The 71,668-nt window shown below is 40.0% G+C and overlaps 4 protein-coding genes and 1 long non-coding RNA gene across 14 annotated transcripts; 4 read left to right on the forward strand and 1 right to left on the reverse strand.

Moving 5' to 3' along the window:
* Positions 1-2,566: 2,566 nt before the first annotated feature.
* On the forward strand, positions 2,567-7,364 carry LOC127752949 (probable LRR receptor-like serine/threonine-protein kinase At3g47570). Its single transcript, XM_052278397.1, has 3 exons — positions 2,567-2,606; positions 3,813-6,666; positions 6,743-7,364. The coding sequence occupies exons 2-3, from the start codon at positions 3,813-3,815 to the stop codon at positions 7,099-7,101; spliced, it is 3,213 nt and encodes a 1,070-aa protein (XP_052134357.1). The 5' UTR covers positions 2,567-2,606; the 3' UTR covers positions 7,102-7,364.
* A 16,917-nt stretch (positions 7,365-24,281) lies between these two features.
* On the forward strand, positions 24,282-31,266 carry LOC127786411 (probable LRR receptor-like serine/threonine-protein kinase At3g47570). Of its 3 annotated transcripts, XM_052313819.1 has the most exons (5): positions 24,282-24,445; positions 24,555-24,624; positions 26,865-29,789; positions 29,861-29,938; positions 30,050-31,266. In XM_052313819.1, exons 3-5 carry the CDS (start codon positions 26,960-26,962, stop codon positions 30,220-30,222), a joined length of 3,081 nt encoding a protein of 1,026 aa, XP_052169779.1. In that variant the 5' UTR covers positions 24,282-24,445; positions 24,555-24,624; positions 26,865-26,959; the 3' UTR covers positions 30,223-31,266. The 3 variants fall into 3 exon arrangements, with proteins under 3 accessions (XP_052169779.1, XP_052169777.1, XP_052169778.1); XM_052313817.1 differs by having other exon boundaries at positions 29,861-31,266; XM_052313818.1 differs by having other exon boundaries at positions 24,555-24,616; positions 29,861-31,266.
* Positions 31,267-31,352: 86 nt separating this feature from the next.
* On the reverse strand, positions 31,353-35,299 carry LOC127786413 (uncharacterized). Of its 6 annotated transcripts, none has more exons than XR_008019969.1 (4): positions 33,612-35,299; positions 33,350-33,448; positions 32,760-33,271; positions 31,353-32,619 (listed from the first exon to the last, which is right to left on the reverse strand). It is a non-coding gene; the product is annotated as an uncharacterized LOC127786413 (long non-coding RNA). The 6 variants fall into 6 exon arrangements; XR_008019970.1 differs by having other exon boundaries at positions 32,760-33,162; positions 33,265-33,448; XR_008019968.1 differs by having other exon boundaries at positions 32,760-32,883; positions 33,109-33,448.
* Positions 35,300-51,268: 15,969 nt separating this feature from the next.
* LOC127786384 (calmodulin-binding transcription activator 3-like) lies at positions 51,269-58,574 on the forward strand. 3 transcript variants are annotated; one of them, XM_052313782.1, is made up of 13 exons: positions 51,269-51,559; positions 52,317-52,436; positions 53,332-53,447; positions 53,519-53,607; positions 53,807-53,849; positions 54,693-54,837; positions 54,963-55,085; positions 55,167-55,486; positions 55,697-56,071; positions 56,175-56,869; positions 56,963-57,506; positions 57,736-58,080; positions 58,197-58,574. In XM_052313782.1, exons 1-13 carry the CDS (start codon positions 51,517-51,519, stop codon positions 58,305-58,307), a joined length of 3,069 nt encoding a protein of 1,022 aa, XP_052169742.1. In that variant the 5' UTR covers positions 51,269-51,516; the 3' UTR covers positions 58,308-58,574. The 3 variants fall into 3 exon arrangements, with proteins under 3 accessions (XP_052169742.1, XP_052169743.1, XP_052169744.1); XM_052313783.1 differs by having other exon boundaries at positions 54,966-55,085; XM_052313784.1 differs by lacking the exons at positions 51,269-51,559; positions 52,317-52,436; positions 53,332-53,447; positions 53,519-53,607; positions 53,807-53,849 and having other exon boundaries at positions 54,696-54,837; positions 54,937-55,085.
* Positions 58,575-60,469: 1,895 nt separating this feature from the next.
* On the forward strand, positions 60,470-64,435 carry LOC127785689 (uncharacterized). The gene is made up of 5 exons (XM_052313090.1): positions 60,470-61,337; positions 63,646-63,738; positions 63,832-63,899; positions 63,966-64,104; positions 64,272-64,435. The coding sequence occupies exons 1-5, from the start codon at positions 60,627-60,629 to the stop codon at positions 64,347-64,349; spliced, it is 1,089 nt and encodes a 362-aa protein (XP_052169050.1). The 5' UTR covers positions 60,470-60,626; the 3' UTR covers positions 64,350-64,435.
* Positions 64,436-71,668: the final 7,233 nt, after the last annotated feature.

The following is a 71,668-nucleotide window of genomic DNA, read 5'->3' on the forward strand; positions in this document are numbered from 1 at the left end:
CCTTAACAACAGCCAAAAAAAAAAAAAAACAATCGGACACACTAATCTGAGACGGTATCACATTAACAACAGAAAAAAAAAAGAAAAAAGAAAAAGAACCAATCGGGCACACTATTCTTTATTCAATTTGGAAACAATATTTTAATTTGGAAAACAAATCATACATGGTGAAACCAATCACAAACAGAAACAAAATAATACATGTCTCTGTTCTGTGTTGTACTCACTACATTAATGTAAAAAAAAATACACAGACTTAGCAACCAAAGCAAAATACAAATACACAAAACAATCATAGCTGGCACGCGGGAAATCATCTTGCCAAAATTAGCTTTGTCACCAAATTAGATAATAGAAAAACAAATCACCACGTTTGCTCTCAAGGTCTAGAAATTCACACATTAATTAAAAATAAAAAATAGAGTCATATTTTTAAAATTTATGATATCTGTCTATTAACTTATTAAAGGAATAGAAAAAGAGCCTCCATGTTCGCTCTCACGGCCTATAAATTCTCATATTAATCGGAGCAAAAGAAAAACATAGTCCATATAGAAATACAATTTAGAAATAATTGAAATTCGAAATTAAAAAATAAGGAATATTGGAAGAGGAGACTAGAGTCCATATAGAAATACAATTTATAAATAACTGGAATTCGGAATTAAAAAGTAAGGAATATTAGAAGAAGAGTATATAGAGTCCATATAGAAATACTATTAGGAAATAATAGAAATTTGGAATTAAAAATAAGTAATATTAGAAGTAGAGTATAGAGTCCATGTAGAAATACAATTAAGAAAAAATAGAAATTCGGAATTAAAAATATGGAATACTAGAAGTAGAGTATAGAGTCCATATAGAAATACGATTAATAAATAATAAAAATTCGGAATTAAAAATAAGAAATATTAGAAGTAGAGTGTAGAGTCCATAATAGAAATACAATTAAGAAATAATAGATATTCGGAATTGAAATTAAGGAATATTGGAAGAGGTGACTAGAGTCCATATAGAAAAACAATTTAGAAATAACTAAAATTTGGAATTAAAAAATAAAGAATGTTAGAAGAAGAGTATAGAGTACATATAGAAATACAATTAGGAAATAATAGAAATTCGGAATTAAAAATAAGGAATATTAGAAGTAGAGTATAGAGTACATATAGAAATACAGTTAAGAAATAATAGAAATTCGCAATTAAAATAATGAATACTAGAAGTAGAGTATAGAGTTCATATAGGAATTTAAAACTAACTAAAATTCAGAATAAACGTAATAAAATTAAAAGTAGAGTTTAGAGTCCGTATAAAAATATAATTTACAAATAACTAAAATTCGAAATTAAAAAAACATGGGAAGAAGAGTCTAAAATCAATATAGAAATACAATTTAGAAGTAACTAAAATTCGAAATTAAAAATTAAAGAATATTGAAAGATGAGTTTAGAGTCCACATATAAATATAATTAGAAATAATAAAAATTCATAAATAAAAATAAATAATATTAGAAGAAGAGCCTAGAGTCTATATAAAAATATAATTTACAGAAAATTCGAAATTAAAAAAATATTAAAAGACGAATCTAGAGTCCATATAGAAATATATAATTTACAAATAACTAAAATTTGATATTAAAAATAATTAATAACTAACACGTATATAAAATACAATATAAATATTACACATTAGTAGTTTATGATGAATATTACACATTAATAGTTTCATAAAGTTAGTACAAAATTTAAAATTATGTTGTCATTTTAATATATTTGAATAATATATTGAGAAAACATATATGCTATTATATGAGAGAAAATATAACGATGCTAGCCGCGCAATCTGCGCGGGCCATCATAGTTACATATGATCAGAGAATTGTGGATTGACGTGGTCTGAACTCATCTTCCGGGTGCACGAACACGTACTATTCGAAGCATCTCTAGAATTAGAAAGCAGAAATTGCAGGTGTATTTATCATCACTGGCAAACAAAAACCTACAGTACATAGTAGAAAACTCAAATCAACGTATCGGATGGATGATGGATGGTCTTGTTGCATTTTTCCTGTGTCCACACTTCGCAGTTCACACAAATAATTTCAATCGCGTGCAAAGCAATAGTAGTAACCAATAAGGAATAAACTAATTCATAGTTTTGATCGTTTGGCCAACGGGTGATTGCCTGTAAAATGGCTTATTAGAAACAAATTATTTATGAATAAACTTTTTATATTTTATCTTTAACGATTTAAAAGTATGCTGAAAAATAAACTACGAAAAAAAAATCTCGAAATCAACTACAAAGTTCAAATTTTGGCTATGGCTCATGAGCCAAAATTCAAAAGGCTAACGTTGGCAACTTTTACATCGAGATGTCGACAGGATCGATATGAATATCTTTTCTTGAGGCTTAAAAACGAAGCTACGGAGTCGCCGTGAACTTGCGGGTGAAAGGACGTACAGGTGCCGACTTGATGATCCATGTCCGGCACCATCATTTAAGGAGAGCACTGTCCAATAGAAGCTGTCCATATATACCATCAGACATTCAGAGTTTCTCAGACGGCACAAGTTTTAATTCCATATCATCAGGAGAACTTCAGGTACAAACTGCAGTCTCTTTGTTTCCGTTCATATTTTGCCAGGCCGGTTACTGTTCATGTTCCTCAGAAAGTAACATCATAGATGATCTAGGGCATAATGATCTCCTGTTGAATCTGGTAGGCTATGCTTCTATTTTTGATATAAGCTACCAAGTCCTTATATTATACTTCCTCCGTTTCACAATATAAGTCGTTCTAGCATTTTCCACATTCATCTGATGGTAATGAATCAATATAGATATATATGTCTAGATTCATAACATCAATATAAATGTGGGAAATGCTAGAATGACTTACATTGTAAAACAGAGGGAGTAATAGACAAAAAAAAATGGCAAAACCAACCAGAGGTTAATCGACTGGAGATTCTGAGTTCCTGACCTGATTTTTCTTATACCTGTACAAACATATTGAAAATTTAGTTCACATCTTGTTTTTCCTGCTTTGCTTTTAGAAATTCAATTTCAACAAGAAAGGTTCAAGGTGTGACCAAATTGCCACATATATGAGAACACGTGAATGGCATATTTAACGAAACAATCATTCGCTTTGGACAATAACAGAGCATGTTTTACTTATTTTTTTAGAGCGGAGATCATTTTTATGAATAGAAAAAAAGGTGAGGATTTAGCTAATTAACTCTCAACTAGCCATAGAGATTATCGACAAAAATAGATGCAATCTATCATGCATAATAACAACCTATTCGGCGAACAACCACCACTGTTGTACTTCTTCTCCAAATCATCATACCAGTTTAAAAAAAATATTTAAACAAATGCATCACCATGTCATTGTCCTTAGTCATCATGCACACATGACAAGAACTGTTTACAAAACTACAACATGGATTATTTGCACAAGTCCTCATATTTTGGAGGGTAGAATTCTCAATTTCATGTTCCAGGAGGTTAAGTATGCCAAACCACTATATCATGCAGGCGGTTAAGTTTCCAACCTTTAAACTTTCAAAAGTTTAGATTGATACATGTAGTAAACTTTCATAGCATTATAACACTAATGAGCTTTATAAATAGTATTTTATAATAAAGATCAGATATCAAAGTTTTATTTGGGAGACCATGTCAATGTCCAAAATGGCGTATTTCTGAGTTGTGACCGATGGGAGTTTTTTCCGGCACACTTATTATTCCAAGTGAAATTTACCTGAGCATGGAATTGAAGACTAATTCTTTTTTGTTTTAGATGCCAGAAAAGTGCTTCAAAATGTTTACTGCCCTAAAATTGCTTCTCTTGCCGTATCTGCTCCTACTGGCATCAGCTTCATGTACTCAAGGATTGCCTTCCAGCAATAACACTGATCTGGATGCCTTGCTAGGATTCAAGGCAGGTCTAAGACATCAGTCAGATGCACTGGCTTCATGGAACACAACAACAAGCTACTGTCAGTGGTCTGGTGTCATCTGCAGTCATAGGCATAAGCAAAGGGTATTAGCACTGAATCTCACCTCGACTGGGCTCCATGGCTACATATCCGCTTCCATTGGGAATCTCACATATTTGAGAAGTCTAGATCTTAGTTGCAATCAACTTTATGGTGAAATCCCTTTGACGATTGGTCGGCTGTCGAAGTTGTCATATCTCGACTTGTCAAACAATTCATTCCAAGGTGAAATTCCTTGGACAATTGGCCAGTTACCGCAGTTATCCTACCTGTACCTGTCAAACAATTCACTTCAAGGTAAGATCACTGATGAACTAAGGAACTGCACTAACCTTGCTAGCATCAAACTTGACTTAAACAGCCTGAACGGAAAAATCCCTGATTGGTTTGGAGGTTTTCCGAAGCTCAATTCCATTTCACTAGGGAAGAACATCTTCACCGGGATCATCCCGCAATCACTTGGCAACCTCTCGGCGCTGTCGGAACTTTTCCTCAATGAGAATCACCTCACTGGACCAATCCCTGAGGCCCTTGGCAAGATCAGCAGTCTTGAGAGGTTGGCACTGCAAGTAAATCATCTGTCAGGCACCATCCCAAGAACACTCCTCAACCTTTCCTCGCTGATCCACATTGGCCTGCAGGAGAATGAGTTGCATGGAAGATTGCCTTCCGATTTGGGCAATGGCCTACCAAAAATCCAGTACTTCATCATTGCCTTGAACCATTTCACAGGAAGCATCCCACCTTCAATAGCAAATGCAGCCAACATGCGCTCCATAGACCTCTCTTCTAACAACTTCACCGGAATCATACCTCCGGAGATTGGAATGCTCTGCCTGAAATACCTGATGCTGCAAAGAAACCAGCTGAAGGCAACCAGTGTCAAGGACTGGAGGTTCGTCACGTTATTGACAAATTGCACAAGACTTCGTGCTGTGACAATACAAAACAACAGGCTTGGTGGAGCACTGCCAAACTCTATCACCAACCTATCAGCACAGCTCGAACTCCTGGATATCGGATTTAACAAAATTTCAGGTAAAATACCAGATGGTATTAACAACTTCCTCAAACTAATTAAGTTGGGTCTCTCTAACAATCGTTTCAGTGGTCCGATACCTGACAGCATAGGAAGGCTTGAAACACTGCAGTACTTGACACTAGAAAATAACCTATTGTCTGGGATCATACCATCCTCACTCGGAAACTTAACGCAACTGCAGCAACTCTCTCTAGATAACAATAGCTTGGAGGGGCCATTGCCAGCAAGCATTGGGAACCTGCAACAACTTATCATCGCAACCTTTTCAAACAATAAACTTAGAGATCAATTACCTGGAGAGATTTTTAATCTTCCATCCTTGTCGTACGTTCTGGATCTGTCAAGGAATCATTTTAGCGGTTCTCTTCCATCAGCAGTAGGTGGTCTCACAAAACTTACATACTTATACATGTACAGTAACAACTTTTCTGGGTTGCTACCAAATAGTCTCAGCAACTGTCAGAGCTTGATGGAACTTCATTTGGACGATAACTTCTTTAATGGTACCATTCCTGTATCAGTGAGCAAAATGCGAGGATTAGTACTGCTAAATTTGACCAAAAATAGCCTTCTTGGTGCAATTCCTCAGGACTTAGGACTCATGGATGGACTGAAAGAGCTATATCTTTCACACAATAATCTATCTGCACAAATCCCAGAGAACATGGAAAACATGACATCATTATATTGGCTTGACATATCCTTTAATAACCTTGATGGCCAAGTCCCAGCACATGGAGTGTTTGCCAATTTGACAGGGTTTAAGTTTGATGGGAATGATAAGCTTTGTGGTGGTATTGGTGAGCTTCATTTGCCTTCATGCCCAACCAAGCCCATGGGACATAGTCGAAGTATACTCCTAGTCACTCAAAAAGTGGTTATTCCGACTGCTGTTACAATCTTTGTGTGCTTTATCCTGGCAACTGTTGTCTTCTCTATACGGAAGAAACTAAGACCTTCATCCATGCGAACAACGGTAGCACCTCTGCCAGATGGCATGTATCCTCGAGTATCCTATTATGAACTGTTTCAATCAACGAATGGCTTCAATGTCAACAATTTGGTTGGCACTGGACGGTATGGATCTGTTTATAAGGGGACAATGCTGCTCAAAAAGTCAGAAACTACTGTAGCTATCAAGGTTTTCAATCTTGAACAATCTGGTTCTTCCAAAAGTTTTGTGGCTGAGTGTAACGCAATTAGCAAAATCCGCCATCGCAACTTGATTGGTGTCATAACTTGCTGTTCTTGCTCTGGCTTGAATCAAAATGACTTCAAAGCCATAGTATTCAAGTTCATGCCTCACGGAAACCTTGATAAATGGTTACATCCGGAGGTACACTCATCAGATCCAGTTAAAGTTCTAACACTAATGCAGAGATTGAGCATTGCTTCTGATATCGCCGCTGCACTAGATTATTTGCACAACAGCTGCCGTCCAACAATAGTTCACTGTGATTTCAAGCCCAGCAACATTCTTCTTGGGGAGGACATGGTTGCGCATGTTGGAGACCTTGGCCTTGCCAAGATTCTCACTGACCCAGAAGGAGAGCAATTGATCAATTCAAAGAGTTCTGTAGGGCTAATGGGAACAATTGGATATATTGCTCCAGGTACTCAATACTATTTTCCAATAAATCTTATGGTTTGAGCCATGCAATACTTAATTATCATGTTTATGCACTGCAGAATATGCTGAATGTGGTCAAATTTCTCCATCTGGTGATGTATATAGCTTTGGTATAGTGCTCCTTGAGATGTTTACAGGGAAGGCGCCTACAAATGACATGTTTACTGATGGTTTGACATTGCAGAAGTATGCAGAAATGGCATATCCAGCAAGACTGATCGATATTGTTGACCCCCATCTGCTATCAATTGAGAACACATTGGGAGAAATCAACTGTGTCATGAGTTCAGTCACAAGACTCGCACTGGTATGCAGTAGGATGAAACCAACTGAGAGGTTGCGCATGAGAGATGTTGCAGATGAGATGCAGACAATAATGGCTTCTTATGTTACAGAAATAGACAAAGTTTCTCTATGATGCAACAGTAGTGCTTGTTCCTGACATTTTTTCAACAGTGTATTGTGCCCTCTTAAAAAACTGACAGCAAGTCCGCATGGTCAGTTGGTCACTAGTTTTATTTATTTAGTTATTACCCTTTAACAGAATATATGCATCCAGTTATTTCGATTTTTTTTCGTTTTAAAAATAGATAGTTAGAATAACTTTCCAGAAAGAAAGGTAAAACTAGAGCCCACCTAACATTTTCTCAGATTTACTTGTCAACCACATCACATCAGGCATCTCCCCTACCTTTCTCTAAGACTTTTTAACTAGCTTGTGTAGTACATATACACATCTTAGGATTTCATTGGTGAGAAACAAAAAGTATTAAGTCCCAAAAACAGGCATTGTAAAAGAAATACTAAAAATAGCAAGTAATGTAGATATTTCTTTTTCACTGTAAGGCACTTTGGAACAACAATGTAATCTATAAATTGCACCTCTGTTTACCAAATAAAGGGCATGAAGTAAACTGTGTTCCTTCCTGACTTCCTCTTCCTATATAGTGGTACCTCTGCAAGCACAAAAGAAGGAAAACAGGGTTCAACGGTCAATACAGACAAATTTACTGTGGCATAGTATGCTTTTCACACAATCACACCTATGTATACAGTTCTATATTATTTACAGATGTCTCCACCGAGCGACTTACTTGAAAGAAGTCCACCAGCTGTAGCTCATTTTCCAAAAATAGCTACAACCAAAGAGATCATAGAACAAAAATACTTTTTATCCTCCAGAGCATTGAATTGTTTCTGGAAGCCCTTAAGAAGTAATTCCATCTGTCATTGCCATTCCAAGAAATCATGTTCCCATCCATGTCAAGCTGACACACCAAATCAACAGTTTGACATTCAGCATGAAAGCATTTTTGTTATTCCTCAAATTCAATGATGACTGTTTTGAAAGTAGGAAAAAAATAGTAAAAACAAAGGCTCTTGGGTTGCAGAAACAAAATTAGCAACAAAGACTGATCGCAAGGTTCTCTGATGTAACAGAAAATTACTCTAATATCAATATTAAAATTTTCAGAATATTAATTTTTGAAATATCAAAATAAAATAAGGAGAGTAAGCATGTCTGAAGTGTTGCTGCAACGATAATTATTTGCCATGATGAACAACAAATTACATATCAGTATAGTTTAAGCCAAAAGTGTCATACTCAAACCTCATAGATGAATTTGACACCCAAAATTCATCAAGTGATGTTTCTGTTAGAGTTTATGGTATTGAGAGGGATATTAGTATAGGATTGATTTGTATCGTACCATTTTTTTTATCTCTAGATCCCCTTCCTTATCTCTTATACTCTATATATACCAGCCCTCTGAAGCTCAATACAACCGACCAAGTTACGTAGTATATTCCTCTCCCTCTACTATTCAATAGTTTCCTTGTGTCTTCATAAAAAACGAATTATGCTCCCTCCCAAAAAAAATAAGAATTATGCATTCATGTTGCCATTTTAGGTGCACAAATAATTCCCAGGAGTGATTCCGGAGCATATCAACATCATGTCCGCAGTTTCAAGGTTTTCCTGAACAAGGACTAAATTAAAAACGTCCCGTTCCGTTCCTGTCCAGAAACAGCATCCAATCGTTTTATTACCATCGGCCAATTAAATCCAATCCCCCATTGGCCTGTAATCTCGAGTTTGTACAATCAGGCCGCGCAATTCTACCCGAAGCTATTCCAAATTCAGGATGCGTTGGTGATGAAACAGGTGTGGGAGAGTGGGGGGTGGTAGGAGAAGGTCGCAGTACCTCCGCTGCTCCAGGGGAGAGGCGCGGCCTGCACGGCTGGATTCGGATCCTCTGTATTAGAGAAGCTAATGCAGAGGGTGGCATTAGCTCCAATCCTGGCCATCCATTTCTATCCAATGGCTGTGATTAGTGAACCTCTTTCTTATTTCTGCTGTTCATATATTTTGACAGGGAAGAGATGGTTGCAAGTCTGAACGTTCATGGTTCTTGCATGTTTGAACAACTGACTTGTATCAAAAACTCAAGTCAAAAACCAAAGTAAAGCTTCATAATAACTACTATTCCCTCCGTTTCAAAATGTTTGACACCGTTGACTTTTTAAGTATGTGTTTGACCGTTCGTCTTATTTAAAAAATTTAAGTAATTATTTATTTTTTTCATATCATTTGATTCATTGTTAAATATATTTTTACACGTATAGTTTTACATATTTCACAAATTTTTTGAATAAGACGAACGGTCAAACATGTGCTAAAAAGTCAACTATCCATTCTACAAATAAATAAGAAAACCATATGTGACATACTTATGTTTGATTGGAATATGCCCCAAAAACTGCTACTGAAAACCAATGAAATAATAATAATAAATGCAAGCAGCAATCCTTCACTTACTTCTCTGCATTTTGGTTGATCACGCTTTCCTCCATCTCCTGTTGACTCATATTTGTGGAAGCATCTTTGGTGCTTTGAAAAATTGGGAGATAAATATAGCACATGAGAGAGAGAAATATACCTCAAAATATATTACTGGAAGCCAAGAAAACCAAAAAAAGAAAAAAAAGACACAAACAGCGATCTTCACTTACCTCTCTAAATTTTGGTTGATCATACTTCTCTCTATCTCCTGTTCATTTATCTTCATAGATCCACTTCAGTGTTGAGAGAACTTGGAAGAGGTATGGCATGGGAGAGAGAAAATGAAAAGACTAATGTGAGGCAGGTCTGAAGAAATTGGAGGGAAAAAGAGGAGTCACGCTCTGTTTTGGCGCCTAAATTTAACGGGGCCTGCTGCTCTTCCTCTAAGGCCCATTTCATTTTTTTTCTTTATCTAATGGAGAACTAGCCATAGCCATTGGATGGAGATGAATGGACAGGATTGGAGCTAATGCCACCCTCTAATGCAAAGGATCTGAATCCACCCGCCGGGACGCCGCCGGAACAAGGAAGAGAGACTCATCGTCCCAGGAGAGGACAGGAGGATGCGGTTGTCAGGGCGGGCGGAAGCCTCCGCTGGCGCCGACGCCCACTCGCCAAGCCTAGCGTGGCGGCCGGGCGGGAATCGGGTGCCGCGTGAGGAGGCGCCGGCGGCGAACGGAGCCGTGAAGGTTGGTCTGGGGGGTAATTTAATTTTTTAAAAGCTGAAACACAATTAAATTATCTCACGAAATATTTTGCTACAGCGTATAAAACAACGGCTCCGAATATATTAAAACATGAAACAAATCTGAGTACATTCAAAAAAAAGCCTATATGAGATTCGCATGATTTTTTAGGCTTTCATCGTGCAGATTTTGAAGCCAATCGGGTGTTGTTTCAATCTTTTAAAAAGTTGAAATACAATCAACACCTCGTGAAATATTTTGCTACCACGTATAAAACAAGAATATATTGAAACATGAATGATTTAGCTAAAAAAATCATTCGACGACCATTTAACCTTCCCGTTACAAATTTGCCTATTTACATGAATGTCATTACCAGTTGTATCACTAAAATTTTATAAAATTAAAATTGTACCACTGCCGTTACATTTTTCAGCAATCTCCTTTTTTATCTTCTTCCTTCTCACTCCCCATCTTCTTGTGTTGACCACGCTGCCCGGCAAACGCTGCCCGACACGTGGATGCGAGCAAAGAGGGAAAGAGGGATTGATGGATGGATTAGTACGGCGGAATTGGCTGTAGCGGCCTTGAGCAAGGCCTGCACGTCGCTGCCCAATCCGCCGCATGCCGCTCCATCAATGGTCGTCCATGGAGATCTAGCCCGCCCCCACAGCCGCCGCTGCAGCCATGGCTTGCATTTTCATAGACTGCAACACAATAAGATGGAAAAAAAAAAGCCGACCAAAGAAATAAGATGGATGGAAAACATAACAGTAGTGTCACGGTTCTAATTTTATAAAATTCCAGTGGTATGGTTACGAATAGACGAATTATAACAACATTTATCTGAATAGATAAATTTACAATGGCATAGATCCAATTAACCTTTTTTTTTTCTCTTCTTGAGCTCGCGTCGCGCTGATCAGCCGCACCACAGCACCTTAAACGTTACATTTGAAAATGGTTTGGTCGGTAACTTTTGATAGGGGAATAGCTCGCGAGGGATTGATTGTCATAGTTTCATTTTTACTTCTCATCCCTGAATAGTTGGATAGTACAAGACTAGCTCATATTAAATCTAACATGTTAATATATTTACTATACGGTTAGTTTTATTTTTTCTCTTCTCTCTTTCTCTCACTATGAATTTAATGTAAATATTTTAGAGTATTTGTATAGCTAGCTCTTGCATAAGAGCCAACACCTCTCACTTTTCTTTATCTTTCTATTTCACACAAGTTTATAGTTGGCTTATAGCCCACTATTATACTTGCCCTAAGAGATGAGAATTATAGTTAGTACAGTGAGAAATAAATTTTATGTGATGATGTGCTTAGGCTTATCTCATTGAAATTAAAGGGGAAATCCTTCCCAATTACCACTTGTACCTAGACGACGCGATGAAATCTAACATTATGCCATTGTCACAAGTGGGTTTCGTTCAAATGTCATTTCCTAGCTAGAAGGGATTTAATGAAATATCACTCTCAATCCGTAGCTACATGCTAAAATAATGTTTGTGACCAAATTGCCCCTACACACCTCTTATTCCTGTCTCCAACGCCATCATCCCGTAAGCCCTGGCTCCTCATCGGAGCAGGCAGCACTAAACGGCAGACGCGTGCACTAGGTAGACCTCGGCAACCAGTGGTACTCAAGAGCAATCGGATGCGCGCGGGGGGAGGAGCTTGCAGGCTGTGGCCAGGCGCGTGCGCTAGGAGGCCACTTGCGGTGCGTGCAAGGAGGAGCAAGAAGCTCATCGGGGACACATATGTGGGGACGAGCGGAGAGGAGGGAGGTTGGCCGCGGTGCATGCTGGGATGACCTTACCGGTCGAAGGCACAGGCTGGGAGAAGTTAGAGGACCTCGCTGGCAAGAATTAGAAGAGAAGATGGGGATAGAGGAAGCAAGGCCAATCTAGTCTTAGTCTTAGATAATATTTTAGCATGTAGCCATATGGGTTGAAAGTGATATTTTATCGAAACACTCTTGTAGAGTGGCTTTTTTAACAACACTCATGTATTGAAAAGGTGGGAGTTCGCTCTTAAATTTCATTTCTTAATCCCTCCTAAAACTTCTACATCCACCAACCAAGACTTAATAACCTCCGCCCCATAACTTCTATGCCCACCTAACAATTCCACCCCTTCCCCCAACTAAACACAGTCTTAATGTTTTGGAGTCAACTTAATTATTAGAACTTTGAATATTAATAACTTCCAAAATATTTAGTTCAAAGGCATTAATTAGAACAACATGTAAAGATTAGTGTTAACAATAGTACTATCATAAAATTAAATATTTATTTATTGTATATACTATAATAGAAAATTATAGTGAAAGATATGTTTGTGAGACCGTATTATTGTCCAAAACTTTAATAACTATGAAACGGATAGAGTACTAATCTAGTGTAAATATCAAAGGGCACTTTAAAATTTTAAATTGAAATATTGATTGATATTTCATCCCGAATGAACAGTTATTATCATTTACAATAATTGAGGATAGATATATTGTTGTGGTAAATAATACTACCTCCGTTTTTTAATAGATGACTCCGTTGACTTTTTCTCACATATTTGACCATTCATCTTATTCAAAAAATTTACGTAATTATAATTTATTTTGTTATGAGTTGTTTTATAACTTATAGTACTTTAAGTGTGATTTATATCATATACATTTGTATAAAATTTTTGAATAAGACGAATGGTCAAACGTATGAGAAAAAGTCAATGGCGTCATGCCTTCTAGAAAGAGTTAGGGTTAAATGATATTATCTGGGTCAAAAATTGCACTTACCTCAAGACTCCATTGTCTTTTATTATGCCATAAAATAGCATGCTATACGAGATTAATATATGAATTCGCTTAGTCAAGGTTAAATGGCTTTTAGATCTCGTGACAATATGTTAGTGTTGTGTCCGTTCTGGCATATTTATATGCAAATTCAATGGTTTTAGAAACTTAAGGTGTTCCTTCAAGAAAAAGAAAGAGAGACTTAACATCTGTCAATAATCCAACTCATGTCAAAAGTTAATTACAAAATCACATACTAAGATAACGAAATGAAGCACGAGTACATCTATATCCATATCTGAACCCCCTCCCCGCATCCCCTGGCACAAAAATTAAAAAGCGAGAAAAGTAATTGCAAGAAAAATGTTAAAGAAAGAAGAAAGAACACATCGGTAAAATAACTACTAGTAGATATATACTCCCTCTAATTGACGTTTTGGACAAGGTTGAGGTTAAACTTTTATAACTTTTACCATCAATAACTTTAAAAATATTTAGTTTAAAGAAACTAGAAAAACATATATAGATTTGTCTTTCAAAACACTATAATAAAAGTAAACATACATTTATTTATTGTATATATTATAATAAAAAATAAGGTATATCTTGTAGAGCGTGTCATTGTCCAAAGCGTCAATTAAAATGAAACTGGAGGGAGTACTAAACCATGACTTTCTAGCACAATGCAACTGCCTTAGAAAAGTGCTATTAGGACTATATCCAAATCTGTGATAATTATCTGCTCTAGATATCTTTGTTTTACGGGCAAATAATATTATTCTCAACCGGTACGGTGTTTGATTGAATCTAAATATCAAATCCTTAAACACAAATCAATTGCAAATTAATAGTGTCATATGATTATGACAATGTTGTTATTACAAGTAATCACCAATGGCAATAATGTTCACTCAAGGAAACATATGAGATCTGCAATAGCCCTAAGGGCATGAGTATTATAGTATTAAAGCAGTCGATAAGTAATAAATATTCTTTTTCTACCCAGCGGTAACCATTGTGATAGCATGTAACAACTACCAAGCAAGCATTTGTGCTACCGTCGGTAGGAAGGAATTAAAATACATTATTTATACAGTGTTATCAGGCACATGCATTAAAAAATAGAGTAGCAGTTAGACGTTGCATTGTCGCCATTGTAATTCCTATTGCAGCAAAGCTGCAGAGCTTCATCTACAAATACAGAGACACAACTGAGTAAATTTCTCTGCATTTCATCAAACTATACTATAGAAGATGGATCCCACAACAGAGGTTTTATGCACATATTGAACCAGGCTCCCCAAAACAAACTTTTGGAAACATGGTATCCAAAACTTTACTCCTGCACAATTCCACAATTCCACTGACACATAGTTTCACAATAATACTCACTTCGATATTAACCATTATTGTTGCCCTAAGAGCACCCGCAATGGTAAAGTAAAGTGCTCTCTATAAAACATGTACATCTCAGCAATAGACTAGATTAATAGTAAACCACCTCAATAGTATGTCTACATGGGTATCTATAGCTCTCTCATGCATTGCCTCGTTTTTCTCATTAGACTATCTGTAAGTTAGTAGATAGTTTTGCTCTCTCTCTTCATTTAATATCTTCCAAGTAGGAAAATATGCTGATATGGATCTCTTGTAGAGAGCCTATAGATAACTATTGTGGGTGCCCTAAGGGAGAAAAAAGTAGGCGGAGTTATAGCAGCCGCTACTTAAAGAAGGGTGGAGCATGGGATGGGAGTTCTCAAATAAACTAGTGTTGTTGACTACTTATCACACTTTGACCACAAGTTATGTTCAATAACTATTTGATTTTGATGTTATATCTGTGGCACAAAAATACTTCGATAATACACCATATTTCAAGGTATTTGTACATTTTTTTTATCTGAATGGAAGTACTGATCAATGTTTGAAATTGATTAGTGCTAGTATCAATTCAATTTAATGGAGGTAATACTAATATGGATTCAACAAAGTCATAAAGCAATTTGATCTTATGTCCAATGTTTTAAGATTTTATCATACCCCATCAGTTCTAAAATATAGCAACTTCTAGCATTCAAAATTTATCCTAAAATACAACAATTTTTCCACTTATATTCTCTTCTTAACCAATCTCAATATTCTTCCATTTAAAATCTGCACGTACTCGCTCGTATCAACGAATCACAACTTTTCCCTATTTGATTCCAACATCCCCATTTGATTTCATCTATTTTTTTAAGGAAAAAGTACGAAATACCCCCCCCCGGAACTATCGCGGTCGTCCGAATTACCCCCCTGAACCACAAAACCGGACATTCTTCACCCCCAACTATGCAAACCGGACAAATTACCCCCCTCGACCCAATCCGCGGTGCTTTCGGTCTACGTGGCAGTCCAGTCAGCATTCTATTTTTTTTAAAAAATATGGGACCTACATGTCATTCTCTCTCTTCTGTCTCTCTCACACACTCTCTCTCTCCCCTCCCGGCGACGGCAGAGGCTGCGAGCGCCGTGGAGGAGGCAGCGGCGAGGCGAGGCGGCGGCGGCGGCGGCGGCGGCGAGGCGAAGCGGCGGTGGAGGAGGCGGGGCGGCGGAGAGGCGAGCGCGCCGGCGAGGTGCATGTCGCACGCGCGTGACGAGCTGGGCAACTTCCGGTCGTGCCTGCGGCGGAAGTGCGTCGAACACTCGACGGCTCAAGTGCCATCGCGTCATGGCTCGTGTTCGCGCTGCTCGCCGTGCACGCCCCGCCGTAGCCTCCTGCCCCGTCCACCGCCCGTCCCCGCGCGCTCCGCTGCAGCCTCCCGACTCCGTCCACCACCCGTCCGAGAGAGGGGGAAAGAGCCGGTCGCCGAGTGCCATCGCCGCAGTTGCCGCCGCTCGCCGAGTTCTCTTTCTCAGATGGCCGGCGACGGAGGTGGACCTAGTTCGTGCAGGCGGCAAGGCGGAGCAAGCTCGAGTGGCCGGTGGTGGAGGCGGAGACAGAGGCAGAGCGAGCTCGGGAAGCCACCGGCGGCGGCGGAGCGAGTTCAGGTGGTCGCAGTGGAGGCGGCGAGCTCTTGCGACCGACGGTGGAGGCGGAGGCGGAGCGCGCCGTCCGCGCGGCCTCCGACCCCGCCCGCCGCCGGCCTCCGCGCCTCTCCCGCCGCCCGCAGCCGCCTCCGGCCTTAGTTCCTCGGCGCGCCCGCCCGCCGCCCGCAGTCGCCTCCGCCCCCGCCCGCACGCTCGCCTCCTCCACCGCCGCTCGCCACCCAGCCGCCGCGCGCGCCCGCCCCCTGCGCCGCCTTGCCTCCTTCGCCGCCGCCGCCGCCCCTCCGCCTGGCCTCGCCGCCGCCTCGCCTCCTCCGCCGCCAGATGCAAACGGTGACGCGCTGGCGCATGGGGATGGCGGCACAGAGCATGGTGTCCTCCTTGGTCATGACGGCGACGCCGACGCGGAGGCCGTCTCAGCGGCCCCTTCCTCGGTAGCCACGACCGCCGCCCCTCCACCATTCGTCGTTGTCACCCTCATCCCCCGCCGCTGCCGACTCTGCGTCCCCCGCCGCCGCCGCCGCTCTGTCCCCCGCCTGCCGCCACCGACGATGCTGCTCTGGCCTGTCGCCCGTGAGAGAGAGGAGTGAAAGAGAGAGAGAGAAGAGAGAGAGGAAGAGTGTGAGAGAGAGGAAGAGTGGGAGGAGTATGACACGTGGGTCCCACAATTTTTTAATAAATAGAATTGCTGATTGGACTGCCACGTAGACCAAAACCACCGCGGATTAGGTCCAGGGGGGTAATTCGTCCGGTTTGTATAGTTGGGGGTGAAGAATGTCCGGTTTTCGGGTTCAGGGGGGGTAATTCGGATGACCACGATAGTTAGGGGGTAATTCGTACTTTTTCCTTTTTTTAATAATCATGTTCAAACCAAAACTTCTTATATTAAGACGGGTAGTACAAATTTTCCATGGCAATTTACCCAACATGTTACTTGGATCATCTCCAGGAAGCTTCTTATATTAGGGTGTGTTCGCGGGAACATGTTCCCAACCTAAATAGTGAACACGGAAAACGGAGCGGTCTATTAACACGTGATTAATTAAGTATTTGCTAAGTTTTTTTTAAAAAATAGATCAATATGATTTTTTAAGCAACTCTCGTATAGAAACTTTTTTGCAAAGAACGCATCGTTTAGCAGTTTGAAAAGTGTGCACGTGAAAAACAAGGGTAGAGAGTTGGGAACCATGTCTTGCAAACAGAACCATGTCTTGCACATCGGAGAGATTAAAGGGGACCGGGAAATGGAGCCACCACAGCTAGTGGCGTAGCTAGGATTTAAAGTAAAAGTGGTCCATCTATATGTAATATGTCAATTAAAAGGGTGATCCACTATATAATTTTTACTATATTAACTAACACATATACTATAATTTCAAATTTTTAGGTAGTCAGTGGACCACGGTGCCACCTAGCTGGCTACGACCCTGTCCACAGCGCTCCAGGGCTTTTTTGGCTGGCGTGTTCGCTTCGGAGAGATCAAAGGGGACCGCGAAATGGAGCCACCTGTGCTCCGGGGCTTTTTTAGCTGGCGTATTCGCTTCCGGTGATATCCACGTCACCCTGCGCTGGAGCTGGCAATTTTGCAAAAAAACCCTCGCTTTCTTTGATAATCATTCCTAACTGCCTGGTCGTACTTCTCTGTATTTTGTATTCTTACGTTGTGGTCCTCTATGTACTGGTATTATTATATGTGAAAGAGAAGAAATTCCGAATATAGGGGGCGCGCTCTAAAACAAGAAAGTAAGAGGGTTTTCTTGCAAAAGAAAACATCCCCATCCTCCATCCCCTCGCTTCTCCGAAACCCTAGCCGCCATTGTACCCCACCCTTCTCTCGATTGCTCTTCCCCTGCCTTTGCGGCGCCGCCGGTGCTGCATCATCTTCCCTCCCCCTCACCCGCTTCTCCTCACCGCAGATGACATCCCTCGCGCTCTCCCCCGCCTTCCTCCATCTCCTGGGCTCCTGGCGCTCCCCCCACCTTTGCTCCCTTCTCTTCCTCTCTCTGTGAGGTCAAGCAGGGGATTGGATGGTGCTGCGCTAGCTCCGAGGATGCTGTGATGGAGATTGATGGCGTGGGGATCGATCTTCTGGCCCCGACGCTTGATTTGGGAGATTATGAGAGGAGCCAGGGGCATCGGGCCGACGGAGGGCGCCGGCGCAACAAGGCGGATGGCGGGAGGCGGCGGACGGCGGGAGGCGGTGGAGGGAGCTCGTGCTCGGTGAGGGCGGAATCCGTCCCCCCGGCGGCGGCGGTGTCGGGGCGCCGCCGGGAGCAACGCGGCGGAGACCGGCGGGCGCCCATCGTGGAGTCCCAGGAGGGGCAGCGAGGAATCCGGGCAGCGGCGACCCGCACACGTCGGCGGTGGAGGCGAGTCCCCCCGCAGCGGCACAGGAGACGGCGAGGCAGGTGCCGGCGTCATCCGGCCGGGTGGAGATGGTGACGACGGCGAGGCCGGAGCTCGGCGAGATGGGATTGACCGCAACGACGACGACATCCAGATCCGGGCGGCAGCGTGGATGGCGGAGGATGCGTCGACGGTGAACCGGCGGCCTGCAGGCGTAGGCGGCTGCGGCGGGCACGAGCTCCCCAGGCGGCGGCGGCCGCAGAGGAGGAGCCGGCAGGGACGGGTTCCCCCGTACCCTGTGCCGCGCCGACGACGCCGCGACGACCTTGACGACGCCGGCGGAGCTTGATGGAGATGGCACCGGCGCCGTCGGGGCGACCTCGCACCAGGTGAGGCCGACGACCAGCGGGCGGCGCGGCCTACCAACGACGTTGGGGTGCTGGTGGAGATCGGGTCGGCCATGCCCTCCAGATCGGCGACGACGATGTGGACAATATGATGCTACTGCTTGATTGCTTCACAATGACGCGAACGAAGAACAGCCGCATGTGTAGATCGACTGCAGAAGTCCGAATCACAAATCAGAACAAGAAAATTTCTCTGTGTTTTATTTTTGGCTTGGGATTGTGCACCGAATACCAGATATTCAAGCAGATATTAGTCTGAAAAACATTCTTTGTAAGCTTGTATGATTGAGGGAGATTATAACTGATAATTTAGTGGCTTGATGTAATCAAAGAGGTTTAGTGGGTGTTGTACGTTGTTAATGTGTATGTGTCCTCTATGCTCCTTTCAGCTTAAATATGCATTGTATTTCTATAGCTCTTCATCGGATATAATTTATTCTCTACAAAGGTATTGTTATGCATGTAGATAAGTGGAACCTGTTTTTAGAGAGTAATAAGTGCATCCTATTATAAATATCAAATCTGATGACTCCTTTCGTCTTATTCATGTAAAAAGGGTTGGTTGCTACCATATATGGTGCTCAGGTATGTCAAAACTATAGGGGGCATGTTTCTTCCTAATATGTGAAGTAGATTTGGCTATCTAGCAACCTTGTGGCTATGCTTTCTCATCTTATACTATGCTAAGCAGTTGCATTGCAGTTTAAGATGTATCATTTTATACCCAATCTTTAGAAATTTGTGAACATGATGTCAGATTTTGTGGCCACATACTCTTTAGGACACCCACATCTACGGTAGTTTAACTGATTACTTCTCACATTATATTTCAATAGATGTATTATCTTTTTCTTTTGAGTGAAAGAAGAGTTTTGGATGCTACATTTAGTTCTTTGAGGAGTATTTTGGATGATCAACTGACCGTTCTATTGCCAAATCTAGAAATCATTTAGTTTCTTGGGAATTATTCTTAGCGAAGGTTGTTCTATAAATTCCTTTATCTTCATTCACATAAGCGGATGCTTCTATCTTGGTATTCATGCTTTCAGCTACACGAGATGCAACATATAAATTTAGTTTTGCATATGATGGAACTAAATTAGCTTTTTTTAAAGAAACTGAATCTCACTAAAATCATCTTTGATTATATACATTGATATGTCTTTCTCTGTTAAGCATGATAAGTTTTCATAATTTCTGAACTAACTCTTTAGTGATTTCTATCTTGAAGAATTCAACCACTATTCCTAAAAGTGACACAAATGTCAGAATTTAGGTGTTGTGACAATCTGTGTTGGAATGAAGACCTCCAGAACTTAATATTGAATGATGTAAATGCTGTGACACTTTGAGCTGACCACTTACAATTGAAATTAATCAAAAAAATTATCGATTGATCTGAATGACTATCTTTGGACTTGATCTGATTCTAGAGGATACTATGAGCCTTATCATGAATGTCTGATTTTTCTTCAGGTTTGAATAGCATTGTTATGTACAGTCATAGATATGATCGTGGGCATATAAAGTTTGATATGGTACTCTTCAATTTATGTTAGTACAATATATACTTCTGGTTTATATTGCTCTCAATAAACGATAGGACGCTGTGAAGCAAGATGCCATTGATTTCATGACTAAATGTTGAGTGTCTATTTGTTGCTACCTCCACAAGGCAATTGGGATGACATTTCATATTTTTGAACAGGTGATCTTCTGTTGCCTTTGCCTTTATTTTCTTTGCTTCTTCCAGATTTCCAAGTTCTTCTGTTGCTTCTTGCCTTTTTCGATGCAGCATAATAGGAACTTACGTGCATTTGTTCACATGAACATCATATGATGGTTCATAGAACCTTAGTCCTAAATCCATTATCCTTAGCTATCCTCATGCACATACACCATGTTATTGCAACTGTCAGTGACTGTTCTAATGTTCACTGTTGACGTGATAGTTAGCCTTTCTAAAAATTTACCATGGGTGCACAGTAGAATAAACTAATTAAGCTAAACTATTCATGGGAGGATTAGAGGCTGTAGCACCTGTACAGATCATTTGTTAATATGATAAAAAAAGAAATCCTCTTTTACTGCACGCACTTTATCATATGGCCTCATTTAGATGTCTAATTGATATTCTGAAATTGGTCTTACTTTGGATATTCTTCCTCATTAACTAAGTATTTTCTCGATGGGAAGGTCATATACTAGCATTACAAGGCCACCTGAATCATGGAACAAGAAGGCCATAACAAAGTTACTTGACATTAGTTGCAAGATTGAAAGAACTATTGCAGAGCACCATATCAATGTTTCAGAGTAGGAGTTTAATTAAGTATGCAAGAAATGGTTTATGTGCTTTCATGCAATTATATTTAAGGGACTTACAATTTCATAGTTGCTGTTGATTTAAATCCAAAAAACTTCTTGCCTAGGAAACACAACTTACTCTTTTTTGCTGAGCCATTTATTTTGCATCATCCTAGCTCTGTTAAAATTACCGTCCTCATCGGCTAATGAAAACGTTGATTAATGTACATCACAGTTGTGTTTCTATGTACAAGAAGGTGAAAGATTGTTAAAATCAATGTTTTTCTCTTCAGTTTGCCTTCTACTCTAGGTGATACTTTGAAGTGTTGGTCACTAGATAAGTGGAATCTTTTTTCAAAAAAGAGAAAAAGAATGCAATCTAATTATAAATATGAATATCAAATATGATAATTGATTTTGTCTTATCTGTATAAAAAGGATTGGTTGCTGCCATAGAAGGTGCTCAAGTTTGCCAATATTGTAGGTGTTGGTTAGCTTGAAGCTCCGTCGGCCGTGCGGCACCACCACTGTTTAGCGATTCCATATCTGGTGATATTGGAACCATGTGTTGTTGCCTTGCCCAGGGTCCATTTGTAGTTTGTTTCCCATGGTCACTTTTGGTGAGTTAAGCCACAACCAGTTCCTTTCTACACTCACTTATGTATGCTTGGCGTGTATCTTCCCTTTCCTGCCTCCAGTTCCCTCGCTAGCTTTGCTTTTTCATATACCATTATTCCCTTGCAAATGATAGTCTACCTTTTTTTTATCAAGAATGCTACAGTATTTCTGATTTGTACTGCATATCTTTTTATTTGGTTGTGTTTGTATATAGTTCCAACAACCAAAGCTTAGATGTTCACTTCATGAAACCACTGTGGGTCGCTCTGCTTCATTACATATTTTAAGGAGGTGGTCAGGACAGGGTTTGGATGGTTCTGCTTCATTGTGTTTTTTAAGGTGTCATCTAGCTGTTTGATATAATCTCAGAGAATCAAATGCAAAATCTGAAGATTCATGACCTCTTTAGATTTCAGGTCAATCTAATCTGAATTAAGACTCAAATTACAGAACATAGAAAATATTTTCTTTTTTGTTTGGATTATGTTTAGTAACTGCAGAAGTCAGAATCACAAATCAGAACATGGACAATTCTCTCTGATTTTTTTTCTTAGGCCTATGTACCAAATACCAGATATTCAAGCAGAGATTAGTCCGAAAGACGTTCTTTGTAAGCTGGTATGATTGAGGGAGCATCTAGCAGTGGATTTTAGCTGATAATTCTGGAAAAAGGGATTTACCATTATACCTAACTCTGCCATTTCCACAGTGTGCTGCCTGTAATAATCTCCATGTCACATTAAACGTGCGCGCGTGCACACCAGTAAAGTGTCTACTCAGCTTCCAGGATTGCTAGCAACTTAATTTTGCAAGCAACGAAAACCAGAAACCTGGTGCATACAAATTCTGAGAGTCCCCATGTGCGATTGAAGAATATTTATTTTCTTAAATGATTGCAAACACAGTCCTTCACATTACAACTTGTGATTCATGCCCCGTAATGGAACTGAATTTACCTCTTTTAAAAGAGGATGAATGATTAAACCGTTTTTTAAGTACATTATTATACCTTTTCTTGCTCTTTTGGGTATGATAAATAATTGTGGTTTCTGAAATTATTAGGTATTTTTATCTTATAGTATTCAGGGTCTATTTCAAATCATCATGTAACATCGGAATTCAAGTTATGTCACAGCCTGTGCTAGAATGAAATTATTTCGTACTCAACATTTACCAATATAAGTACATACATATTTTGACTTGTGATACTTTTTACCAATAACAAACGGTAGGGCGCCGCGAAGCGCGCCTAAAGTTCTAGTTAAATTAAATGTTTGGTGGAGAGAGAGAATTAAAAGGAAAGGAACTGCTATCACTACTTCAGATCAGCAGAACTGTGATTTGTTGGAAGGACATTGCTACTACGTGGCCTTCCAGCGAATTGCTCTGCTAGACTGCTACAAGCTCTGTCCTAAAAAGAAAAGACAACCTAGAAAGAGATGTGATGTAATCTAGTATAACGAATCTGGATAACTTTATCCGAATTCGTTGTACTAAGTTATGTTACATCCTCTCCTACGTTTTTTTTAACAGGGGTATATATGTTTCATAACTCATGCTCCCCTATCATAAGTCTTGTCCTAAAAATTTATATGATTAAAATGGATTACACCATTTACTATACCATTTGGAGCGAGTATAATAGCAAGTTTTATAGTATAGTCAACTACTAGCTCTAAATCATGTATAGCTTATTCATATAATAGTTATCTATAAATATATACTATTAATACATGATCCCACCTCTCATACATATAGTGTCTTATTATCCGTGCTGCAGCTGGCTATAAATATGTAGCTCACTTTTTTTTTTATCTTATTTCTTATATCCTCCATGTGTGCTTATTACTGGCTTATTTACTTACTCTAATAAGTGATGTAAGCAGACTCTAAAAATTACCACATCGGTTTTGTACTTAAATAAAAAAAAAGAGAAGAGAAGAGAGAAGAAAAACGGATTGATTTGTAACCAGCAATAGCATGAGCTACGAGACGTTGTGTGGGAGGTCATTTATTATGGTGTGTAATGTAATAAGTAACTAGGCTATTAAAATTTTAAGCCAGTAACTGACTATACTAAACTTGCACTTATTATAGTATATACTCTTGACTGCTTTTAGTGCCGTTCATATACATCCGTTTAAATTGCCGATATAAAAAAATTGCTAGTACAACAAAATCAATCAATGGAGTCGACCTCCACCTGTATACTCCCTCCGTCCTCTAATATAAGGGATTTTGATATTTTGCTTGCACTGTTTAACCACTCATCTTATTCAATTTTTTTTAAATTTATTATTTATTTTTTTACTTTACTTAATTTATTATCCAAAGTAATTTAAGCACAACTTTTTATTTTTTATATTTGCACAATATTTTGAATAAGATAAGTGGTCAAATAGTGCAAGTAAAATGTCAAAAATAGACGGAGGAAGTACTAGACAGGGATATAGAAAAAAAAAATGAAAATAGCCATGCCTGCCACAAAAGTCATGCATTCAGTGCATATGGCCAGACAGCGTACGAAGACGCCTTTCTGCTTTGACTTGACCGACGAAGACGCCTTTCTTCTTCGTCTTGCATCCGGGCTTCCATAATACGAAGCTGCCGGCCGGCCGGCAAGAGCGACGCGCGCGGCAACGGAGACCACATTATCCGATCCGATCTGCCGCGCGCGTGTCGCATATGATCTCCAGGGTATTCTTGCTGCTAGCTAGCTGCTTGGTAAGTGCTCGTCTCTCTACCTTCCCTTCCCTATCACCTACATGCGCTTCGACCATTCATAATTCATTCCTTCATCCGGCCGCTAATTGATGCGTTTTGTTGCTTGCAGGTTAATTAAGTTGTTGCAATAGTTAATCACTTCCATGGAATGGGCTTGAATCGACCCAGCTGGTACTGTGGTACATGCCTTCATCTTCATCTTGTTCTTGTTGTCGTCGTCTTTGTTTATCACTACTCTGTTTGTGTGCAACAGCAACCTAGCTTAGTTTTACAAGACATGATGCGATCTACCATGCTAAGTAGGGTGTGTTTAGTTTACACCAAAATTGTAAGTTTGGTTGAAATTGGAACAATGTGACGGAAAAGTTGGAAGTTTATGTGTGTAGGAAAGTTTCGATGTGATGAAAAAGTTAGAGGTTTGAACAAAAGTTTGGAACTAATCAAGGCCGTAGTATATTACGGACCGCCAAATTAAAGTGCTCTCAAGTTCTAGCGGCAATGCTTGCACCTGCGCTAGCCATGTATGGAGGTTATTTGTGACTCGTTTGATCCAAGGAACATAAAGCTTACGGCTCCTTTTAAACGCATGATTTTTACAGGATTAATTTGGGCCAGCTCTTTTTACGGAAGTTAAAATATGGACTATAGACTAGGCGGAAAGACATTAGTTTCACTTTTGACCAAGTAAATTTATAAAATGTTTCAATTTGAACCCCTTCTTCTCCATCCTCCCTTCTCTCTCTTCTTGCTTTGGCGCTCCGGTGAGCAAGGACAGGTTGAGCTCGAGCTTGAGCATGACCCCAATGCGTATGGAGGTTGAACTCGAGCTTGAACCTGACCCCAATGCAGATGGAGGTCCAAGGACATGCATATGATTGCGGTCTGCGGGAACCAACTGAACAACTGAAGGTGGTCAAGGATATGTTCGAGCTCAGCTGTTGCTCACCGGCATAGCAAAATCGGGGAGAGAGAGACAGAGAGGGGACAGGAGAGGATGGAAAAGGTCCAAATTGAAATCTTTAGCAATCTTATCTGGTTCAAAATGAAAATGAAGTTTTACTCCTAGTTCAAACTGTAACATTGGTAAAAAAAAATGTGGTCCAAACTACAACATTGAAATCTTAAACATTTGGCAAATTTTGCTAAAGGACACCTAAAATTTATGTAATTTACTGATAGACGTTGGAAAATGTGTCACGCCGAAAGAAATCTAAAAAAAATCCTAATTGCTACAGGAAACTTTCAGTTCAATTAGAGAGATAAATTCTTAAGAAAGACGAGAATGCCCCTAGAATCGCATACTTCAATCATGGCATCAAAATAAAAATCTTTTGATCGTAAGGGCATTCTTATATTTTTAAAGAATTTCTTTCTCCAATTGAGCCGAAAAAATTCTTTAGCAAATTACCAGTTTTTTCGAGTGTCTTTGAACCGAACAACAAATTACACAAATTTTGAGTTCCTTTTGCCTAAACATTTAAACCAAGAGATAATTCAAGAAATGCCATTAACAAGTGTCCAAATCTAAAAAATGTCATCGACAAGCATGAGTTCCAAGAAATGCCATTGTACAAATTACTGTCCCAAAAATGCCACCGCCGTTAGGTTAACTGTGCGGGATAGACAGAACCCTAACAGGCGATGGCATTTTTGGAACAAAATCATTTATACGATGGCATTTCTTAAAACTCACACTTGTTGATGGTATTTTTTGGATTTGGACACTTGCTAATGGTATTTTTTTGGATTATCTATTAAACCAATTATCTTAGACAATTGGCATTCAATACAGTGCACGATGTTTCTCAAGGGAAAACAAAGGTATTTTGCACTAACTTGAGTCATGTGCCACTGACCCAAAAAATTTAGAAATATAGCAAATTGGCTTTAAAATATCAATATTTTTGGGGTGCTACCTTTATTGAGAAGTAATTCTGAAAAAAATTTTAGATTTGTTGTGTGCACCAATTTGATCTCGTAAAATCATTTTTTGCAAATGCTTCTTTTTGAAAAAGGTTTTGTTTGAATTTGCAAAAAAAAAAAAGCTAGAGGCATATGCACCAAATTGTTAAAATTTTAGTTTGAATATGATTTATAGAATAATAAATTTAGGATGTAATAGAAATGCATTTAGTCAATGCAAAAACACCTTGGATTCGCCTCAATCTTTAGGGTCAGAAATTAAACTATCGAAAAAGTTGAGAGATGTGAAGTAGACAATCCTTTATAAATTAAATTCAGGGAAAAAGACTAAATGGTAATGGCATTTAAAGTGTAAAGCAAACCTGATAAGAAGTTAAAAACCAATAAAAAGCCTGTCATAGGCATAGCCTGTAGCATATTTTATTGCATTTTAATTATATACAGTTATACACTGGCAAATTCTGATGGCTCGTTTATCTTTTTCTGTGGAACATAGAGCAATAATCCTGAGTAATTTGGTTCAACATTCTCAAATGGCAGCGCTGGGGACAAGGGCCTAGTGGTTCACAACAGTCAGGGAACTGCTACATAATGTTTACTGTTCTGAGATTGCTTCCCTTGCTATATGTGCTGCTAATGGCATCAACTGCATATGTTCAAGCATTGCCCTTGGGCAATGAGACTGAGCTGGATGCTCTGCTATCATTCAAGGCAGGTCTAAGCTTTGATTCAGATCCACTGGCCTCATGGAATGCAACCACTGACTTCTGCCGGTGGCATGGTGTCATTTGTAGCATCAAGCATAAGAGAAGGGTCTTGGCACTGAATCTGTCCTCAGCAGGGCTTGTAGGCTACATAGCCCCTTCTATTGGGAACCTCACATACCTCAGAACTCTAGACCTCAGCTACAATCTTCTGCACGGTGAAATCCCTTCAACCATTGGGCGATTGTCGCGAATGAAATATCTCGACCTGTCAAACAATTCACTCCAAGGTGAAATGCCGTCGACAATTGGGCAGCTACCATGGTTATCGACACTCTACATGTCAAACAATTCGCTCCAAGGTGGGATCACACATGGCTTGAGGAACTGCACTCGCCTCGTGAGCATAAAACTTGACTTGAACAAACTCAATCGTGAGATCCCTGATTGGCTTGGCGGATTGTCGAGGATCAAGATCATGTCACTAGGGAAGAACAACTTCACTGGGATCATCCCACCGTCACTCGGCAACCTCTCGTCGCTGCGGGAAATGTATCTCAACGACAACCAGCTCAGTGGACCAATCCCTGAGAGCCTTGGCAGGCTCAGTAAGCTTGAGATGCTGGCACTGCAAGTAAACCATCTCTCAGGGAACATCCCAAGAACGATCTTCAACCTGTCCTCACTAGTTCAGATTGGTGTGGAGATGAACGAACTGGACGGCACACTGCCCTCCGATCTTGGCAACGGCCTACCAAAAATTCAATACCTTATCCTTGCCCTGAACCATTTGACAGGAAGCATTCCAGCTTCAATTGCAAATGCAACCACAATGTACTCCATAGATCTCTCAGGTAACAACTTCACTGGCATTGTGCCTCCAGAGATCGGGACGCTCTGCCCAAACTTCCTGTTGCTCAATGGGAACCAGTTAATGGCAAGCAGTGTGCAGGACTGGGAGTTCATCACTTTATTGACCAATTGCACTAGCCTCCGGGGTGTCACACTCCAAAATAATAGGCTTGGGGGTGCATTGCCGAACTCTATCGGTAACCTATCGGAGCGCCTCCAACTACTGGATCTTAGATTTAATGAAATTTCTAACAGAATACCAGATGGCATTGGCAACTTCCCTAAACTAATTAAGCTAGGGCTCTCTAGCAACCGGTTTGCAGGCCTCATACCTGACAACATTGGAAGGTTGACAATGCTCCAGTTCTTGACACTAGACAATAATCTATTGTCTGGGGTGATTCCATCCTCGCTTGGGAACTTGACACAATTGCAGCATCTTTCTGTAAATAATAATAACCTGGATGGTCCTCTTCCAGCAAGTCTTGGAAAATTACAAAGGCTTGTCAGTGCAACATTTTCTAACAATAAGCTTTCAGGTCCACTGCCTGGAGAGATCTTTAGCCTATCATCCTTGTCATTCATTCTGGATTTGTCTAGGAACCAATTTAGTAGTTCTCTTCCATCTGAGGTTGGTGGTCTCACAAAGCTCACATACTTGTATATGCACAATAATAAGTTAGCTGGGGCGCTGCCAGATGCTATAAGCAGTTGCCAGAGCCTGATGGAACTTCGTATGGATGGCAACTCCTTGAACAGTACCATCCCGGTGTCCATAAGTAAAATGCGAGGTTTGGAACTGCTAAACTTGACCAAGAACAGCCTCACAGGTGCAATTCCAGAGGAATTAGGACTCATGAAAGGCCTGAAGGAACTATACCTTGCACACAATAACTTGTCTTTACAAATCCCTGAAACCTTCATAAACATGACGTCACTGTACCAACTAGACATATCCTTCAATCATCTTGATGGTCAAGTTCCAACACATGGTGTGTTTTCCAATTTGACGGGATTCCAATTTGTTGGGAACGACAAGCTTTGTGGTGGTATTCAAGAGCTGCATTTGCCCTCATGCCGAGTAAAGTCTAATCGAAGGATACTTCAAATTATCCGAAAAGCAGGGATTCTGAGTGCTAGCGTCATTTTGGTGTGCTTCATATTGGTACTTCTGGTCTTCTATTTGAAGAAGAGATTGAGACCTCTGTCATCGAAAGTAGAAATAATTGCTTCTTCTTTCATGAATCAAATGTATCCTCGAGTTTCTTATTCTGACTTGGCCAAAGCAACAAACGGCTTCACATCCAACAATTTGGTTGGCACAGGGCGGTATGGATCTGTTTACAAGGGTAGGATGCAGTTCAAGAATTCAGTATCTGACGTAGCTGTGAAGGTTTTCGATCTTGAGCAATCTGGTTCTTCTAAGAGTTTTGTATCAGAGTGTAAGGCACTAAGCAAAATTCAACACCGGAACTTGGTTGGTGTCATAACTTGCTGCTCTTGCCCTAATTTGAACCAAAATGACTTCAAAGCCCTTGTGTTCGAGTTCATGCCTTATGGTAGTCTTGATAGTTGGATACATCCAGACATAGATCCATCAAGTCCAGTCAAAGTTCTTACGTTAATGCAGAGATTGAATATTGCTCTTGATATTGGTGCTGCACTGGACTATTTGCACAACAACTGCCAGCCAGCAATAGTTCATTGCGACTTAAAGCCCAGCAACATTCTTCTTGGGAACGGCATGGTTGCTCATGTTGGGGATTTTGGCCTTGCAAAGATTCTTACAGATCCAGAAGGTGAACAACTGATCAATTCAAAGAGTTCTGTGGGGATAATGGGTACAATTGGATATGTTGCTCCAGGTAAATCACATTTTTGCTGCAATAGTTATTGTGCTTTGACAGGAATTGCTAATGTTGCATGTGCATTGCAGAATATGGAGAAGGTGGTCAAATTTCTCCATACGGTGATGTCTACAGCTTTGGTATATTGCTCCTTGAGATGTTTACAGGTAAGGCACCTACACATGACATGTTCAGTGATGGATTGACCTTGCAGAAATATGCGGAAATGGCATATCCAGAACTACTGATAGATATTGTTGACCCCCTTATGTTATCAGTTGAGAATGCATGGGGAGAAATCAACAGTGTCATGACTGCTGTCACAAGACTCGCACTAGTATGCAGCAGGAGGAAGCCAACTGATAGGTTATGCATGAGAGAAGTTGTAGCTGAGATACAGACAATTAGGGCTTCCTATGTTGAAGAAATAAACAAAATAGTTTCTGACTGATGCAACATTAGTGTGCTGTTTGATTTTTTAGCTTCATAAAAGGTGTTAACTGCATAATATCGGCAAAAGAAATGTAACACAGTACTCTTCTGTTAGGCACTCATTGATTTTAAGACCAAGTACAGGATCAATATTTTTTGCTGATGTAATCCATTTATTGGTGATCCCAAACCATTAGCAATCAATGGTGCTAATTTTCACAGATTACTTATTGACAGGGTTAGAAGGTGTGCAGTTCTTTACTTTATGGAGTATCAAGTTTTTGCAAGTGCGCATGACAGTAGATATATTAACATCCAAGAAATTCTTTTGTATAGTTTTTAATAGTGTATCGTGTATTCGTGTTCATGTCTAAACAATTGGGCTGCAAACCCACATGGGCATTAATTTTATTTTTATATATTCTTATCTTTTCACAAAAGACTAGTAATCGTGCACGTGCAAGGCACGTTTTGGCAATGTATATACAAAGATAGAATAATAGTGACTTTTTAAGGCAATCTTTTTTTTAAAATTGTGCACGTGCAATACACGTTGTGACCTATATTAAAATTACATTCTTTCGAAAATCAAATTCACAGTAGTATATAATCAAAAGCTAGGACGTACACTTAAATAATCAATATACTTTCACTTTTATATGTTTGAATAACATAACATAGCATAGCTAATTATTTTTTTTGCTATTTAGTACCAAGGAAATCCTCCCAAATCTTGAAATGTAATACTTTTCATGGAAAATATAGGTTGCGCTTGAAGTATCTTTAATGGTAATGAAACAAGTCACAAATATACATAGCTTTTAATAAAATTATCGGTCAAGCATCATGTCCTACAAGTCAATAATATTATATATTTAAAAACAAAGGTAGTAATATTCATGCATCAAAGTGTGACTGCTATTTTGGTTTTTTGATCAGCCCCTTTGATTGAGCAATATACCAATCAGACAAACTTAAGAGAAATAAAATTTTCTCATGTTTAGTATATAATTTCTTACAATTTCTAACTGTTCCCTATGTGCCAAGTGGGCAACAAAACTGAAGGGAATGCCTTGGTTAGGTATAATTTATTTGAAAATTGTAAACATAACCCCCTTTCTTACTCCATGCCAAATTTTGCACATAACAAAATGTAAAGCCCTGCTAGGTTGCTATAGAGTACAACCACTTTAACATGGGTAACACTTGATGAATTACAACAGCTAGATGATTATGAGGGTACAAAACACCAGATGAGAAAAAAACATTAGTTTAACCTAAGATAATTTATTATGCAAACCATCTTCCTCATGTGTTGCCTTCCTCCAACTGAATCATGTATTCTGCACTTTGTGAATATCCCTGCCATATCCCATCCAGGGGAAACACTAAACTAATCAATGTAGAAAATTAGCAGTCCCCAATCCCTCTGCATAGCCTCTCCCTGGTCTTTTGGGCATTGTTACAAGCATGCATAGAGACATAGTACTATATCGGTAGTGTGCAAATAGAAAGACTGTATTCACCAAAGATTAACCCGCACTGCACTGGCCACTATTACCTTGATAATATCAATGCTGCTCACGCAGATCGCCATGTCCTTCCTTAGAGCCTGACAATGTCACGACACTTAAATTAGCAAGATCATCAACTGAAGATCATCCATATGAAGACATTGGTAGTTGAGAATTGAGAATAGTTCGTATGGAGTATGGATGGACAAAAAAAAGTATGATTAGATATACTGTAAAGGACAATGGTATGGTTCTGTTGTACTGCAACTTGAAACAACGCATACAGTCAATGGGTATTTGAGTAATGACAAACCTGAAATTTATGTTTTGCATGTCATTTATCACTTAATATAAAAGGCCAAACACATACCAAATAGCATGCAAGAGTAGTAACAGTACCTAAGAAGCATTTTGTCAAACATTTGCTGCTCACGCAGGAGTGTGATGCAGCATCTGGCACCAAAGGTTATTACCTTGTGTCTGTTGCTTGTTACCAGGATTGGGAAGAAATAGTGGTTAAGCCGTTTCTACAAACACCCTTGCAAGCACAGTTAATCAGTTTGTCTAGCAATCAAGAGACATAACATGCGATTCTGAACTTTTTTTTTCACCAACAAATTCTTTTCACTTCAGATTCCCAATTAGAAGCAACATTAGATTCCCAATTAGAAGCCCTGATTCCCCCTTGTAATTCACAGTGACAAACAAAGATATGATCTGCATTTATGAAGTACAAAACTGAACCATACTTTAAACCCCAAGTTCCCTCAAAATAGGACATGAGGTACTGAAAAAGCATCATACAAAATAGCAATGCAGTAATGAGCTCATCGGGTCCCTCTTCTATGTATGACGCCAAAACCAGAACTTGGTAGATAAGAACCAACATGAGATCCTCCCACCTACATGGCGTAAAGGTGGGGCATTACATTCCATGTCAATTATGTGGCACTACACGATCCAACAAAATTCTAAGCAGAAAACGTAAAATATTGAAGGGAATTCTTCAAAAAGGCAAAAAAAAAAAAAAAGGAACTTATACCTTTTTCTCCAAGTCAAGTGCTTCAGAAGCAAGACTCAAGCCAAAACAGAATCCACGGACATAATTGTGTCACAATGATCTTTGCAACTAAATAGCAATCCTCTTGATTGGAAGTTGACGGTGCCTGCCTATCAACAAAGATAATTCAGACTTTAGGTGAATTTACATATATGACTTCCGAGGACAAAGTGTGCATATAAATGAACTTAATGCATTAGCAGCTATATATGTATAGATTTCCATTAAAATCGTATAAGGTGGGTTGATGGTTCCTTAGCGTGCAGTTAGCACTACTCTACAAAACAAAGAGATCAGTATGCTTGTCACATTTTGACAAATAACAGATTACCAGTGATTTTCCTGCTTGCTAACCAACCAACCTTCATTTATCTGAAATTCAGAACTGATAATCGTGGAGCACAACAAAACAAACCAAATCAAGACAAACCGCATTGCCACTGCCACATTTTGGAATAGATAGATGAACAGGTGAAAGTACAGAAACCTGTTGTCTGCAGGAGTAAAGGTCTTCACATATAGAGAAAAGCTGTGCATTGAGGAGCTGCGTTCTTGGATTAGAGCTAACGAACCTTTGTTGTCTGCCTTCCTGATTGCTGGACCTACGCTTCTCCTGCTGCTGTTGCTGGTAAGTGGTGACAAGAGGCGTCAGTTCCCTCCATGCTTTGTGACTGCACACATCATTTTGACACAAGCATCGGATATAAAAAAAAAACACTAATTCGTGCACAAAATCACCAGAGCAATCAGAATCAACAGCTGGTGATAATCGATGTAGTGATTACCACGGAATTTGGGAGGGAGGGAGGGAGGAAGGGAGCAAGGTATTTGTACCTGCATCACTGAAAGGAGATCCATTCTGAAGCTTTTCTTAGGGTTTAGGCCTCCCAACAATCACCATCGCTGGGGCTCCCTTGTGGCAGGATTCCATCCCATCTCGCTTGGATTAGATTGTTGCCCTCCCTCCACAAGGCAAGACAACATTCTCGCAGAGACGGGGGCATGGGTGTTGAGCGAGGGGGAGGGGGAGGGGCAGCGTGGTAGACGACAGAGGCCAATCCGGAGTCATGGTCGCACAGTCGCGAAGGAATCCGGCGAGCCGAGATTGACGATGATATGGGTGATACAGTAGGTCTGGCGGAAGGGCAGACCACCCCGGCGCCGTCAGGGGCAATCCCGGGCGGGGCTCCGGCGGAAGGGGGGAACCACCTCGGCGGGGCTCCGGCGGGGGCAACAACGGAGTGCCGCGGCGGTGGAAGAAGGGGGACGACCTTGGCTCCGCCTCCGACAAATGGGGAATCCACGGCTCCAGCGGCGGCGGCAGTAGTACACGCGAGGAGGAGGGAGGAGGAGCGAGTCGCGTCGGCGGGGGCAGCTGTGGAGTGAGACGGCGGCCGAGGAGGAGGAGCGAGGAAGAGCGGCGCGTGGTGGCGGCAGTAGCACACGCGAGGAGGAGCGCGAGTCGCGTGTGGTCTTCGGCTCTTTGCGCGTGGGGATGAGGAGGATACGCGGATGGACGGTACGGATCAGAAAATATGCGGTTGGACGGTAGGGATCGATCCGGTGATTTCACCAGAAGGATTGGAGGACAACTCCTCCTTTTTATATTAGTATAGATATAGATATAGATGCAGTCTTTTGATTGCTCTGAAAAACATATAATTCCTGCAAAAAACTATGCTGGAAAAATGTAAATATTAAGCCTAGTACTTTTATCAGATTCACTTGCGAAGCCCATTCTTCATAGCAGGCATGAACTCTATCTTTCTGTAAGATATTAACAACACCGCATAATACTAACACACACATAGCATTTGATTGGTGATAAACAGAGAGTTCTGACTGGCAGATGCAACACTGAACAGGAAAGTGGAAAATCAAAATCGTGTTGACGTATACTTCAGAACAACAAAGTAAACAAAGGGGAGCAGATTCGCACCTTTTGTTGGCCAAAAGGGGAGCATATTCCCTAAGCTTTCATCCCTTCCTGCCTTCCTCTCTTCCCATACATACCGCCAAATAAGAAGGGGGCTCAACACAGCAAATTTACTCTCAATTATTTAACATGCTTCTACACTACCTGCAAGACTGCAACCATTGTGTTCATAGCACGAAAATGCATTTCATTTTCCAGAGCGCTGGCCGCTGAGGGAGCTATGAACTTTTTTCCCCGATCTGAAACTGAAATGCCATTCCAGTAAAGCCATGCTACTGTAAAATACTAGCTCACCAAATCGACAGCACGGTAGATCAACGCAATGAAATCCTAGTGCTTCCTCAAATCGAACGATAAACGCAGGCCAAGCCAAGGCCGTGCACCGAAGAACGGATTCCGGAAGAGCCAGTAGCGGCGAATCGGAGGGCACCACCGAGGCAATCAGGAATTGGGGAAGTAGAAACGAACAGAGGGTTCTCACCTCGCGTCGGGGCCTCGAGGGAGAAAAGAACACCTCGTCGGAGAAGAAGCTTCCGACCTGGGCTGTAGCGGCGGAGTAGCTCGCCGTCGCCGGAGCTCCGGTGCCCTGGACCCGGAGAGCAAAAGCTTTGATTTAGGTCTAGTTTCGTTTGGGCGTATGGCCTGCTCGCTGTAATGGACCCGGCCCATCTGCAAGTGGCCGTTATGCTGAACTGAACCCAGTTTGAAATGTGGAATAAGTTCGGTTTTCGTGCTTAAACCACAGTACTAATACAACGGTCCCTCAACTGTCAAAACCACTGCAATATAGGTCACAAGGATATTTGAACAGTGGTTTCATCTGATGTGACGCCTACGTGGCTAATTTGACTCTGTTTTCATTTGACGTGGCACATGAAGCAAAATTTAACAATTTAAAAATTAAAACAAAATATGTGAGCTCATATGTCAGTCAAACAATAAGATTAAAAAATAATGGGACCCACGTGTTAGTTGGCCCACTTCATCCACCTCATCCTCTCTCTTCTCTAGGTCGTCCCCTTCACTCTTGCTTTCTTCCTCTTCCCCTCTCTCTCTCCCTCTCTCGCTTTTCTCCTCCTCTCTTCTTCTCGATTCCTACTCCCGTCCTTCACCTCCTCATCCCCCTTCCCATATGCGCATGCCCCCGAGAGGGAGTGAGGCATGGCGATGGCGACCGGTCGGGAGAGGTGGCGGTGGAGGCGGAGAGGGTAGAGCGAGAGGGGTCGGCATCGGCGAGCAGTGACCAGGGGAGAGACTGTACGTTGATATGAAATATAACACGAAGGTCTAGGAGATCTGCTTAACTCTAGTGTATATCCTAAATTTTGATGAGATGCGGACGTGCCAGTTAATTTGATCCTGCAACTGACAAGATAGATATATTGCCGATCAAATAACCTATCGGCTAACAAGCCGATGTAGTGATATTTAGCCGATGTTGATAGGGTTTGAATAATCGGCTAAATTTCCAATGTATATTCTGACACTTAGATAAACAATGAAAGAACTTGAGCAAACAATCCATAATATAATGAAGTAATGAACCAATCGGCTAAAATCAACTTGTATAATCCTTATTAGTCGATGCAACATTTAGGTAACTCATCGGCTGAAACCCCGATGCTACCCTCATCGATAACCAAAGAGCAAGTTAGTTCTTACAATTCCAAGCACGACTTAGTAGGTCAAACCCAATTAATGCAGTAATAAGTATGAAAGGAAGTATAAGGTCTAAACAATCGGGCCTTTGATAGTTTTTTAGGGTGGTAAACCATAAAAAAAATTAAGACACCAGATAAAATCGGCTAACCCTCCGATGAAACATTAGCATTAACCTATCGGCTTAACAAGATTTAGATTATCAACAACAATTTAGTAGGTCGAATCTAACCGATGCAGCACAAGATCATATATGATAATCTAATACTCAATGAGCCGATAAATCTGTCTAATATGATGGATATAACAAATCTATCTAAAATAGTATTGTGATTGTAGAGATATTTGACTAGGATAGAAGATTGCACTTAACCGAGACAGTCCCAACTAAACCGATGCGTCTCTAAACACAATGCAATTAAAGATAGAATTGAAATATCATGTAGGCAAATATATCAATCGAACCAAAGCAATCCAAGAGATCGAATCGATGCAGCCTTGAAGAACGCTAATATAGTCAATACAATTGCCAGGGCTGGCGGAATGTAGGGCTTACCCCTTCGCTGGAGATTGAAGTTGATGCAACCCTGCGTCAGGTGCCAAGTTCCGCCAGTGATAAATAAAAAACCTCGAAAAAAGGGTGGCGATGCGCCGAGAGTAGTTGTATTTGATCTGTGGAGATAAATTACAGGGACCATGGGTGTACATATTTATATCCATAGGCCAATAAGAGTCTTAGTCGGACATGACACAAGCTTTCCTAGATATAAAAGGAAAAACATAACTCTTGATCAGACATGACACAAACTTTCCTAAATGCAAAACTTCACTAAGTAATAGATAAACTCAAGCTGCCATGTCGTGGTCTTCGTGACATCCTTCTCGAACTCGGTCTCTTTTGGATAAACCTTCCATCGACTGATTGTGATCTTTCCTTAACCGAATCGCTAAAGAATCTTACTAAATTTTGGCATTAATACAGACATGCACGCGAGGGAGCACGACCTGGCGCAACTGCGAGCCGAGTTAAGGCAAAGACGGTGACGGTGGCTCCGATGACCTCTAGGGCAAGTGCCTGCCCCCACGAACTGTCGGAGACAAGGGCGGCATGGAGAGGCGCGGTAGAAGACGAGGAGAAGGGCTGTGCGACGGGTGGTGGCCAGCAAACGAAGAGGAAAGGGGTCAGTGTCGGCGTTGGCTTCGGTGAGCGGCAGCCAAGAGGGAGACGCACACGCAAAGGAGCTTGACCTGGTACAAAGGTGACCCGGATCGAAGCGAAGATGGTGGTGGCAGCTCCAATGACCTCTAGGCCGGCGACGAGGGTGGCATGGAGAGGCACGGCGGACGACGAGGAGAGGGGCGGCACGACGGGCGGTGGCGGTTGTCGGACCTCAACGCGCCGGTGCTTACTCCGTACCCGGACGAGCACATGAAGTCTGGCAAGCCCCCGGCTCGGCACCCTGGCACGTGTCCTGTGCTTAGCCCCGCACAGGCCGCATCTGGCATTCTGGAGCCTCTAACCTTTCCTCCACCGCTCTGGGGAAAGTAGGGAAGAAAGGATAAGGGAAGGAGATAGAGAAGAGAGATGATGAGGTGGAGCATGTGGGCCTACTAACATGTGGGCCCAAATATTTTTTTTAATTTTATTGTTTGACTAATATATAGGCCCATATATTTTGTTTTAATTCTTAAATTGTTAAATTTTGCTTCATGTGCCACGTCAGATGAAGACCGAATCAAATTAGCCACATAGGTGCCACGTCAGCTGAAACCATTGTCCAAACTGCCTTGGGACCTATATTGCACCGGTTTTGATAGTTGAGGGACCCGTTGTATCTTATATTGAGGTTCAAGGACGTCGAATTCACTGTCAAGGGACCTAAAATGAACTTATTCAGTTTGAAATTTCCTACAAACTTCGTATGGAGACTCGAAATATGACCCTCGAAAAAAAATTGAAAGCATTTTAAATTTGAAGCATAATGAAATGAGGAGATTCCAAATTCAAACAGACAAAGAGGCACAAAGCAATCTCTGGCTTGGGGTGATGATCTGTACTTTGCATACAATTGAGTTCTTCTTCTTCTTTTTTTTTTTTGCACTGCTAGGGATTGATGAAGAAATGTGGGTCGAACGTGAAACATCTTTCAGAATTGTGCTAAACTACTTGTCCAAAACTGCATGTTTATCCTCATGGTTGTGGGATAATACTGTTGGAGCTAATTCTTAAAATCATTAACTCGGACAATGCATGCATGATCACAAAATTTCTCTTATGCTGAATTTGGTGGTGTACCGACCGATGGCTGAAGAAGCCATGAGCGCCGCCTTAGGTCGCGTCGGTGACACAGTAGTAGGACGCTAGTAATGGGAATCACCGTGCAGATAGCAGGACAGCGGGAACACCGAGATGTGGCAATGGTGATGGAAATCGCCGAGATAGAATTCCCCCTCCCTTCACCACACCTTAGGATTGATAGTCCGAGGGTTTTGGTCTAGCTAGGCCGTAAATCAGTTGTCACTCGTCACCGATGAACGGGTAGCCATTCCTTTATATGTGCGTGCGCTGAGGGGATCAAGGGTGAATCTGTTGGGTAGCGCATCCAATCATCGTGCGAGAGAGAGAGAGAGCAACGTGCGTCCGTGTCAAGAGACTTGGTCCTCAATGTTAAGTGCATGTGGATGTGGGTGGACCAAGCCCATATGCGTGTTCCTCTGGCTCAGTGGCCAGAAATCAATCTAACAAATATTAGTTACCAATCCAATTTGGATTGGTGTTTCTGGTAATTAGTGTTTCTGGCCAGATATCAGTCTTTAGTGATTGTGGTGTTGACGCCTTTTTTTTCACGCCGCTAACACGATCCACGGTCCATTTAATACGTTACGGTGATATGGAGTCACCAACCATCTCAACCTTGAGGAACCTCCCTAGTCAAGATGGGTTTAGAAGATCAAAACCGGTTAGTGGAGCTGATTTAGATAAATAGGGATAAACACCTGTCTTGTAGGTGGAACAAAAGATTTACAGGATAAATCTACGAAGAGCAGTCACACTCTCACGGGCTGTCAGCATGCGCATGCCATTGTCTTGAGAAGGTTCTACCATCCAAATTGGGATGATAAGATGTCTTTATCCCCCTTCTTCATGTTCCGATGTCAGCTGAATGAATGGAGACAGAAGCTGTCATCGTCTTAATTCAATTTCATATTATAAGTCGTCTTAACTCATTTTTTTATTTAGCCAAGTTTATCAACAAAAGCAATGGCATTTCCAATACAAAACAAATATATTAAAAATATATTTAATAGCGGATAGGGCAAAATAAATTTCGTGTCGTAGATGTTGCTATGTTTTCCTATAAGGCCTGGTTTAGTTACCCAAAATTTTTTCTCAGAAACATCACATCGAATCTTTGGACACATGCATGTAGCATTAAATATAGATTAAAAAACTAATTGCACAGTTAGGGGGAAATCGTGAGACGAATCTTTTGAGTCTAATTAGTCCATGATTAGCCATAAGTGCTACAGTAACCCACATGTGCTAATGATGGATTAATTAGTCTCAAAATATTCGTCTTGCGGTTTCCAGGCGAGTTATGAAATTAGTTTTTTCATTCGTATCCGAAAACTTCTTCCGACATCTGGTTAAACATCCAATGTGACATCCAAAATTTCTTTTTTTACGAACTAAACATGTCCTTGTTAACGACCAAATTTGGTAATATCAGTATCGGAGATAAAGACTAGATTGAAGCGGAATCGGTGATGAAGATTGTTGCGGAAACAGAGTAAGAATCGGCTGGAGTCCGGATCGGCTACGATTGGATCGGCTGAGTTCGAGTCAGACTTGGTTAGGTGATGCAGCCGATTCCGACAATACGACTTGGTGTACAACATCGGGTTGGGTTGAAGTGCTTCAAGATGATTGCCACGCATGGATAGAGTCCTGGAAAGGCAATTGTATCTATTAATTAGGACATTTTATGTAATTTCCTTAGAGATATGGTTGGGCAAAAGTCTGCCGTAAAGACTTGTGGTATCTTAGAGTTTGTTAGAGATAAGAGTCGTGTCCGGTATGGACATATTTTGTAATTCTCGGGTATAAATAGACCCGAACCCCATGTAATCAAAGGGGCACACGTTCAATACAATTTCGGCGCATCGCCACCCTTTTTGCTTTCGTTTTATTTCGGCGAGTTCTTGCTTTCGGGTTGAGCTGCATCGGTTTCAATCTTCAACAAGAGGTAAAACTTGTTATGGCGGCTTGCGTTCTCGGGATTAGTGCTTCCATCTTTATGACACTCTAATCTTGTTTATGTAATCTGTCGAGTTATCATATATCTTATATAATTTTCAGTAATATCGTCATCTAACCTACAATCGGCTAACATCTGTTAATAGAAGGTGGCCGATTAGGTTAAATAGCGACGTTAGCTTGGATTATATAAGATATCCACCATTCTATGAAACATCCAGCGACTTGATTGTCTAGATATTGTTCTTCTTTTCATACTTAATGCTGCATCAGTTGAGTTTGATCTATTAAGTCGTGCTTAGAATTTCAGTCTCTAGCCTGTCTTCTGGTTGCCGATTAGGGTAGTATCGGGGTTTCAGCCGATCTTATCTGATCTAACTATATTTACCTTATATGCTTGCCTGACATGTTAAATCTGCCCTTTATATTAAGATCTTGTCGCATTTAAGTATATTAGACTTCTGTTTGGTATATTCTACTTGCCTTAATATCTTAATATAGAGTAGTATCAGAGTATTAGCCGATACATGCTAGATCTATTTGATCGGCTATGCTATGAACGTATATAATCTTGTTGTTAGTATATATTTCGATCTAAGTGATTTATACTGTCTCGGCATGGCGACCGATCTATCCCAATCACTTGATTTAAGTATATATCGACATCAGGATTATATATTGGTGATATCTACAGCCAATCGAGTAGATGTAGTTCTTTCTTAATTATTAATGACTGCCGATCGATTCACACATGACATCGGCTCAAAGATAAATGATATGTCATCGGCATTCAGCCGATCAGCTGTCGTTTATGGATTTAACTACTTTTTCTTTGTCTTTGTTTCTTGTTGATTGCAGGATCAAATCAACTGGCATGCTAGCATACCCGAATGCGAATTTTGGACCTGCACTGGAGTTAAGCAGATCTCCCAGGCCTCGTGTTTTCACATCAACAGTCCTAAATGCCAAACTTTAAATTATAAGGTATATAATATTATGTAAGATACAAATCAGACCGTCTTGTTGAAGTGCACTGGTAAGAGCATCACCAACAGTCTATCTATTCCATCCCCAATCCTATTTTTTGGGATTTTGGTTAAAAAAAATTGGTCCAACAGATTCCCAAAAGAGCTCTGGACGTTTTGGACTTCCCATTTCCAATTTTCTCGGTACGTGTATTTGAGGGCGAGAGAACGACTCCCAATCCCCTCCTTCCGCGCGTTTCTCCCCTCCTTCCGCGTTTCTCCTCTCCTTCCCGCATCGGGGTGATCTCCTTCTGCGCACGGGAAAGGAAAAAAAAACTAGAATTTATGTTGGTAGTTTAACAGAAGTGCCCACTTTTAGTTTTTTGGGATTGAATTTAGGCTATCTCTTGAAGGAAGGGGTTTTTTCACCACCTATTTTCAGTTTAGGAAAATAGATTATTAGTAGATTGTTGGTGATGCTCTAACAGATCATTTGATATCCTAACTACCGAGTTTTAAGGCCCTGTTTTGATGGTCCTGGATCATCCTGCTGGGCTGCTGGCCCATCCACATGTGGTGTTATCCGGGATCATATGTAGAAGTAGGAAACGCTTAAAAAGAAAAACAGATTTGGGGGTAGAGACATCCCCAAATATTTTGTTCGAGGAGGACTCAAACCGGTGGCTAGCTCACCAACTGTGCTGGTAGCCACTAGACCCTAGTAGTTTCCTCAGACAACACTTATTAGGCTCACTTTAGGTTTCTGACATTTGCAAACTAAGGACCTATTAAATATAGTCTAAAAAATAATTAATTGTATAGATTGCAACTAATTTACGAGAAGAATCTTTTAAGCCTAATTGTTCCATGATTTGACAATGTGGTGCTACAATAAACATTTGCTAATGACGGATTAATTAGGCTTAATAAATTTGTCTCGTAGTTTACTGACTGATTCTGTAATTAGTTTTTTTATTAGTGCCCGAACACCCCATGCGATACCCTATATAATATCCGATATTACACACTAAAACTTTACACCCCTGATAAACACCCCCTAATCTTCAGCTGGGCATTCCTAATGGCTTATTTTCTGCCAAAGTAAAATCTCGATCAGCTGAATTTAACGCCCTGATTGATTTACTTGTAACATAATTTTGTTCCAAATCCTTACCGACTCTCCCGTAGTGTACAGATTTACTACTAGCATATTCAGACTTGCAAGCTTGCATTATTTTGTATCAGCATTTTGACTACAGTTGTAAAGACAAGAAAATCTTTAATCTTCATCATGTAGCATCAATTTCCAGCTGTTGGGGGTAGTTTGCTGGGTCCAGCACAGCACTAAAATGTGTGCTTTTATGTGCAAAGGGAACACATGGTCTTTTCACTTTCAGATCCATACCAGGTCATTGTTTTGTTCTCTAGGTACTATGTATGCTTGAGATTTGGATCTGATGGACCTGTTGGATGCCCACTCTAGGAATATTACATTTACTTGTTGGTCCACCTCATGGGTTGGGTCCACTGGGACTTTGATGAACGTATGAGATGCTATGCGGATGAACAATTTAAGGCTTTTTGGAGTGTGGTGTATTTCCCCTGCTGTAACTGGTTATGTAATACTCCCTCCGTCCCATAATATAAGCGCATGTACAACGGTTTTTATTAGTGGTCTCTCTCTATTGCCATGCAAGTAAATTTGATGACATGGAAGAAAGAGAAAGGAGTATGGTTGTTATGCATGACAACGGCTCAGAGTCGACTCTTAGCATTTATTAGAGCAAATTTTATTGCATGGTGGTGAAAGAAAAAAGGAAAGAAAAGTAAGGAAAAATATTTTGATACATTAATGATTAGAGACCATATTGTCTCTAACTGTTGTAGGATGCTAGTCTCTAGATAACGTAGAGCTCATATCTGACTCTACCTTTTGTTAACAACCAAATTTGGTATCCTCAGTATCGGGGATGAAGATCGTATCGAAGCGGAGTCCAAGACGGAGGTCGTTGCAGAAGCAGAGCAAGAATCGGCTGCAGTCCAAATCGGCTACGGTCAGGATCGGCAGAGTTCAAGACGGACAGGGCTAGCCGATACAGTCGATTCCGATAATACGACTCGGTGTACGTCATCGGGTTCGAGTTGATGTGCTTCAAGATGATTGCCACGCATGGATAAAGTCCCGGGAAGGCAATTGTGTCTATTAATTAGGATATTCCATGTAATTTCCTTAGAGATATGTTTAGGCAAAAGTCTGCCGTAAAGACTTATGTTATCTTAGAGTTTGTTAGAGATAATAGTCGTGTCCGGTATGGACGTATCTTGTAATTCTCGGGTATAAAAAGACCCTGAGCCCTATGTAATCAATCTAACAGATACATTCAATACAATCTCGGCGCATCGCCACCCTTTTTGCTTTATTTTTATTTCGACGAGTTCGTGCTTTCGGGTTGAGCTGCATCGGTTTCGATCTTCAACAAGAGGTAAAACTTGTCATGACGACCTGTGTTCTCAGGATTAGTGCTTCTATCTTTATGACACTCTAATCTTGTTTATGTAATTCGTCGAGTTATCATATATATCACATAATCTTTGATAATATCATTGTCTAACCTATAATCGGCTAATATCTGTTAATGGAAGGCAGCCGATTAGGTTAGACAACGACGTTAACTTAGATTATGTGATGTATCCACCACTCTACGAAACATCCAGCGGCTTGATTGTCTAGATATTGTTCTTCTTTTCATACTTAATGCTACATCAGTTAAGTTTGATCTATTAAGTCGTGCTTAGAACTGCAATCTCTAGCCTGCTTTCTGGTTGCCGATTAGGGTAGTATCGGAGTTTCAGCCGATCTTACCTGATTTAACTACGTTTACTCTATATGCTTGATCGATATGTTAAATCTGTCCTTTATGCTAAGATCTTGTCGCATCTAAGTATAGTAGGCTTCTGTTTGATATACTTTACTTGCTTTAATATCTTAATATAGAGTGGTATCGGAGTATTAGCCGATACATGCTAGATCTATCTGATCGGCTATGCTATGAATATATATAATCCCACTATTAATATATATTTCGATCTAAGTGATTTATACTGTCTCGGCAAGGTGATCGATCTATCCCAATCACTTAATTTAAGTATATATCGATAGAAGGATTATATATCATTAATATCTACAGCCGATCGAGTAGATTTAGTTCTGATTTCCTTATTGATATTTGTCGGTCGATGTACATATGACATCGGCTTAAAATAAATGATATGTCATCGGCACCTAGCCGATCGGCTATCATTTATAGGATTAATTACGGTTTCTTTGTTTTATTTCTTGTTGATTGCAGGATCAAATCAACTGGCACGCTCATACATTCGAAGGCGAGTTTTGGACCTGCACTGGAGTTAAGCAGATTTCCCAGGCCTCGTGTTTTCTGTCAACATGCTTTTGGCACACCCGGTGGGACAGATTAGAAGTCAGAAAACAACTTTTCCTCATGGCCGAGAAACCACCACTGTTGCCGTCATCGGCTAGCCCAGGTACTGTCAAGGAGAAAATCCAGAGGCTAGGCTTGAGTGACGTCAATGAAGGGAATGTTGTGACTCTTGATCCAGAAAAGTTCACACCTGATCAGAAGAAGGATTTCGAAGCAATGATGCAACAAGCGCGAGATCAGTTCTTAAACTCATTCATGCAGACTCGCAAGGGAACATTTGTTCAAAAGTACAAGGTAAAGGTAGTTCCCGAAGAGCCTGAGACCAGCACCTCTAAGGAGGGAAAAAGAGCCTTAGATGGATCGGCTCAACCAAGTGACAAAGGTGCCACAGATGGCTCGGCTCAGGAGAATCAGGGTGACAACTCTCAAGAGGTACATAGAGTTCAAGGTGATGGTGCTCACGGGCCACAAGGAGGAAATCTTAATCAGGATGGTGAGACAGCACAAGATTTCTTCAATAATTTCCAAGATCGAGTGGACTATGCCGTGCACAATGCTTTGATCAATAAGTCTGGGGTGTTAGTCAACACCTTGTCAAACACGATGAAGTCGATAGCCGATGGATCAATAGCTGAGCATCAAGCTGCAGGCCCGGTCTACTTGCAAGGAGGTGTCTTTCCAAATTATCGGCCTTTGATCACCGATGTTCAGCCGCCTGCTCAAGCAGTTCTTCCGATTGCACCATCGGCTCAGCCGATGGCACCGCCATTGACTCCTCTGCCTGCTCCATCAGCATCGACACCAGGCCAGCCGATTAATCCTCGGCTATTGATGAGGGAGCAGCCACAGCATAGCGGGCAGGCGGTAAATCGGCCAACACAGGATCAAATCAACTGACACGCTCATACATCCAAAGGCGAGTTTTGGACCTGCACTGGAGTTAAGCAGATCTCCCAGGCATCGTGTTTTCTGTCAACACCTTTGTACATGCCCTAAGGGATTTTGGAGGGGTCCCATAATATAAGGGATTTTGGAGGTATCCCTCCAAAATCCCTTATATTATGGGACAGAGGGAGTATATCTTTTTGTTGCTAGCAACTACCTCCGCCTTAAGATATAACAATTTTTAGCTATAAATTTAGATAAACATGTGTTTAGATTCATAGCTAGAAATGCTTATATTTTGGGACGGAGGGAGTAGTGAATATTGAGTAATCTATGAGCATGCTTTTTTTTTTCTTTTGAGAAACAACATGAAAAAGAAAAAGCTAACCGAAGTAATGCCAGTTTTAACTGTAACATATTGTAGAGATGTTTGGTTTAAGACCCTATCAAATTCTAGTAGGCTTTGAGTTACCAGTTTTTGGTATGATTTTAAAACTTATTTGATTAATTTGTTGCCTTACGAAAATTTGATAGGTTTGCCATACTTCATCTTACTTTGAGCAAGGAAAGTTCTACCATCTCAATTTGGTTTTCCATGACAAGCTTGTGACAAGATTCATTTCTAATAGACTTGTCCCATGTGTCACTGTCTCAAACAAGTGTGATGAAATTGTTGCATCCTAGACGTGCTTGGCAAAAAAGGACAAAAGAACAATGAATCAATTATGCAATCTTAGGACATGAGCTAAACAAATCCTTATATTTACTCCCTTGGAAAACTTGCGGAATTTAGCTATTACTAGTATATTTGTCCTTAGAACTCATGTTCGAAAAGAAAATATCTCTGATCTTGTGTAAGATTAATATCCCCTTTCCCCGAAAAAAAAAAGATTAATATCCCCTTGACTGTTCCAGATGCACTAATTAAACTATCTCCATCACCCATACGATCGATGAGAGTGGAGACCATGACATGGCACATGCCATGGCTACTGTCAGTCAACAGTCAAGATCCATTATCCGGAGATTAATTAGTAAGACTAACCAATCAGCACGTGCAATCTTGAGCTGTAAAGTAAAGCCTAGCTAGGTGATTAGGTGCTAATCTCTTGTCCAGATGCCCAGCTATCCCCCTTGCCTTTCACCCTACTGCATCTAGCTGCAGCATGCGCCGCAGTGCCTCACCATTATATTAATTACTCTGTTCCAATTGGCTTAATGCTAGCTGATGATGCTTAATTAGCAGTTTTTGGACAGTGTTAAGGGACAGCTAAGTTGTAATTATTTATTAGTTCATAGTACATGTTTATCTCAAAATATAGCTATATTTTCTCTTTTTAATATACCCTTCATCTCAACTAATCACAACCATTCTCCGTAGATAATTTTATTACTAAAGAACATCGGCATCAAATATCTCCGTAGATAATTTTTACATACCCTTCATCTCAACCAATTACAACCATTCTCTATTTAATTTCTTTACATATATTCTCTTTCTAACTAATCACTAATTTTTTCCGTTACCTTTTGCCTTTTTAATATACCCATATCCTTAAAGTATCTACGGAGGTATTTGATGCCGACTTTTTATGTGATGTGCCGCTTCAGAAAGGTACTGCCACAAACCCACAAGTCCACAACGCACTAGCTCGTTTCATGGCAGTTAATGATCTGCGAGCCAAGCTTGTGCTTATCTAGTGAAGCTGTGTATAAACTGCAATTTGATGATAAGACGTTAACATGAGCATCAACCGATTATCGCTTAGCTTAGGAGGCTTGACTGCTATGGGAACTATTAATTTCCTGCACCCCAAAATATAAAGGATTTTAGGTGGAGTGATACATCCTAATATAATTAAATATAAGATAATACACCTTTATCCTAAATACATTATATTTGGGGACGGAAGAAGTATAAAATAGGTAGAAAAGCGAACCAACGAAACGATACGCCTACAAATGTACTCTCCCTATTTTCAATTTCAAAATATAAGAATTCCTATTATTCAAATTTTATATCATGAATGATTCCTCAACTGATTCTCATTACTTCCATAACTCCAAAGCTAATCACATACTTGCAAAGGAAATTTAAGCAATTTAAAATTCTAACAATTGAAGGGACAAAAATAGAATATTTTAACTTAACCTTAGTAATTGGCTATTTGGTAAACAACCTATAAATCTTTATATTCTGGAATGAAGGCAATGGTGAGAGCAGCTTACTCATAAATGGTACCATTAAAATACGTTGAAAAGATTGATATAGTGTAACTAGTATGCCCCAATTAGAAAATAGGAATAAAGAAAAACAAAATTCAAGTGACATGGACTCTGGATTCGTAGGAAAGATAAACCACATGAAAAGCTTCAGAATATGTGTCTGATTGCAACAACTGAAAAAAAAAGGATTGCAAGAGACAAATGATCTAGTTATTTTCCTCTAAAATCTTCGTAGGATTGCCCATCCATTGTGAATTTTAAAGGAAAGGATAAGATTCAGTCATTTATTTTAAAAGGCTTTTATAAAAAAAATTCTCATAAAATTGAAATCCTCAAATTATCCTATGGGAAAATTCTATCCATGCCAGACCAAAACCATAAAATACCACAAGAATTTACTATAGCAACATCAAAACTTCCAATCTATACCCCAAAATTTCCCTTTTCCTTATGAAAAAAAATTGCTAATTCCACAATTACCCTTATCGTCTTCCCTTGTCTACACTGAACAAAGAAGTCCCGAGGCAGGTTTCTCGAGGTCGGAGGTTGGTCCGCCCCGCCGTTGAAGGATGAGCTCAGGCGCCACCGATGCAACCCAAGAGGAGCTCGATCCACACCGTAGACTACTAGGATGGGCTTGAACGTTGCAACCGCTGGCAAGATGAGGTTGAACCACACCATTACTGCCTAGAATGAGGTTGATCCACACTGCAATTACCCACAATAAGTTCAAGCGCCACCTTCGTTGCATGGAGTGATCCTGACCGTGACATTGCGTGGGACAAGCTTGATTTATGGCCACGCCACTGGAAGGCTTGCCTGAGTCCATGTCGCTGGCCATTGCTCTCGGATGAGCTTCGACCAACGGTAGTGGGGAGGAGAAGGGCAAGAGTGTCATTGCACTTTGTTCAGTGGTATAAATTAGAACCCTCGAATTTTTTTTGATATTTTATGATTTTGATCAAACCTTCGTGGTATGGATGAAAATTTCATATCGTATATATTACATGCAGTTATCAACAGACTTAAAGTGAGTACTCTTTGATTGCTATTTTCCCATTTAATCTGAGCACGTTTTCCAAACCGCTAAGTACTATGTCCCCTTAAAAAGCCTTTTATGTAGAATTTTTAGGAAATAATATATTTTTTCAAGTTTATAATAGTTAATATTTAATTAATAATATGATAATAACCTCTCTTATTTTGCACGCCCTTAATAAGCTTAGCTAAAGAACTAGATCGAAATCAGTCATTTATGTGTAGGCTGTAGTACTACTATTTTCATACTCCTTTCGTCCCAAAATAAGCGGTTTCATTTTTTCGTTTATGCTTATACTTATCAATTGAATTTTGAATTTTCAGCCTTAAATTTGGAGTTGATTTTGGGTTTTTCATTGTAGTTTATTTTTTAGTATTTACTTTTAGATCATTAAGAACACGTATATAAAAATATTATTCATAAATTATTTTATTTGCAAATATGCCAATAAGCCAAACGATGGGGATGAAGTTTATTTTTCACCTATTCCACACATACCAATACCAAACAGAAAAGACTATAATAGTCCTACTTTGTCAAATCCAAATACAATTATTTCTCTTTTTATATATTCCCATGCATTTATTTTATATTTTCACATACTCCCGATGAAACGATTGTTTGAAAATACTCCCTCCGTACTTATAAAGGAAGTCGTTTAGAACAATGTTTAAGTCAAACCTTAGGAATATAAATCATGAATAACTCTCAAGTTGTTGAGTTTAAAAATGTAAAAATTATATGAATAGATTTATCTTGAAAAATATTTTCATAAAAGTATATATATATATATATATATCACTTTTCAATAAATACTTTTTATAGAAATAAGAAGTCAAAGTTGTGTTTTGGAGATCGTGTCGCTGTCCTAAATGATTTTCTTTACGAGTATGGAGGGAGTAAATTTATTTGGGACAAACGGAAAGGAAAAAAAAAATCTAATTATGGAACGGAGGGATTAGTGATGGTTTCACGCGCAGGTGCGGTGTTGGAGTGCGGCTTCCTGTCGGCTGTCCCACCAACAAAGAAAGAAGCTTCCCACGTCCTGCCTGCAGGACATGTCCGGAGCGAGCACACTGCACTAACTCCCAGGCGTAGGGCCGTGTTTAGTTCACCCTCAACAACGGGCCTGTTTATTTTTGGGTGTCATATCGAATGTTTGACCGGATGTCGGAAGGGTTTTTCGGACACAAATGAAAAAACTAATTTCATTACTCGCCTGGAAACCGCGAGACGAATCTTTTGAGCCTATTTAACCTGTCATTAGCACATGTGGGTTACTGTAGCACGTATGCTAATCATGGACTAATTAGACTCAAAAGATTCGTCTCGTGATTTCCCCCCTAACTGTGTAATTAGTTTTTTTTATTTATCTATATTTAATGCTTCATGCATGTGTCCAAAGATTCGATGTGATGTTTTTGGGAAAACATTTTGGGGAACTAAACGGGGGCCTACCTCAAACTTCTAACTTTCCATCATATCACATCACATCCAAAACTTTCCTACACACATAAACTTCCAATTTTTTTTTCAAACTTCCAACTTTTCCCAAACTTCTAACTTTTTTTTAGAACTAAACACAAACACAGCCTACGTATCTTTCTCCATATTTCCTAACTCACATCTCTATTTTTCACACGGATATTTTTCAAAGTACTAAACAATACTTTTTCTATAGAAGTTTTCCGTAGGAAAGTTATTTTAAAAAATTATATTAATCTATTTTTAAGGTTTTAGCTATTACTTAACTAATCACACGTTTATGAGTAACACCGTCTTCCGTACGAACTCCACCTCCCGAACTCAAACTAAAAGCCTCATTGTTTGCTTATGCTTATAAATGAAAGTCCATCACAGTTTATTTTGAAATATTTTCCGTTAAATCATTAAAAACACACATATATATATATATATATATATATAAATTATTCGCTAATAAGTGAATTTTGAATAAGCTTATAATTAAGCTAAACAATGACATGTAGAACTCAGGGGCAAAACCGTCTTTCTCCTCATCCAGCCACAGTCATCCAGCAAGTCAGCAACAGCCTCTGCCTCAGCTCCACCCGTTCCCATCGATCCATCCCGGAAACCAGCGAAGTGAAAACATCTCTCCTCCTCCTCCTCCTCTTCATTTCACCTCCAAATATCCCCCACAAAAAGAGAAAAAAAGAAAAAACCCAAACCCCCTCGCGCGGAGGCCGAGAGAGATCCCCCGCTCCGCTCCGATCCCCAGGCGTGCGCGCGTGCGGGGCTCGCCGCGCGTCGCATGGTGGCGGCGCGGCCGCCGGAGCACACGCCTCGGCCTCGATACCCCCCACCACAGCCATGGCGGCGGACGCGCGGCGCTTCGCGGTCGTGCCGCAGCTAGGTGAGCATAACGCGGGTTAGTAGTAGTAGTATCCTTCGGCCGCGTCGTCGTCGCTCTGGTCCGGATGGGGGACGGACGCCGCGCGTGTCGCGCGGGGGTGCTTTGTCGGCTCGATCCGATCTGGTGTGGTGGATGGATGGATGGTCGTCGCCGGTCGCGGTCAACGCGCCGGTCGTGGTTACCTCGCGGCTATTGCTGGGGGCTAGCGGAGGGATTGGTAGAGCTGTAGTGGATTTTTTTTTTGTTTTGTTTGGAGTTGTGGAAGATTTTTGGTTCGATTCTGCTGCTTCGAGTGTTGGTGTAGATCGGGCTCCTACTGTTGGGATTGTCTGACGGGAGCTACCGTGAGATAGGTTTCATTTCTCGGTGATAGTCTCTCTGATTTTTTTTTAGTCCATTGCTTAGTGATTATTACTGTTCTAGTAAACGAAATGCGGTGTCGTTGCATTTAGCGTTGAATGGAGTAAGTATTGGGCTGGATTTTGGAGCTTGGACTGCAGCGCGCACAATTTAGTTTCGTACGAAGAGCAGTTGGTTGTACTACTTTTTTTTGGTTCAGTCATGCTTTTGTTCCCCTTTCGAAACGAGGGGATCATGTTGGCTGGCCTGCAGTTCTCCACTTGTGTGGACAAGAGTGTTAGTAGTATCAGTTGGTTCTGAAAGAGAATTTTGTTATGTGATGATGCTGTCTATGATTTTTTTTTTAAGAAATATGGTGCATTGTTTAACTGTCGCTGACTTTGTGATCTATAAACAGATATTGCGCAGATACTGAAGGAGGCTCAACAACGATGGTTGCGTCCTGCTGAAATTTGCGAAATACTTAAAAACTACAAAAGTTTCCGTATTGCACCAGAACCACCAAACAGGCCTCAAAGTAGGATACTTGTCTCCTTAATTAAATGTTGCTCTAATTTGTTGTGCTTTTGTATTGAGGTTATTTTTATCGGTGAATCATCATAATTAAAAATAATCATTTGAAAAAAATACTAGGAGAAACATGAAATTTGATTGCATGCTAATTTGTGAAAATATCTTTAACCTTAATAATATGAAGTTCTGAACTTCTATCTTATAGCTGCCTGCATGTATTATGGTAGTTTTAGCTTGTTATTTACCTTTTGTGCCACGTTGTATTCCTGTTTAATTTCTGTGTGCATCATAAGTAAATAAAACATACTACCTCCGTTTTTTTATGTATGACGCCGTTGACTTTTCACATAATGTTTGACCATTCATCCTTTTCAAAAATTTAGTATAAATATGTAGAAGTATAAGTTAAGATTATAGTTTCTTTGATGGTAAAACAAGTCACAACAAAATAAATGACATTTATATATATATTTTTTTGAATAAGACAAAGGATCAAACGTCACGTCAAAAGCCAACAACATCATAGATCAAACATTAAAAAACGGAGGTAGTAATATTTATTACTGGGCTCCTTATGACTGTTACAATGGAACACTTGTCAGGCTGCATTAGTGAGGTATCAATATGCATTTCTTTTACCATCAAAGAGTTATTCTATTCTCTTGACTTTGATGCCTTTCCTTCATGAAAAAAAATACTGTATTGCACATAAAACAAGATGTACTGGTATGTGAATTTAAAAATCTACTTTTTATTGACCTGATCGTTTAGTTGCAACACTAGTAAACAGTTCACTTTTCTTACATTACCAATTACCATTGCATGCATGTAATTGAAGTTGATAAAGTGCCTATACCATCCTCAAGTTCAATATTTCTGATCATTCTTGCCCTGCCTAGGTGGCTCGCTTTTCCTATTTGATCGGAAAGTATTGAGATACTTCAGGAAGGACGGCCATAATTGGAGGAAGAAAAAGGATGGAAAGACTGTCAAAGAAGCACATGAAAGGCTGAAAGTAAGTCACTTTGCGTTATGTAGTGATTATTTATCAATGTGAATAAGACTCACTGTTGTTTGCCAATCCAGTCTGGAAGTATTGATGTGCTTCACTGCTACTATGCACATGGAGAAGAGAATGAGAACTTCCAAAGGAGGACTTACTGGATGTTGGAAGAGTAAGCCGAATACTTCCAAAAATATTACATGTTCGTTTATGTTATTAGCAATGCTATAATTGTTCTGAGCCTATGAGGCTATGAACACAAATTCTTTGTCAGAGGCGCATAAATGAACACACTTGCATGTAGAGTTTGCATACAGAATTTTAGTTATTTGCATTTGGATAACCTTATAGAGTTACCTTTGCTTTTGCAGGGATTTTATGCACATTGTTCTTGTACATTATCTTGAGACCAAGGTATTACTGAACTCTCCTATCTTTCACTTAATGATTAGCTTATATCTACCTTAATCTACATTCCATCTTTCGGTATGCAAAAGTTACATGCATTGTTTAGCGCCATAATGTTTGATTCCTTTTTCTGGCGCTTTCATTTTTTTTATTGTGGACTTTATTTATTTTAATTTTTTATTGACCAAATACTAGTACTATATTGCACCACTGTGCTACGAAATTGTAGTACTATGATTATTTAGTTTTGATGATTGATATTCACATAATTTGGGATATCACTTATGTATGCTTTCGTGCTTGCTAGCAATCTTTACATGCATTTTTAAGAAATACACATTTTTCCTTTGTATTTGTACTTAAGGTGGTGCTTGTTACGTGTAATGATTTTTGAATTAATTATATGTCAGCTACCAATTCCACGATACAGAAAACAGCGGTATGATACCAACTCTAGGAGTTACATGATATTGACCTGACTTAATGTAAGTCTCATATTACGAATTAGATAAATATTAGGTGTTAACATCTGATTTTTTTTGTAGTATCATTATATAATGATAATGAATATGTCTTAAAAATTAGACGGAACAGTGTGTAATTTTTTTCATTTGTATAGTTGGAACTAGTTTTAGAAACAGAGTGCTATTATTTTCTGATTTATCTGCTTAGTGAATTTTCATTCATTTCCATTTCCATTTCTGTAGTTCAAGTCAGTTTTCTTATTTCACATCGTGAATAGAATTCCTCATTGCCTGTTGAAATGGAGAGCTTTTTCCTCTCTTGTTTTGCTCTTGTAAGAAGTCACTTAACCCTCATTGCATCGTGCTATGCGACTATGAACTTCAGGGTGGGAAATCTCGTACTAGGGGCAACAATGACATGCATCAAGCAGCTGTTATGGATAGTCCATTAAGTCAATTACCTTCACAAACTATAGATGGTGAAAGCTCACTTAGTGGACAGTTCTCTGAATATGAAGAGGCAGAATCAGGTAAAAATGTTGGCTGTCTTCTTCGGTTATCTATAATGATAATGAAAATACTACACAGAAAAAAATAGTTTCACTGATACATATTCCAACTATGCACAGCGTATCTAAAGCAAAATTCGGTGCAGCAGATATTTATTCAGGAGGAACCGGATACCACTCTTTCACTCAGATGCAGCAGCAGCAAAATGGAATTGGACCTGTGACTGATGCTTCTATGTTCAGTTCTCGTGTTTCTGCTTCATCCATAGGTAATTAACAAGAGAAATACGCATGTGGTTTGAACCTAAGTGAAGTCGATATTAACTTCTTTTGTCGTCACATGATTTCAGGTAATTATCAGGGACAACATGCTATGGGACATACAACAAACTTCTATTCTAGTAATCAACATGATTCACCTCTTGTTCTCAGTGATCCAAACCTTGAACTTGAAAATAATGGACATGAGTCATTGTGGAATGGGGTTATGAAACCTGATGAAGGGACTGTTCAAATGACTCATCTACAACCTCCTGTTCATCCTGAGCAAGGCATGTTCACCACAGAAGGCCAAGGGGTTGAATATTTGACATTCGATGAAGTATATTCTGATGGACTCAGTCTGAAGGATATAGGTGCTGCAGGTGCTGATGTAGAACCATTCTGGCAGGTATGTGCAAGTTTTGTAATAGATGCTAAAATATTATCCTGTTGTAAAGTTAATAGTTGCTCTCATATGGTAATTCTTCCCCATATTGTGCGCTAAAAATCAAAGTTTCAACTCTCATATGGTAATTCTTCCCTATATTGGCGCTCTTGGTGCTTTTGTCTGGTTTAGTTTTCTTCAAACAGCTATCTAACGGAAGCCATTGCATTTCAGCTCTCTAGTGCTACTGCTGATATATCTGCAACAGAGAACAGCGTCCAACAAAATGATGGATCTCTAGGGGCAGCTATTGGCTTCCCATTTTTGAAAACTCAGTCATCCAATCTGTCTGACATCCTGAAAGACAGCTTTAAGAAATCTGACAGTTTTACAAGATGGATGAGCAAAGAGCTTCTTGATGTTGAGGATTCGCAAATTCAGTCTAGCTCAGGGGCATACTGGAACACTGAAGAGGCAGATAGTATCATCGAAGCATCAAGCCGTGAGCCACTGGATCAGTTCACCGTGGCCCCTATGGTTTTGCAAGACCAGCTATTCAGTATAGTCGATTTTTCGCCAAGCTGGACATATGCAGGCTCGAAGACCAAGGTATAGTTTTCTGATGGTGAAATTTTTCAGCTTTTTTTTTTGTTGAAATTCCAGCTAAAATAGTGTTCTCCAGGTGCTCACAAATATGTTGTATGCAATGTAGGTTTTAGTTACTGGTAGATTCTTACATGCTAATGAAGTCACGGAGAGATGCAAGTGGTCATGCATGTTTGGAGAAGTTGAAATTCAAGCGGAGATTTCAGCAGATGGGACTCTCCGATGTTATTCTCCCCCGCATAAACCAGGCAGAGTCCCTTTCTATGTCACCTGTTCCAACAGGTTAGCCTGTAGTGAAGTACGTGAGTTTGAATTTCGACCAAGTGACTCTCAATACATGGATGCTCCTAGCCCGCTTGGTGCAACCAACAAAGTTTATTTCCAGATACGTCTTGACAACCTATTGTCCCTGGGGCCAGATGTGTACCAAGCTACTATAACTAACCCCAGTAAGGAGATGATCGACTTGAGCAAGAAGATTAGTTCACTGTTGGCAAACAATGATGAGTGGTCCAAGTTACTTAAATTGGCTGATGATAACGAGCCTCTTAGCCATGATCAGCAGGATCAGTATGCTGAAAACTTAATTAAGGAAAAATTGCATGTCTGGCTTCTCCATAAAGTAGGTGATGGTGGCAAAGGACCCAGTGTGTTAGATGATGAGGGGCTGGGTGTTCTTCATCTTGCAGCTTCCCTTGGTTATGATTGGGCCATAAGGCCAACTGTTACTGCTGGTGTGAACATAAATTTCAGAGATTTTCATGGATGGACTGCATTACATTGGGCTGCATTTTGTGGCAGGTAAGTGACTAAAATGGTGAATTAGGCTAAGAGTATGTTTTTTCTTTAATTTTTGAATAATGGACAGTAAATACTCTTTGATCTATGTTGCAGAGAACGGACTGTAGTAGCACTTATTGCACTGGGAGCAGCTCCTGGAGCTTTGACAGATCCACATCCTAATTACCCTGCTGAAAGCACACCAGCAGACCTTGCATCTGCTAACGGACATAAGGGCATCTCTGGTTTCCTGGCAGAATCCTCTCTGACAAGTCATCTTCAAGCCCTCAATCTGAAGGAAGCCAATATGTCTGAAATATCTGGTCTACCTGGTATTGGAGATATAACTGAGAGAAATGCATCTCAGCCTGCAATTGGAGATTCCTTAGGTGCTGTTCGAAATGCCGCTCAAGCTGCTGCTCGAATATATCAAGTTTTCAGGGTGCAATCCTTCCAGAGGAAACAAGCGGTCCAATATGAGGGTGACAAAGGTGGCATATCGGACGAACACGCACTTTCACTCCTGTCTATGAAGCCATCCAAGTCAGGCCAGATTGATCCCCTGCATGCTGCAGCATCTCGTATACAAAATAAATATAGGGGATGGAAGGGGAGAAAGGAATTTCTTCTCTTCAGACAACGAATTGTGAAGATCCAGGTACTATATATTATATATATGAAATCCAACAGATAATTTAGTTTCCCATATTTCTCAATAGTTGCATTGCTCTTATCAAAATTTTGTTTGTCTGCCACTGGGAATATTAATGAACACCTGGATGGATATTAAGATCAAGAGTACTATAGTGGGATAATCTTTGTTTTACCGTCTAATCTGTCATTGGCTAATGCTGATATATATGTATATATATCTTTTTGCTGGCTAGGCTCATGTGCGAGGCCACCAGGTGAGGAAGCATTATCGGAAAATAGTTTGGTCTGTTGGGATAGTGGAGAAAGTTATATTGCGCTGGAGGCGAAGAAGGGCTGGGTTACGTGGTTTTAGACCTACAGAAGGTGCAATAGAGAGCAGCAGTGGTGGCACAAGTAGCAATTTGGTCACAGATAAACCTGCTGGAGATGATTATGATTTCTTGCAAGAAGGACGGAAGCAAACTGAAGAAAGGCTGCAGAAAGCTCTTGCCAGAGTGAAGTCCATGGTTCAATACCCAGAAGCAAGGGATCAGTACCAAAGGATTTTGAATGTTGTTTCGAAAATGCAAGAGTCTCAGGTAATGTCCTGGTTCCCTATAAACCAGTAGCATTAAGCGTTGCTGTTATGTCTTACTCTGCAACTTTTATCCAAATGGAACACTTACGCTATTTGTCCCTGCTGATATGACGACAGACCGTGCAAGAAAAGATTTTAGACGAATCAACCGAGATGGATGAAGGTGATTTCATGAGTGAATTCAAGGAGCTGTGGGATGATGATACACCACTCCCTGGTTATTTCTAGTGTTCTAGACTAACTGGTGGTGTCTCTGTATATCTCTTCTCTTCAGTTCTGCTGAATTGACACCTGCCGATAACCCAAACTCTCAACATAGCATGAATAGCATGATCTTAAAATCTTGAATGCTTGGATTTGGATTCAGTTGTGGTATTCTTGCTTTTATGTTATAGCGTTATGTACAGTAGAATCTTATTTTACCATTGAAGGAGCCATGTATATGCAGTATGAAACTAATGTAGAAAGTTGGTGGTTGTATCATTTGAATTCAAAGCTGCATGTGTGCTAAGCAATTTCTTGCATTAGAGAAATTCGATGTAGTGTGGTAACTTTTATTGAAAGGATGCAGCGTGGTAATTGATACACTTGGGAGTGATGGTGCCTGCTGGTGCGGTACATGGGGATAACAAGTATACATAAACGTTATTGGGATGCTTTACAGCTTTAGCAATGTGGTTGAATAAACTTTAGTTGTACTTTCGGGTTTTGCAAGATGCAATCGTGCCCAGTAGGTTCCAGATCATTAAATTATGGGACATGTATCACATTTGACAGAGAACCTCTTATTTTTGTTACATTTTAGACGGGCTTAGATCGCTTTGAGATTTATTATGCGGATGCAGTGCCTTCACCTTATCCTACACTGACGCTCCTGAGATATTTAATTTTTTTTTGTCACTCTTAGAGCAGGTACAATAGCAGGCTATAAGCCAGCTGCAAACATATTTTAAGGAGATAAATGAGGAGAGAGAATGGCAGCGGGCTACAGATTTATAGCAGGCTGTAGCACGGACGCTAAGACGCAATATGTGTATGACAGGTGGGACCAAGTATTAATAGTGTAGTATATAACTATTGTATGAATGAGCTATTAGATTGGCTATAGATGAATTGGAGCTAGTAGTTGGCTATACTATTAAACTTGCTTTTACGAGTAAAGATTTACCATTAGATCCACATGTTATAAACATATAAGGACTCGTATGCCATAGACTGTGAGTAGCAAAAAAGTTCAAATGCCCCCTCCCTCTCTCTCCTCATTCATCAGATCAACGCTCGACAACTCGAGAAGCCAATCCTCCTGTCGCAGCCGATAAGGTCCTTCTGACCAACCTCCTTTGTCTACCTCGTCTTTTCTTTCCACCCAAACCTCATCTCCAAGCCTAAACCCTAACTTGTCGGATTACTGTTCGGTTGTTGGATTTCATCAGGGGATGCTAGAGCTTGAAGAGAAGGTGAACGTCTATGTATCGCGAATCAGAGATTTTGGTCCCTCATTTTTTTTTATAAAACGTGATTTAACAATTTCGTTAAAGTGCTGGTCACATGGGCCACGGTTGCAGACGATTTCCATCATAGCCAATTTTCTTCCTCTACTTTATCAAAGCCTAATACAACTATTTTTCACTTTATATACTCCCAATACAATTATTTTCTACTTTCATAAACTACGATGCAATGATTACTTTAAAAATAAACTTATTTTAGAACATATAGAAGAAACTAAAAATGAACTTCTTATGAGAACGAGGAAGTAGCTCTTTGATAATCATGTGGGATTGGACAGGTGTGAGAAGGTGAAGGAGAATTATTGAGCTTTTATAGGGCCTAGTTATAAACCGTTTATTGCAATGGTTTTTTATACAGGTTAGTTGAAAGATTTTGACACAGTGGACAGTTTGGCTTTATATACCATAGTCATATTTGTTTAAATATCGGTTTTAGGGTGGACGGGGAAGAGGTTTTTAGCAGGAAGTAAAAAGAGACGGAAAAGTAATAAGCCCTACTCTCATTTTTTCGCTTGCACATCTTTTAAGATGTTATAAACGGTGTTTTTTTTATAAAAAAAAATTCTATACTAATGTTGCTTTAAGAAATCATATTAATCCATTCTAGTTGTGTTTAGATGGTGGAAAAGTTTGGAAGTTGGGAGAAAGTTGGAAGTTTGGAGAAAAAATTGGTAATTTATATGTGTAGAAAAGTTTTCGATGTGATGTGATGGAAAGTTGAAAATTTAGGAAAACTAAACACGGCCTTTTTTAAAAAATAGCTAATACTTAACTATTGATATGTTAACACATACATCGTTTTAAGTGCCTAAGACAGTCTAACTAACTGTTATTGTTGAAATTGTTGAAAAAGACCGATGCCTTGAAATTGCTGGAAAAGTGGAATGGCAGTTTGGGAATTTTCTATTCCCCCCATTTTTTTCGTAATTACTCCTTCCTACTCCTCCACTTGTCATCACGGCGACGGAACAAGTCTTTGCTAACGGCGTAAGACCCGACCGCAGTCCACCTGAGAAAGATCTCCGACCGCCGTCTAATGCCGCCGCCGCCACCACCTCCGCCGCTGTCCGCCGCCGGCGCCGGCGGCGGCCGGAGGCGGTGGCAGAACCGCCTGAGCCCCACCCTCGCGCGGGACCGCTGCTACACCCGCGCCTTCCGCTCCGCGGGCCTCCGCCCCACCGCCGTCCCGCTCCCCGACGGCGCCGTCGTCCACCTCTGGCTGCCCCCGGCGGCGCCGCCGGAGCTCCACCCCGTCCTCCTCCTCCACGGCTTCGGCGCCCGCGCCACCTGGCAGTGGGCGCCCTTCCTCCGCCCGCTCATCGCCGCGGGCCTCGCGCCGTTCGTCCCGGACCTCGTCTTCTTCGGCGGCTCCGCCTCCCCTGCCGCCGACCGCTCCCCGGCGTACCAGGCCGCCTGCGTCGCCGCGGCCATGGCGGCGGTGCTCCCGGGGGCCCCGCAGGTGCAGGCGCAGCGGTACGCCGTCGTCGGCGTCAGCTACGGGGGCTTCGTGGCGTACCACCTCGCCCACGCGTTCCCGGCCGCGGTGGAGCGGCTCGTGCTTGTCGCCGCCGGGGTATGCCTCGAGGAGGCCGACCTCGCCGCGGGGCTCTTCGCCGTGGAGGACATCGCGGAGGCGGCCAGCCTGCTGCTGCCGCAGCGGCCGGAGGATCTCAGGCGGCTGGTCGGGCTCACCTTTTGCCGCCCGCCGCGGTTCATGCCGTCCTGCTTCATCAGAGACTACATCAGGGTAGGTAATCCAGTGTGACTCGCCAACTAATTTTGCTGCTTTTTGTTGTGGTGAAATCTTTGTGTGGTTGATAGTGGTCACTTTGGATTGGGTGTTTGTGGTGTTAAAATGTCCAATTTGATTTATGATTGCTACTTTCTACCCTATAAATTGAAATATATTCTGCATTGAGCTGCATGGGTCTAGCTATATGGCAATTTCAAATTAGAAATTCTGTAATCGGCTGTATAAGATCTAATTTTGTAGTTCATCTGAATAATTGTTTTATTAGAGTATATAGATCTGATGCTTAGGTTTTTCATTGGCTGTCTCAATGGGTGATCGGACATAGAATTTCCAAATTCCAATGGAGTCCAATGTTTGTACTGTAAATTTAGATTTATTTGTTGTGTGGAGATGCTTTTAGTTACCACATCAAGAAATTGAGTAACTCATTGGTATAGGTTAAGCTCATCTAAGTTCATCTGCATAAGTATTTTTCCACTCTATTGGATGAGTATAGTTCTTATTAGAACCTTACCAACTTACTTTGTAATGTAATATAAGCAGTTTATCTATGTCAAATATGCTTGTATAAAGCGGTTCAGGCCATTTTAGGATGGTACCAATATATTTCTGATATAGTAGTTCAGTAGTTGTTACCATCGGTACAGAACTACAGGTGCCCATCTCGATTGGTTCCATGGAGCATAATTCATGGAACACTTTGATTTTGGCGAGATGTGTACAACAATCGATACATTGCTTTTAAGTGTTACAACTTGAAGTCTTGAACATTCTTGTGCAATCAAGAGATAGTGTTGAAATATTATTCCTCACTGGAAGTTGGCTATGCTGATAGCCCGACAGGAAGTTGAGTTAGCTAAACACATTGATTACTTTGCTTGAACCTGCAGAGACATTAGACATAGTTGTTCTTATTCATATGTTGTACTCTTTTCATGGAATTAAGAAACCACAAGTCCTTAGTTCTTGATCATGGGAATAATTGATATTTTTGTTTTACTAACAAGTAGTACATCCCCCGTTTCAAATTACTTGTTTTAGGTTTGTCCTAAGTCAGACATTCGTATATTTTATTATCAATTTCTAAAAATTCATATAGTTTGAACGATGTTCAAATTGGTGGTCAAAGATAGACATGTTTGACTTAGGACAAAACTAGAATGATGCTGTGCATTTGAAATACTATGATCCCAAAATATTTTTATTGGAGAATGCCTGTATGCATCAGCACTCCAACATACTATGCACAGATCATTAAACAAGTTAGCATTATCCACCCTATTCATGCTTGTTTTCCTTATTTAGAGCACTATGTAAAGCTCTCCCAGAGTCATGGACTCATGGTCCTTCAGATATCTTTATCCATCTTTATGAGAACAATTCTTTACAACATGACCCTTCAAGCAAGAAAAGCTCACATAAAGGGAATTTAAATATATTTCTCAATTGGTCAAGGATTAAAGCATGAAGTGCACGACTGCATGTTGTAAAGGGTACAAGTTAGCATATTTTTCTTGAAATGGTGTGGCCCTAAGTCTATAGATGGAAATGGTGTTGCTGACATGCTGTAGTGTTCTCATGTGTGACTGAGGAGCATAGCGTAATAAAAAGAGACGAGATTTGGTGGAATAAATATTGTGAGGAATAAACTTTTTCTTTAATGATAAATTCACTTAAATCATTTTGATTGTGCTGGAAGCCTGGAATGCTATTTCTTTACCCGGCATACATCTCATATGTACATCTGATATATTATAGCAAGATATCCTTGTAGAATCATCATTTGCATTTGCCACTCTTTGTAGGTTAATATCATAATGTTTGTAGTTACATGTTGCCCACAATGCATATGAATAGAGTGAAATGTATACTCTATACTACTAAAAAAGACAATAGTGGTTGTGGTGGTTCTGCCACATGCCCACCACCACTACTTTTGCACGTTCTACAAATTAGTCCCTGATATTTTCTGTTATTATGCAATAGTCTAATATTTGTTTGAATCAAATGAATAACATATATTCAAATAAGCATGGCCATTTTACCCATAGCAAACATGGACATATTTTGCTAGTACTATATTATATTTTGCTAGTACTATATTACTAGTAATTCAGTTTATGCACCTAGAGTGAGATTTAAATGTACACTCCACATCATCAAGTTACTTCTCTTTCAGTACACAGGACAGCTTGAGGGGAAAATTAAGTAGATTTAGAACCTTTTTTATGTGTTTTTCACATTAGTTAGTTCTGCCAACCGTCTAGCAGTTCTATACATTTTTTCCCCTATTATTTTGCAGGTTATGTGCACTGAGAATGTCAAGGAAAAGACTGAGTTATTACATGCTTTGATCAATGGTAAGAAGCTTTCAGACCTTCCAAAAATTAACCAGGTAATGATTTGCCATTACAAGCAGTTGATGCCTGTCCATGTTTTTTTCCAGTTAATTTAATCTCTTGCCTGTTGCATTCTGTTTATTTGACAGCAAACCTTGATAATTTGGGGAGAGCAAGATCGGGTCTTTCCATTGGAACTTGGCCTACGGCTTAAGAGGTTGGTCTAAACAAAATTGTCATAATATTCAAGTTACCAAGGCAATAAATTTTGGTTTGGATACAGACATTTGGGGGATACATCCGAGCTAGTCATTGTCAAGAACGCTGGACATGCCATAAACCGCGAAAAGCCAGCTGAGCTATGTAGACTTATAAAGAACTATATCGCTGATCCGTCTGTCAAGTATCGAGATGGTCACAAGGTACAAACTCGCTGCTAAGAATCCTTGTTGAAAACCTGCTGCGCATTATGCTATGATGATTAGATTGGCATTCTTGAAGCCCTGTAATGCTGAAGAAATATTTATTGGTCATTGCCAGTGGGCTTTCAAAATCACTAAGAAATTTATACCTTTTGGTTTGCATGCAGGGGTCCTGGAAGAGTGCGATAAAAAGGTTTGCTGGGTCGAGTCTGAGGAAGGTAGACTCTACCCGACCACTGTTATAATGCATATACTGACCAATACCATGTAAGAAATTTGACATCATATAAGTTTATAACCACGATAAGCAAACTTTCTCCCTTAAGAATCACTGTGATGTTTGCGTGTGATTTACTGTTTACACTAAACAATGACCACGGAATGAAGATTGACAAGAAAAGGCCGCAGCTATGTTTCATATATGAGAAAAGAGGCCAGTTAGGAAACTGGGCCTGTAAACTGGGGCCTATGGTTGGCCCAGTATATCCATCGTCATACTCTTCTGACCTTTTTCCTTTAATTTAGGCTCACTCAGAAGAACTTTTCTCCACTTACAAAATTCATATGAAATCTGTTCATTCCAAACAGACATGATGTATCTGGATGATCTTACTTATCTCAATTCATAGCTATGCTTTATTTACCACTCCCTCCGTTTTACAATGTAAGTCATTCTAGCATTTCCTACATTCATATTGATGTTAATGAATCTAGATAGGTATATATGTCTAGATTCATTAACATTAATATGAATGTGGGAAATGCTAAAATGACTTACATTATGAAACGGAGGAAGTACAAAAAAACTCAACAGAATTGCAAAAGGAGGATTTTCATTATCATTCTAACACTACTGGAGTAGTATAGTGACCAAGGGAATTTACTCCATAGTCCATACAAACACACCTTGCAAGGCTGCTCCATGTTGCCTGTATTTCACGCGGGCCAATAAGCGCTCGCCACTTGTAACATTAGGTTCTTTTGGCACCAGCAGCATGCAGGGAATGATAACCTGACACCTAGCATGGACTAGTTTCTATGACATTCAAAAAAGAGTTCTGTGATTGCGACCTAAGTGGCTGCGGTTTCTGGCTTGGGAATCAGGCCATGTCCATGGATGAATGTCCTTGAGATTCTTTGGTTCATGTTCTGGTGGCTGTGTACTCGAGTACAATATTGTCTCATGAGTCATGTAGCTATGGCATCTTGTTCAGTGTCCACTCTTCTTTGGAGAAAATGTTCTGCTCTTACTGGGAGACCGTTAGATTTGTAGGGGGACAGAAAGGAAGTGGACAAGTCTTCAGATAAAGATAGGCCAGCCACCTGATTATAATTCGGGAGAAAATATTCCGCGAAAACCATCAAATAAGTACTCATGAAAACCAATTCTAGAAGTTCTCTAAATACATGACAAATTTACTAGAGATAGGTATAGTTATGACATACAATCACACCAAATCTTAAGTCCAAACCCAACTTCATTTGAGAGAAAAAAAAAGAAGACAAATTTCAGGTGAATTATCATGTTACCATTGATTCAAGATGTCCTTTTTTTTTACTCCCAAATAAACTTGAGGTTTGAGCTTAATATTTGGCGAGAATGTATTTCAAACTTTTTCATGAATTTAGAAAACATTTAGGTCCGGTTTTCACTGGAGTTCACTTGTTTGATGGTTTTCACCGAATATTTCTCCATGATTTCAGACGGTGTAGATTAATTCGAGATCACTAGGATGCAGAAACCATAGGAAATTTTATAAGAAACTTATATCAGGCAGCATTGATCTTACATAATAAACATCATAGGTTATTGGGAATTGGATATTTGTGAATATATATGAACTTATGATCAAATGGATATTGAATATGGCCATTTGCAAACACGTACTGCCTGCTCCTGTTTGGATGAGAATGAAACTCTTTCATTGAATCAAGACCTTGGACAGTCAAATTAATACTCCCGTATTAGCTTGACAGTTTTTCATTTTTTTTCCTTTTATTTCACAAACAAGTTACATTTTGGTCTTGGACATGGTGTGAAATACGATTTTGACTACTGATTTGTTTTGTAGTGTATTTACAGAATGCAGTGAATTTATAATATTCTGAATGTAGCTCTTGATGCAAATCATGTCATTTTCGCATGTCAAACCTAAATAATCACTGATGGAATGGGGATATTGATGATTAATATACCACTTGTTTTTTTTGCCTTTTCTTTTCACTAGAGGGTGTGCCAATGGAATGTGTCGGTTTCATAAGAACATATATTATATTTCCTAGCATTCCTAGTCCATTATAGAAATTTTGTTCATACATTAATGATATTTTATTTAACAATGTATTGTGGACCATCAGAATGATTCAGTTCTTTGCATCCTAGGTTTAGACTTACGTGCAGAAGTCAGCCTGGATTAGAAAAATAAATCCTACCAAGAAAATTTTGGAGTCGGTACTGGAACATATATGACTAGGGAAGGCAACTGGCTTAATAGAAAAATGTTGTGTGACAAAATAAAAACAGAGAAAAATGTTATCCATGTTGCACACAAGGACATTAGTTATAAAAATTACGTACTGCCTTACTGGCCCTTCTTTAATTAGGTTACTAGTTGGCAACTTGGTATTCTATCTCTTGATTAATTAATTTAAATACTACATGTGTGTTCAGTCCCTGTTTATCTAGAAAAAAACTTAAAAGCTTTGTAGGTAAACACAACGCATGAATGCAAATTTAGGTTGTGTTGTTTTAGTGGGGTTGGAACCCCCTTCTCCTCGGCATGCAAAATGGAGCGACGGGTTAAGACATAATTAAGTAAGTATTAGTTAAAAATTAAAAATAGATTAATATGGTTTTTTTAAGAAACTTTTCCCTAGAAAATTTTGGTAAAAAAAACACATCGTTTAGCGGTTCATAAAACATATGCGTGAAAAACTTAAGAGTAGAAGTTGGGAAAAAGGAGAAAAGTAGTGATGTTTTTTTTTCTTGCACCATGTGGCCATGTAGCACCATTTTCAATCATTCTCATTCAGATTGATGAATCATCAAATCATTCACAAAGATATTAAATGCTCATTCCGATGGGTGATCATTAAATCATTGAGCTGATCAGCAGTGCTGAATCTCCCACAGGATGTACATGTGCCTCCTAACCATGTGACATGTTATGTTAGGTCTCCCGTCTTCCAAGCCATCTCTATTGAGGACCTGTGGCTTATAGGTTTACACACCTCAAGTGTCTCGCAGTGATGTTCTTGATGATTTATGAATATTGTTCAGAACTCGAGCCTGTCAGCCAGGCATGTGGCAGACAAAAACAAATCTGCACATCACACAGATACTCTAGAATTAAAACAGTCTATTAAACGTGTGATTGGTAACCGTACATATCGAGTTAATAGATAACCGAACAGAAAAGTACCGCACACAGCCAGTTATCATAATTCGTACTACCTTCCTCATTTTGCACATGTACCCTTATATTTTATAATGGAGGTATTACATGTACGGGAGAAATACAAATGAAGAAATATCTCTCTAGCTTGCTTATCAGTCAGAACCAAAATTTAAATTTTAAAACCTAATTTAAAATTGATGTTGGGATTTTTCATCACAGTATATATAGTTTTAAGCCTTAGCTTCTAAAGAGCTAACAACACGGATATTAAAGTTTTACTCATAAACTAATTTTGGCTGTGACATTTATTTTTTCATAGCTTATTAGCCGTACATAGGTCAAATGATATTCAAGAAGTTTTACTTATAAACATACGGACTGTCGGCGCATGTCAGTACTGGCGAAAATTAAGGATAAATCCATGGGAGTCTTGCGAAATTCTTAGCGAGACATACTCTTCTTGCGCACGAAGATGGACAGACACTAAGATTTGAACTATGATAAGTGTTCACTGCATAACCAAGTAATCAATTTTAAATATACAAATTTCTACGGCGCATGTGCATCTAATTAGTGTCACCACTACCTAAATCCTAAATGGTGCTAGTTGGAAACCTCACATAGGTACCAGATTTTCCAATCTTAATGGGTGGCATTGATAAGGAGGAATCAAAGGTGCTGGTTTAGGAATCAACATCTTTGAGGTTCCACGGATCAAAACAAAATGTTAGCTCGATTTGAGCCGATGTATTGAGCAGCTCCTCATCACCCTCAGAGCATCCCACATCAAGAACACATTCATCAATATCCATGTACCACCATCAACGACACAGAGACCTCGATATTAAAAGGTTTGCAAGAATATCGAAGAACGAAATTACAGACTCAAACATGCATATGTCAGCATCCAACAACATAAATATAGAAAGACAAGAATGACACCACCACCTCTGCTGTCACCCACCCCAGCCGGATTTGATGGCCGTCAAGCTTGTGGCTGCCAAATCTAGAAGGCCATGAGCTCTGAGGGAAGGAGGCGAGGCGACTGGCCGAATTTGACCGCCGGTTGCACATTTTCGCACGCTGGCACGAGCCTCGTTAGCCTAAGCTACCGCTAAATCACTAGCTAGAGGTGGTGATGGATCTGGAAGGGCACGACGAGGATCCAGTGGAGAAGCACATTAGCGATGTAGGTGCGGATCCGATGAAGAAGCTCCTCAGAGGCATCGGCGGGATTCGATAAAGAGGGGATAGACGGCGGAGTTGGCTGAAGAGGAACAAGCTTTCTTGAGGAGAGCTCGTCCCTCTTCGGCCGGTGCTGCCATCATCTTCAATCTGCATCCAAGGGGGAGAGAAGCGAAGAGAAGGAGGTGGAAGCGGCGAGATAGGCAAACAAGGGGGAGAGAAGTGAGAGACTGGGAGGGAGAACGAGAAGTGGAGAGGAACCGATTGAATAGAAAAATAGAGGTTGGTATATAGATATTTTCGTCGGAGACCTCCTACGCTCACCCAGCTAGCTCAGCTTATATATAGGCACCTTTTTCTTAAGAAAACTGATACATATGACTCACTCATAAGCGTCGATTTTTAGAGAACCAGTGCAGATGACTCATGTATAAGTGCTAGTTTTTTAATAAATTAGTACTTATTTTGTTAGTGTTGGTTTTATTATAAAACTGGTACTAATGAGGTATTATAGGTGTCAGTTTTACGTTCGAGGATCTCATATGTATCGGTTTTAAGTGAACCGACATCTGTAATAGTGGCCATAAAATTTGAGAACGACTAGTAATATAGGTTTTAAGTGGAAATGCTAATGGGCGATCAGATTCGCCCCCCTCCCCCCTCCCTCCCTCCACCTGGTTTCCTTTTTTGGCACCACATTACTTTTCTATTTTAGTAAATTTATGCACCTAAAGTTTATACACCTCAAGTTTACACATCTAAAGTTTAGAGACCAAAAGTTTATAAGTCAAAAGTTTATATATCCGATTCAAATATATAGTATTTCTATACATCTAAAGTTTATAGACCTAAAGTTTTTATACCCGTTTCAAATTTGAATTTGAATTATATCTGGTTCAAATTTAAATTTGAATTCAAATATATTCTATATATAGTATTTCTATACATCTAAAGTTTATACACCTCCCCGCAAAAAAAAGTTTATACACCTAAAGTTTATAGACCTAAAGTTTATAAGTTAAAAGTTTACATGTCCGATTCGAATTTGAATTTGAATTCAAATATTTTCTATATATAGTATTTTTATACATCTAAAGTTTATACACTTAAAATTATAGACCAAAGTTTATAAGTCAAAAGTTTACATACCCGATTCAAATTTGAATTTGAATTCAATTTTTCTATACATAAATTTTTCTAACTTCTGTTTTTTTTAAAAAATTTTATGGTGTATTGTAGTAGAAAGAGAAAAAGGGGAGGAGGAAGGGGGAGAAGAGGGAGGAGTATAGGGGGAGGGGGAGCGAACTGATCGCTGGGCGATCACCAGGGCGATCGATCGCCCATTAGAAGGGCCCGATTTTACGTGTGCTAATAGCCTGTTTAGTTTCCAAAAAGTTTTTCCCAAAAACATCACATCAAATCTTTGGAGACATGTATGAAGCATTAAATATAGATAAAAACAAAAACTAATTGCACAGTTAAGGGGGGAATTGCGTGACGAATCTTTTGAGCCTAACTAGTCCATGATTAGCCATAAGTGCTACAGTAACCCACATGTGCTAATGACGGATTAATTAGGCTCAAAAGATTCGTCTCGCGGTTTCCAGGCAAGTTATGAAATTATTTTTTTCATTCGTATCCGAAAAACCCTTCCGACATCCGGTTAAACGTTCGATGTAACACCCAAAAATTTTCATTTCGCGAAGTAAACGGGGCCTAAATTTGTGGCTGTGACGTCTATTAATTGCCCATCACAAATCGTGGTTTGGCACATTTTTATAATTCATGGTTAAGAATTTATAGCGTCATTCCTTTTATTTTAATTTGCCACTTGTGTGTAACTCGTGGTAGACAATTTCCTAGCAACAAAAAGATTTAACTGTTTCTTGCCACAGTGCCACAATTTCCAAAGTTACACGTGTCACTAGTACAGATCGAGAAGACGATTCAGGGATGAGCCATTATAGACAGTTCTCAATTGTACCATTTGAATTCAATGCCCATTTACGTTTCGGCGCCTCTCCAAAAATCATTTACAGTGAGCACTTTTATCAGAAATGTTTATTTTTTACTGACCAATCAGATACGTACTTCCATGATATAATAACTCTAAATTAACCATCTCTATGGCATTTCATCAGTGTGGTCCGGTAAGGTGACAACGACTTAACGGTGTTTTTGGTTCAGAGCTTTGTCACTATTTGCCAACAAATATTGTCACTCTTGTATAAGTTGAGACAATCAAATTATTAGGTACACTTTAGCAAGTTTAAGGGAATATTCTTGTATTTTTTTAGTCAATGATATGCAGGACTCAGTTTATTGAAAGAAAATCTTATCACGATTTTATAGCTACAACCATACACAGGTGTCAGTGTGATCAAACTTGTCTAACCTGTGGTAAACCCTTAATTTGTGGACCTCAGCCTCCAACCAGATTGAATTTAAATAATATTCAAATTAGAGTTGGTTATAACTCATGCTTCTATTATATAAAACTTGGTGAGCAAATCAGTATCTGCTTTAATTTGAAGCAAGATCTCGCCGGCCGAGTTAATACCTAGTCCAATCCCGACCGGCATAATCAAAATGACGCACAGATAATAATAAATTGTATATCAAATCTTAATCATTCGATGTACTATTAAACTTTTCAAGGGTTAAGATCGCAAAATTTGGCATGTGGCTACTGAAGCGGTCCAGAAGCCATCTCATCCCAAGAGGCAAAAGAGCCTAATTAATCACGTAATAAGTAGACCCTAATTAATTGAGAAATGTCCACAGAATAATTAAGATCGATGCGTACGTAAGGTTTTAGATGTAAAAATTGTATATACATATTTATATATGATAGCTAGCTAGCTAGCTAGCGAATTGAAAATTATTCTCGACAACTGCCAGAAAATTTAATAGATCCGAATGTACGTAATATCAATATATCCTTTTCTTATGAAGAGAGTACGTCAAGTTTGCATGCATAT

The sequence above is a fragment of the Oryza glaberrima genome, chromosome 10 (assembly GCF_000147395.1).
Source record: "Oryza glaberrima chromosome 10, OglaRS2, whole genome shotgun sequence".
Lineage (NCBI taxonomy): Eukaryota > Viridiplantae > Streptophyta > Magnoliopsida > Poales > Poaceae > Oryza > Oryza glaberrima.

What these genes read in the sequence shown, in the direction of transcription:
- LOC127752949 (XM_052278397.1), top strand. Translation starts at nt 3,813, where the DNA reads ATGCCAGAAAAGTGCTTCAAAATGTTTACTGCCCTAAAATTGCTTCTC. An exon ending in AATTGGATATATTGCTCCAG is followed by an intron (nt 6,667 to 6,742) that starts GTACTCAATACT and finishes TATGCACTGCAG; the next exon opens with AATATGCTGAATGTGGTCAA.
- LOC127786411 (XM_052313817.1), top strand. Translation starts at nt 26,960, where the DNA reads ATGTTTACTGTTCTGAGATTGCTTCCCTTGCTATATGTGCTGCTAATG. An exon ending in AATTGGATATGTTGCTCCAG is followed by an intron (nt 29,790 to 29,860) that starts GTAAATCACATT and finishes TGTGCATTGCAG; the next exon opens with AATATGGAGAAGGTGGTCAA.
- LOC127786384 (XM_052313782.1), top strand. Translation starts at nt 51,517, where the DNA reads ATGGCGGCGGACGCGCGGCGCTTCGCGGTCGTGCCGCAGCTAG. An exon ending in CGCGGTCGTGCCGCAGCTAG is followed by an intron (nt 51,560 to 52,316) that starts GTGAGCATAACG and finishes ATCTATAAACAG; the next exon opens with ATATTGCGCAGATACTGAAG. An exon ending in TACATTATCTTGAGACCAAG is followed by an intron (nt 53,850 to 54,692) that starts GTATTACTGAAC and finishes TATGAACTTCAG; the next exon opens with GGTGGGAAATCTCGTACTAG.
- LOC127785689 (XM_052313090.1), top strand. Translation starts at nt 60,627, where the DNA reads ATGCCGCCGCCGCCACCACCTCCGCCGCTGTCCGCCGCCGGCGCCGGC. An exon ending in ACCTTCCAAAAATTAACCAG is followed by an intron (nt 63,739 to 63,831) that starts GTAATGATTTGC and finishes TTTATTTGACAG; the next exon opens with CAAACCTTGATAATTTGGGG. An exon ending in AGTATCGAGATGGTCACAAG is followed by an intron (nt 64,105 to 64,271) that starts GTACAAACTCGC and finishes GTTTGCATGCAG; the next exon opens with GGGTCCTGGAAGAGTGCGAT.